This window comes from Panthera pardus, unplaced genomic scaffold (assembly GCF_024362965.1).
Source record: "Panthera pardus isolate Hobbes unplaced genomic scaffold, ASM2436296v1 HiC_scaffold_12, whole genome shotgun sequence".
NCBI classification, from domain to species: Eukaryota; Metazoa; Chordata; class Mammalia; order Carnivora; family Felidae; genus Panthera; species Panthera pardus.
The window spans coordinates 58,174,385-58,235,332 of NW_026526677.1; the positions used below are offsets into that span (position 1 = coordinate 58,174,385).

At 51.3% G+C, this 60,948-nt stretch overlaps 1 protein-coding gene across 5 annotated transcripts; it reads right to left on the minus strand.

The window, feature by feature from the left end:
* Positions 1 to 21,582: 21,582 nt before the first annotated feature.
* On the minus strand, positions 21,583 to 54,247 carry CHRDL2 (chordin like 2). 5 transcript variants are annotated; one of them, XM_053900087.1, is made up of 12 exons: positions 53,705 to 54,244; positions 42,023 to 42,135; positions 38,110 to 38,203; positions 35,946 to 36,088; positions 33,587 to 33,680; positions 32,329 to 32,384; positions 30,373 to 30,541; positions 29,237 to 29,431; positions 26,836 to 27,009; positions 25,966 to 26,020; positions 22,462 to 22,554; positions 21,583 to 21,745 (listed from the first exon to the last, which is right to left on the minus strand). In XM_053900087.1, exons 1-11 carry the CDS (start codon positions 53,784 to 53,786, stop codon positions 22,464 to 22,466), a joined length of 1,266 nt encoding a protein of 421 aa, XP_053756062.1. In that variant the 5' UTR covers positions 53,787 to 54,244; the 3' UTR covers positions 21,583 to 21,745; positions 22,462 to 22,463. The 5 variants fall into 5 exon arrangements, with proteins under 5 accessions (XP_053756062.1, XP_019305369.1, XP_019305370.1 ...); XM_019449824.2 differs by lacking the exon at positions 29,237 to 29,431 and having other exon boundaries at positions 53,705 to 54,247; XM_019449825.2 differs by lacking the exon at positions 25,966 to 26,020 and having other exon boundaries at positions 53,705 to 54,245.
* Positions 54,248 to 60,948: the final 6,701 nt, after the last annotated feature.

Below are 60,948 nucleotides of genomic sequence, written 5' to 3' on the forward strand. Positions count from 1 at the left end.
CGTGCCGTGCTGATTCACATCTCTGGGGGCTTGCTTCTCTGCTGATTTCTCTGTCTGGATTGTTCTTTCTTCCTTCTTCCCTGCCCTCCTTATCTGCTTTGCCTGGCTTCTCCTACTCAACCTTTAAGACCCAGCTCTGGTATCACCTTTTCCAGGAAGCCTTCCCTGACTGTCCTCCCACTCCCACCCCCAGCAGGTGGGCCTATATATTTCTCTGTGTACACTCATACGAAACTTTCTGTTCATCACATTGTATTTTAATCACCTGCTTACGTGTCTGTGTGCCCACCTCAAGAGCAGGGATAGGGTTGGGACTAGGTCTGGTTCATTTTGGTGCTCCAGCCCCCAGCACAGAGCTAAGCATAGAATGAGTCATTGAATGTGGGACAACCCACCGCCCCCCGCCAACCACCACCACAGGGATAGATGAGGCAGGGAATGTTATCCCCCATTTTATAGAGGCCCAAGAGGAGTTACCTGTCCTGTTCAAGGGTCCAGGGTGAGTTAATATCAGAGCAGGGACCAGATTCCAGCTCTCCTGGTGCTTAGATTAGTTCTCTTAAGTTCCAAGGATGGCATTTACAGAACAACCAGCCAAAGGGACCCACTGAGCCATACTAGGTGTATCAGTTTCCTGTTGCTGCTATAACAAATCACCACCAACTTAGTGGCTGAGAACACCACACATTTATTATCTTACAGTCCTGGATGTCAGAAGCTCAAAATGGGTCTCACTGGGCTAAAATCAAGGCTTCAGTAGGTCTGCATCCCTTTCTGGAGGCTATAGGGGAAAATCCATTTTCTTTTCTTTTTTTAAAAAAATTTTTAAATGTTTTTATTATTTGGTTTTGAGAGACAGAGAGACAGCATGCAAGTGGGGAAGAGGCAGAGAAAGAGAAGGAGCACAGAATCTGAAGCAGGCTTCAGGCTCTGAGCTGTCAGAGCAGAGCCCAATGCGGGGCTTAAACTCAAGAACCACGAGATCATGACCTTAGCTGAAGTCAGATGCTTAAGCAACTGAGCCACCCAGGCGCCCCAGGAAAATCCATTTTCTTACCTTTTTGAGCATCTAGAGGCTGCCCGCATTCCTTGCACCCATCTTCAAAGCTGGTGAGGTCTGGTCAAGCCTTTCTTACATTGTGTCACTCTGGCATTCCCTCTTTTACTTCCCTCTTCAATTTATTAGGATCCTATGATTATGCTGGGCTCACCCAAATAATCCAGAATGATCTCCCCATCTCAAGGTCAATTGAACTACAACCTTAATTCCTTTTGCCATGTCATCTAACATATCCTCAGGTTCTGGGGATTAGGAAGTGGCTGTCTGTGGGAGGAAGGGGAATTATTTTGCTTACCACCCTGGTGGGCAAGGAGATAATGGATCTGTTAAGGATGGAGTGACCAGACTTCCCAGTGTGCCTGGGATTGTTCTGCATTAAACCTGTCATCCTGAAATGATTATTGATAGTGCCCATTTCTCTCTCAAAAACATTCTGGTTTATATGGTTACCCCAGTCATAGACTATTGGAACAGGAAGTCTAAGGCTACCATTTTGCAGATGAGGAAACTAAGGCATTGGAAAGGGGAGGAACTCGCCCAATGTCACACAGTTACTGACAGAGTGGAGACTGGGATCCAGGTTGTTTTTTGGATCAGGAGAAGGCCAGCTCAGTGCCCAGTTCAAGCTGAAATATTTCTTTCATGAAGTCAAGACTTCCTAGAGGAAGCAGTAGGCAGTCAACAATGATGATGATAATGAAGATGATGATGCAAATTTATTAAATACTTCCTATGTTCCAGGCACTGTTAATTCATGCTGAATGCTTTATCTGTATCATCTCATTTGATCCTCACAAAAATCTTGGGTCATTTTGCAAATAGGGAAACTAAGACTTAGAGTGGTCAAGTGCCCAAACGAGTAGGTCACTAAGACTCAGGCCCTTTTCTTTCCACTATAAACCTAGTAATCTTGGGCTCAAGGAATGAAGAGAGCCGAAAGCCTTGCTTTGGAGAAGCATCAGTTGCAGGGTGGGGAGGAAGAGTGTGGAGGAGCTGCTGGCTTATTGAGCCTGTGAACTGATGAGAGGAAGGGCATGAGGATGAGGGGCTCAAACAGTTGTGTTTAGTTTCCACTGACGACTTAAAACTATGGTCATAGCAGCAAGAGTTTACTTTAAAGGGTTCAGTTATTTTTCCATATCTGCCCAATGTAGAACATTTGGAAACTACCAAAAGTGAAAAGAAGATAATAACAGTTGTGATAATTCCATTCTCCCAAAGAACCAGTGCGAAGACTTTGGCAAATTCCCTTACAGGGATTTTTTTTTAATTTTTTTTTCAACATTTCTTTTTTTTTTAATTTATTTTTGGGACAGAGAGAGACAGAGCATGAACGGGGGAGGGGCAGAGAGAGAGGGAGACACAGAATCAGAAACAGACTCCAGGCTCCGAGCCATCAGCCCAGAGCCTGACACGGGGTTCGAACTCACGGACCGCGAGATCGTGACCTGGCTGAAGTCGGACGCTTAACCGACTGCGCCACCCAGGCGCCCCTCCCTTACAGGGATTTTTAAAAAAAATAAGATATGTTGACGTATGAAAAAGTGTAATAATAATATTATCAGCACCTGTGTACCTGCTCTCCGGCTTAAGAATATGCAGTTACATATATCATTGATGTCTGGTATACCTGTTTCCCATCGTACTTCCTCCCTCCTTCCAGATGAGAGGTCCTTCCAGGCTTTTCTCTATGCATATCGCTCTTACTTAGTTGATGTCAGTGTGATTTTGCAATTTTGCACCAGAAGAGTTCAGGAGAGACATCAGAGGGTCCCTAGCCCTCCCACAGTCGGTGGTCCTCCATTTTTTTCTTATGAAAAATAGCAAACAGTGTTGCACTGGCTCCACCTTCATACCCCTGGCTCTTGGTGGCCTAGTGGTCACTCCACCCTTGGTGCTTCCTGCCCCAGGTGTGCAGCTGTGGACCTGATTCAGCCCCTCTCCTGCCCGCCTCCCCCCCTGTCTGACCGGGATGCTCTCCATCCTCCCTCTATGTCTCCACCTCTCCCTTTATTCTGCTCAGCCTTCTCCTGTCAGTCTTTCCTCGTCATTCTCATGTCCCCTGCCAGGCACTTCTCCTTATGTAGGTCCCTGTCCCTCCTCTTCATGTTCCTCAGCCAGTCCCAACAGCCACCCAGGTGGAAAGAGCAGCCAGTCCCCAAAAGCCTCCCCAAAACTTCCCCTGCCCATGCCTGGAATTCCTCTGTTGCAGCTAACTCCTTCATTGTCAGGACTGGAAGCATGGTCCCCACCCCATTTCATGGCTGAGGAAATAGGCAGAGAAAGAACTAATGTGCCCGACATCACTAGGCAGAGTGAATAACGGAGTAGAACCAGAAGCCAGGGGTCCTGCCTCTTATTCCAGGGTTCTTGAGACCCCCCTCACTGGGTAGCAGCACCCACTAGGCTGGACCCCTCCCTGCTTCCGGAGAACTGGTGTGTCCTGTAGGTGAGTGGGTTATTGGTCACTGCCACTGTCCCGTCTGGAGCAAGGGAGCATCTGCAGCAGGAGCATGAAGGGGGTGGGGGGGAGGCCCAGCAGCTGCCATTCAGGGGCAGAGTGTCAGAGCTGGCGAGGTCTTGAAGCACACTCCTTCCAAGGACAGGGTGGGGGTGGGGTAGGGGGATGGGCGGGGTAGCGGGAACTCAGAGGGACTGTGCTTTGCTTTGCCCAGGGTGACACGTACAGTCTGTGGCACTTAGCTGACTACACTGATTGCCCAAGTGGCATGCAGAAGGGGAAAAAGAAACCCACTGGTCCTGCTGGCCTCTCTTCCCGTGTCCATATGTCCTAACTTCCTTGTTTGCTGAGACCCCTTCCTCCCTTCCCTCCCCTTCTAACTCTCCTTCTCAGTCTCCACCCCCCATCCTTTAAGTGCTAGAGTTCCTTGGGAAGGGGAGGAGCAGGAGGACAGCTCTGGTGATGGAGGGTAGGAAGAGATGTTGGGAGGCAGGGGCAGGCCTATGTGGGTCTGGTGAGGAGGAGGCCCATCTGGTTGATGGTTTTGAGGTCATCCTGCTCAAAGTCTTAAATGCCAGACGGTGAATTGGATCGTTACCTAAAAGGCTGCTGTGGGATGTATGGAGGCAGGGGACAAGATCGAGGCCCGGCTCCATCATTTACTAGCTGTGCGGTCTTGGGCAAGTCACTAAGCTTCTCTGAGACCCCATATCCTCATCTGTAAAGTTGGAGAGCAACAACATCTCATGTGCAGATTAAATAAGACAATGCAGGGCAAGTAGCCCACCCAGAGTTAGACACACACATTTAACCATGGTAAATGGCAGCTGTGTGACTCCTGCAGACATCCTGGGCTCACGCTGGGCCCCTGTTGCTAAGACCGTGAGCTGCCCCCGATTTCTTAGACCCATGGGGCCTGACCCCAGGGAAGATCAAAGGTGAAGGGGATTCATTCTCCCTAACCTGTCAAACAGAGAGCTCCCAGTCTTTCTGAGGAGCTAGCCCCATGACACACAGGAGCTGCCGTTCTCAGCAGTGAGGGGACAGATGTGCCAGGGTGGGGTGGGTACGCTGCGAGGGAGCCCCGGGAGTTGTGGGGCCAGGCCAGAGCAGACTTCAGGGAGTGACAGTGGGCAGCGCCTCCTGGTGCACGCCGACCCCTCTCAGCAGCATCCACGGGCAGCCAGAGAAGCCGCAGAGACCACAGTGCTGATGCTTCACTGCCACGAATCAGATGGCATTGGACAAGCCTCCCCGGCACCTCTCTGAATCTCAGGTTCCTCTTTAGCGGACAGAATACTCGTACCCCTGTGACGGGGTGATCTGTTCAATGAAACATCGTCTACAGAGCACATGGCAAAGTGGGGGCATAGAGTGCCCAAGAAAATGGTGGTGATTCGGTTTTGTGCGTACCTCACCTTCCAGACAGACTGAGCCCTTGGAGGGCTATTATGCCAGGGGCTCTTTCTCTTGTGCCTCCCAAGACCCAAATGGCGCCAGGTGCCCACGCGGGGCTTTTTCTGTATCCGTTGACCGAATGACTGAATGATCTGCTAACCTGAGTGAAGGGAGAATGGTGAGGATTTGCCATTTGGTGTTTTCATGCGGATGAGGTCATAAACGATGAATCACGTGTAATTGGATGCTGAGCCTCGGTGTGGTTTCCAATTCGTGAGCTCATTTTATTCGCGCAGCCCCTGCCCTCTGCCAACATTTGGAGGATTTGGAGAAGCTGGGATTGGTCTCCCCAATTTCTAGATGGGAAAATTGAGTTTGGGAGAGGCCGAGGGACTTACCTGGGTCACCTGGCAGTGGACACCATGGTTGGGGCTGCTCCCTTCCAGCCAGAGGGTTTTTGCAGGAGTCCGGTGGGAGGTTTGGGTTGCTCAGGTTGCAAGGAATCGAGGCCCACTGAGGTACTGTGGGGACATGGGGGATGGCGAGAGCGGCACAGCCTTTTCAGTATCAGTGTCTAACGTGCAGCTTTGATGGCCTGGCAGCCCCTCCAGAGGCCTTTGCAGGAACATTCCCAGCGCCTAGATTAGGCTCTCCTCGTCCCATGACTCAGCCTCCTACTTGTCTCTGCTTCTTTTCTCTGCCCACCCTCTGGGCCTCCTGTTTAAACCTCGAAGACACAAAATCTATTACCTAGACAAGCATTTTGGTTGCAAGGAGCATGGGCTCTCTCAGGCCATCTCAGGATTCCTTCTCTGGGTGGGTGGGACGGGAAACACATGGCCTCGTACTGGGAAGGGCTCAGACATCAAGGCAAACACATGCCCTATCCTCCTCCATTTTTATGTGCCCATTGCCATGGTGGGCCTCAGTTCGGATCCCTGGAGGGAGCGTTCCGACAGACTGAGCTATTTACCCCTGGTGAGCTGATCACCTCACTGTACAGACTCTTCCCAGAGGCCACCTTGGGGCTCTAGGGAAACTGAGCTGCTGCTCTCCCTACCTCTGGTCTCATCAGTGGCCTCCCCTGTGCAAACACCTGCCCAGCTCTGCTTTTTTGAAAGGGGGTGGGGTAGCATAGCTGTTTCACCAGAAGAAAATATTGTGAATATCCTTAGTGCCTTCAGATTGGGTTTGTCTCTACTTACCCTGGAGTGTCCCTCGGGGGCAGTATTCCTGAGCCAGGCCACCTCTTACAGCACTTAGTCTCTCTTAGATCCAGCCTAGAGATGGTGACTTTGCCTTAGGTGTGGCAAGGGTGGAAGAGGTTTATAAACAAAGCTGGCAATATATGTCCCCAAAGTGGCCATTTTCTTTTCTTTTTTTAATGTTTATTTTTGAGAGAGAGAGAGAGAGTGAGCATGAGTGGGGGAGGAGCAGAGAGTGGGGGCGGGGGGACAGAGGATCTGAAGTGGGCTCTGCACTAACAACAGTGAGCCCGATGTGGTGTCATGACCTGAGCCGAAATCAGACGCTCAACCAAGCCACCCGGGCGCCCCAAAAGTGTCCACTTGCATCAGAAGGCACTGTGCAGGCAGCAGGCTCTCTGAGGCAGGGGATGCCTCTCTCTTGCAGATGGATCTCAGAGTCTGTGGGCAGAGTGGAACAGCCAGTTACTCCCTGGGCCCGCGGTCAGAGCCCTGTCAGCCCATAAGGTGTATGATAGATGGGGACTCAAGGCAAGCATTGCGTCATGGAAAGTTCTAGGCAGCAAGTGGAAAGATGTAGATGCAGTGAGGCGCCCCTGTGGGTGTTGGGGAATGGTTGGAGTGAATGTTCAGGCCCCGGATAAGCTCACCCGGAATGAGCCCATTAAGGAGTAGAATTAGTTGTGGCATCAAAACAGGAAGAAATGGCACCCAGGTCCATATCCAGGGTGAGCCTGGGGTCTAGAGACCACAGGCGGCCAATGCCCAGAGGCTGTTGTGAGGGACCCAGCACAGCCAGGACTCCCTTGAGGGAGGTCACGTGTCTTCACATCTGCCGACCACTGTGACCCCTCCCTGGTGTGAAGCCCGAATGGGGCCTGTATGAAAGCCAGGAAGATTATAGCTCTGGCTTTCCTTTCCCATTCCAGGAATAAGCATTTGTGTCTGGTTGGATGGATCCACGGGGAGGGCTAGGGAGAGCTGGGTAGAAACTACCCAGTAGGGAGCAGCCAGGCTTCCCATGCCCTCTGTGAGGATCGAGATCTGCCTATATCATGTGTCCAGGGAATGCCATGAATCCAATCGAAAGCAAAGCACTACAGGGTAATCTGGTGTTTCTGGTCATGGGGCCTTCCAGTACCCTCTTAGCTCTTATCCATGGAGTCATCCGGAATAGGAGGTTTCCAGAAGCAAGTGACTGGCCTCCTTCAAGCCATCCCTAGTGATTTAGAAGGAATCCGAGGCCTCCTGAGGCAACATAGGAGGCTCTAGTCCCAACTTTACCAGGTGACCTCAGACAAGTTATTCACTGCCTGAGCCTCAGTTTCCCCACCTGCAACCTGGAGAACACAAATACGTATTCTGTTTTGTGAGTTTGCCTGAAGGCACCTTGAACAACACCAGAGCTCTGTGCACACCTGAGCAGTTCTTGCTATTAGATTGGAACGGAATTTACCAGAAATCAGGGCCTACCTGTCCAGTTTACCTTTGTGTAGCCAGTGTTTGGCACATACTAGGTGCTCAGTGAATCTTTTCTGAATAAACCAACATGGAAAAGGACAATTTTGAGACTCATTATTACTGACAGTCATTCCATCAGAGCCAGCAGAGAGGCAGGACTCTGAAAAGGGCATCAGGTCGGTAGATCCAGTCTTGGAACTGACTTTTCAGCTCAGTCTTTCTTGCAACTGACCTGCTGAGGGAACTGGGGCAAGTCACATCACTAGTCCGGGCCTTAGCTTCCTCATTTTGTTCAAAGAAAGGGTTGGACAAGAAGAGTTCTCGGGTAGCTTCTTGGCTCTCTAGTCCTGAGGATTTGCTGGGGGTGACCATGTGCCCACCCCCATCTGGGTTCCTTGTGACCATGGAAACCATTCTCCCGGCCCTGCCCTTCTCCCCGTGTGTTTTCTTTCTTCTTGGTATTTTTTACTTGGATTGTGCTATCTTCATTTGCAGGAGTTTAAATGCTGCTTTGGCCTTTTGTATATATGTACCCTACCTCCCACCCCAATGGGGGAGCTCCCTTGGGCAGCGCTGCCTCCCCCCGCCCAGTCCTCCACCGCACCTTATGGGCAAGACCATCTTCCTCCTCAGCCTGCACATCCCACCCCCTTCAGATTGGGACAGGCCTCATCTTCTTGCTGGGTCTCTCCCCACGATTAGACCCAGAGCTGTGGCTGCTGCCCTCACGACGGGTGGGGGAGGGCAGAGTGACACGCTTGCTGACAGACTGAGGCGGTGCTCCTTTGGGAGGGGGCCAGCAGCCGCAAAGGTGCAGCCGTGCCAGGTGGGCCTTGCCAGCCAGAGCTATTTTTAGAAGCCATGTTTGCAAATTTTGTGTTAATAGTGTCTCTGTCCAAGCTCTGGCTCTCAGGACTTAGAGAGGAGGAGAGCCTTAGAGAAACCCTCCCGCCTTGTTCTCCTCCTCCCCGTCATTCGTGCTCTCCTCCTCGCAGGTGGCTGGGGTTAGTGGGGTACAGCTATTTGTGTGCAGCACATGGTGGGTAGGAATGGGGCGGGGGTGGGGGAGAGGTGGAGAAGCTTAGAGCTCAGGTTGCTTGAGTCCAGTCTCAGAGGGGTGGTGGGACCCCTAACCACAGGACACCTCTGTCAGTGCCCATGTCACTGGATGGGAACTCTCAGTTGCCTGGTCTGTCACCACCTTAAGCAGTGAACTTGAGCCCCCACCAGGGTTCTATATGTCTCTGATGACACCCACCCTCACCTGCAGGACTTAACTGAGCCTGTGCTGGTCTCAGTTGAGCTCTGGTCCCAGTGCACCTTCCTGGCACAATCCATCAAGGGAAGGGACTGGCAGGTGGCAGAGAGGTGAGCAAGGCCCACACGGTCCCACCCTTAGCAGCCCTGATCTGACAAGAAAGGCAAGGTCATTGAGCACATTATTACCACTGTGAGGGGGATTCCAAAGGACAAATGGTGGGTGCTGAGAGAGTAGAACTTGCTCTAAGCTGATAACTAAAGTGTGAGCAGAAGTCAGGTGAGAAGTCGGTGGAAGAGAGATCCGCACGGCTGGAGCAAATCCTGATCACAGGAGGCTAGAGTGTAAAGGCCCAGAGGGCGAGCCTAAGGTTCAGTGATTCTCTGACCATGAGGCAGGGGATCCCTCTAACCACAGAGGCTTCCAAGGAGGAGGCTCCCATTTTTTCCTGGTCCCCACCCACCTACAGACCTGCACCCCACTCCACCCCCAATACCTAGGGCAGCCCAGGATGGAAGAAGGTGCCTCCCCTGCAGGGCAGTGCCTTCGTGCATAGTCAGGGATCCTAAAGACCAGGGCTGGAAGGGACCTCATAGTGCCACCACTGGTTGTGTTAGGACTCTGCTTGAACACCCCAGTGCTGGGGAGCCCAGTCTAATGGACAGCTTGATAGGGAGTGAGCAAACTCTGACTAGGAACATTCCTCCTGCTGAAACCCACCTTCCTGTGCCGAACCCATCTGGCCCTAGCCTTGCACTCCTTCTGCTGGAAGACAGCCTCCTATAACTTCTGGAGACACAGGGTTGGATTCCAGGCCTGGCTCTCTCATTTAGAGCTGTGTGACCTTGGGCAAGGTCAACCTCTCCAGGCTTCATCTGTAAAATGGGGATATTAATGAAGTTGGGAGGACTAAAAACGAAGTGGAAGAAGGTCTCAGCCCAGGGCCTGGAATACAGTAAAGACCCAATAAACATTTTCAGTAATGCTACTAGGTTATCATCATTACCATGTAATACACGGGGAAACTGAGGCCGGGAGCGGTCGGCAGCGGGGGCGGGGGGGCTGGGGTCGAGGGCAGCGGAGCGGGAGCGGCGTGCAGCGGGCCGAGCGGGGGCGGGCGGCCGTGGCCTCAGGGGCCCTCTCCCGGCTCCGGCCCCCCTCGCCGCCCGGGCACCGCTCGGCTGCCGCGCTTTACGAGCAAAAACAAACACGTCCCACAAGCGGCCCCTGTGCGGCGCGGCCCCGCGCCCGCCAGCGCCGCCGCCTCCCGGTCAAAGCCGGCTTTGTGCCCGCCCCGCCGCCCCCGCGGCCCAGGCGATTTTAATTAGTGTCTGGGTCTGCGCCGGGAGATGGAAATCAAAGCCCCCGTTCTTCCAGCGCCCCCGCCCCGACCCCCGCCTCCTGCCTGCGGATCCCCAGGCTCCGCGTACCCCTGCTGGCAGCCGCGGGAAGTGGAGCCCTCCCGGAGCCGCCGCCTCGAGTTCGAATCGCGCTTTTTAAGGCGCACGGACCCAGGGCACGTCATGGGCGCCCCGGGCCTCTGTTTCCCCAGTAATACTAGCATTCAGCTCAGGCAGCCAGCTCTTAAAATGTTGCTGGGATGGCTGATGAAGTCTGACTCGGCGAGCAACCACTAGAGGATGGGGAGGAGGAGAAGGCCTTGAGGGGAAAGGCTGCGTTGTGGACAGCTCTCTATGACCCAAGTTTTGAACCTTATGCTCTTCAGGGTTTCTTAATTTTTTTTAAATGTTTATTTATATTAGAGAGAGAGAGAGAGCAAGTGGGGGAGGGACAGAGAGAGAGGGAGACAGAACCCATAGCAGGCTCCAGGCTCTGAGCTGTCAGCACAGAGCCCGACGCGGGGCTGGAACTCATGAGATTATGACCTGAGCCAAAGAAGTCCAACGCTTAACCACTGAGCCACCCCGGTGCCCCTGCTCTTCAGGGTTTCCTAAAGGGGCAGCCTGGACCTTTGAGTCTGCCTGGGGAGCTTGTTTAAAATGCCAAAACCTGGCCCCACTCCACACCTGCTGAATCAGAACCTTGGGGCTTGGAGCCTCAAAATCCACATTTTGAACAAATGCCATGTTGATTCTGGTGCCTGAATGTGGCATGTGCAAAGGATAAATGAGCCATATTGTTAGAAAAAATACAGTCTTTGCTTCCAATCCCCACAGTATCCTGACTGAAGTGGGACATTTGGCCCCACGACTTAGTTTTATTCCCCTTATAGAGTACTGTGTCCTCCAGGATATCGGTGTCCTTGCTCACAAAATGGGCACAACCTTGAGAATCAAAGGTGTCCTTGAGTGGGAAAGGCCATTAGAAGCAGGAAAACTCCTAACAGTCCCCTCTCTCACACTCTGCCATTAACACCTACCTCTAAAGGTATTTTGGTGAATGGCTGCTGCTGCTCAATACCGTGCTGTGGCTCCCAGTTGCCTTCAAAATAAGACTCTGACTCCTTATGATGGTGTTCCAGATTGGGTCCTGGCCACATCTCCTGCTGCTTTCTCACAGTCCCTCATCTTGGTATGAAGCCACCCTCCATTTCCACCTCATCCCAACATCTGTGCTTTCCTGCTTACTTGCCTTTGCCCAAGCTGTCCCTTCCGTGGAAAAATACTTCCTCCTTACCACCCCCCTACTCTATTTCAAATAGCCAGACTTTGTCATTTCCTCATGACCCTGTTGAAAGGCTACCTCTTCCATTCCTGTCCCATCCCGGTCCCAGTGGGGTGTTCTTTACCTCCCAGGAACTTTTTTTTTTTTTTAAGTTTATTTATTTATTTCAAGAGAGATTACGAGCAGGGGAGGCGCAGAGAGAGAAGGAGAGAGAGAATCCCAGGCAGGCTCAGTGCTGTCAATCCAGAGCCTGACCTCTGAAATCATGACCTGAGCCGAAATCAAGAGCCAGGATGCTTATCTGACTGAGCCACCCAGGTGCCCCTCCCATGAACTTTTTCAGCACTCTGTTCCTCTGTTAAGGCACTGACTGTCTTTTATTACTGGTTAAAATCTTGGGTTTGGGAGTTTGATAAACCTGGTTTGTTACTCTGACTCCACCACTCTGTGACCTTGGGTGAGTCTTTTAACCTCTCTGAGCCTCTGTTTCCTCTTTATGATTATTGAGGGGGTTAGGGGACATAAGGAAAGGGGCAGTACTTGGGGCAGAAGCTAGTCAGTGCAGGGTCACAGTTAAAAGTGCAGGCTCTGAACTAGAGTACTCGGGTTGGAAACCACATTCCACCCCTACTCATTGGCAGCATGACTTTGGATAAGATTACTAAACTCCTCTTTGCCTCGGTTTCCCCAACTGTGCGATCAGGATAACAATAGCGTGGCAGACAGCCCCCATGGTGTTCCCCAGGATGTTCACACCTTGCATAATCCCTCTCTTTGAGGGTGGGTGGGACCTGTGATTTGCTTCTGGCCAGTGGAATGTGGCAAAGGTGAAGGGATTTTGTAGAATTGAGGTCCCAAATCAGTTGATTTTAAGTCACTCAAAGGGGAGATTGAGTGGGTCTGATGTGATCAGGTAAGAGCCCTTAAGAGAGGAACTAGATCCTCCATGGAGTCAGAGACTCTGTTCCTAACTTTGAAGAAGTAAGCTGTTGTTGTAAGACCAGCTGGTAGTTGCTAGGAACTGAGAGTGGCTGGCCCCTGGCTGGCAGCCAGCAAGAAAAGAGGGACTTCAGTCCTATAACCGCAATGAGATGAATTTTACCAATAACCTGGGGGAACTTGGAAGTGGGTCTTTTCCCCAGTTGAGTCTTAGATGAGACCACACCCCTGTGGATACCTGGATCGTGGACTGGTGAGATCCTGAAGCAGAGAACCCGGCTAAGCCGTGCCCAGACTTCTGGCCTATATAAACTGTGAGATAATAAATGTGTTTTAAGCTGCTAGATTTGTGGTAGTTTGTGACCCAGTAATAGAAAACTAATACAAATCATATTCACTTCATAGGGTTCTGGTAAAGATTGAGTGGGGCCACTGAGGTAAAGCCAGCCTGGTGCTGGTTCATGGGAGATACTCAGTAGTGATTAGCTGCCATGAGCCAGCTAATTATGTTTGGAACACAGCGCTTTACAAAAATAAATTTTAATCACCAGCTTATTAATTAGTTCGTTTACAAAAACCATAGGATTTGCAAGCAGGAAAACTACATTTGAGCAAACTTGCTGTAAGACCTTCCCCTTGCTATGTTATGACTGTTAGGATGCTTTAGGCTGCAAGTATAGAAAACTTGACTAATAGTGGCTGTCTTAGGTTGGGATTCTTAGAAACAGAACTTAAGGCAAGGAGTCATGTGAAAATGATGTGTATTAGGAAGAAGGTTTCCAAGAGAAACCAGAGTGAGAAGTAGGACTGGAGGTGGGTGGGGGTGGGGGGTGGGGGGTGACATCAAGACAAGTCCCACAAAGAGAAACTTCGGCTCCATCTTATAGAGGAGCTCCGAGGACAGTGCATGTCACTCCTCAGAGCTGGCCAGGTCAGTGCAAGGCAGCTGGAGGACTGACACCTCCATACACATCTGTCACTGGTTAAGGGCCTCCCTTGAGGTGGGGCAGGGGTGTAAATTCCCAGGCTCTTCTGGCTTTTCATGCTCATAGGCAAAGTGGGTTCCAGCAGCCTGAAGGCCATCCTCTGACAAGGGGAAGCAGGTGCTGGCTTTTGGGAGTGAAAGCACAGTGGGAGCCGGTGTGTATGAAAATGTTAAAGGGATGAGAGGGTCATTGGCAGCATTGCTGCAGTGGCATAAGCTATAAGGACATCTGTTGTTTGCCTAACAAGAGACGTAGGTGGTCCCCAGATTGGCTCAGTGTGAGTCATTGATGTCACTGAGGACTCAGCTCTTTTCAGCCTTCCTTAGCATGGCTGGTTTTCATATCCTTAGCCTCATGGCCACAAGATGGCTGCCGCAGCTCCATATCTCACGTCCTTAGCCGATGGCATCTGAAGCAAGAAGCAAAACAGGGCGGTAGCAAAAAGACTTTCTCTTCACAGGACTCTCTCCTTTGAGGAGGAAAATCCCCCCTTCCACAACCCACCAGGTTGGATCACATACCCAGCCCTAGACCAGTCACCAGCAGAGGAGAGTGGGTTGCTAAGGTTTGCTTAGGTCATTCAGTAGTTCACCCCAGGTGCTGAGCACCTGTCCAGTGGGGTTCTGTTAGCACAGAGGAGGTAAGGGAATGACTACTGGGTGGGCACCCAAGAGTATCTGCCACAGCATCACTCTTCCTCATTTGCAAAAGAATACTGGTACCTGCCTCTGACATTCATGGGGAGGATTCACTGAGCAGATTTTAATTGCTCGGTATGTCCATGCCTTTTTTTTTCTGCTGTTTCTCTGTTGAGCTCATGGAAGGCAGGGACCATGTCAGGTTTACCCTTGCTTCTGTTGCTTCAGCCCTCTAAAGAGTAACTCCATCAATTTCTCTCCATGTGTTGCCACGCCCTAGTCCAGACTGCCATCACCTCTCACTGGTAGCTGTGATGGCTTACTCATAGATTTCTCAGCTCCCGTTCTTGGCTCCCTCTAAGTCTTTCTCCCACAGAAGCCTGACAGATCTTTGTAAAACACACATCTGATTGAATTATATCCCCGCTGAAAATCCTTCCAGGCTCAAGAAAAAGGGCGGGGATGGGGGTTGGGTGGAGGCTGGGGAGTGATATTCAGAGTAACTACTGGTTTGGGATGGGCCCTGGGCAATCAGAACAGGCACCAACATTGACAGCAATGCCAGCACATCCTTCCTGCACATCGGCCCTGTTCTGAGGGCCCTAGGAGAGCTGGCCTCTGCCTGCCTCTCTGGTTTCTCTCTGGAGACTGTCTGTGCCACCCGCCAATCCCCTGCTGCCTGTACCACCCTGCCTGCACTGGGCCAGTGCAACTCTCGCGTCGGCCTGATCTGCTCGCCCTTCCCCAGATGTATGACTCGTCTCCAGGCTTCTGAATGTGTTTCCCAGGGCTGGAACATGATTCCCCCACTTCTTCTGGCTACTTCTTTAAAACCTGCATTTTGGGTGCCCCCTCTTCCAGGACACTTTCTCTGATACTCCTCTCCTCCGTCATGGTCTCTCATGGCCCCTGTGCTTTCTTCTGTCAAAGCACGTGTCACTCAATCGCCATTGTTGATGTCTCTTTCTCCCTCACCAGACCGGGGTCTTTCTGAGGGCACGGTGGGACACACAGGACAGTTGCATTACCCGTGCTGGTAGTAGTGGGTGGTGATAGTGGTGGTGGGGGATGGTGGAGGCCAGCACCACTCTCAGACCCAGGCCCCTCTCTGACCTTCTTCCAGCTGCACCCCTCCCCATAGCACAAGGAGTCCATTGGTTCAAGAGGATATGTGCCCCCCCTCCTTCCCCACACTCTGGGAACCCAGGGTCCTAGAATTCTCTACCCAAACAGCCCAAGTCTGCTTCCAGGACTGCATAGTCCTCTTCTCCAAGTCTGTTCTTTAAGCCAGAGGGATAGTTTGTCCAGAAAGTGGGGAGAAGGGAGGTGGGCTTGGATGAAGCTTGGACATTTTTCAGTTACTATCCCTAGGTAACAAAGTACCCCCAAACTGAGCAGCTTAAGACGGTTGTTTTTTTAATGCTTATGAATTCTGTGGGTCAGCTGAGCAGGGCACAATGGGAATGGTTTTGTCTGCTCCATGATGTCTGGGCCTCCACGGAGAAGTCTCAGTGACTGGGGGCTGAAATCATCTGTTTATCCATATATCAGATCATGCTAGTAGTCGGCAGGGAGCTCAGCTGGGGCTGTTGACTGGAGTATCGCTGTGTGTTCTCCAGGTGCTTGGGCTTCCTCACAGCATGGTGACCTCAGAGTTAGTTAGACTTCTTGCCTAGTGGTTCCAGATGCGAAGGGCAAGTATCTCATTAAACAGCCAGTAGCTGCATCACCATTTGTGGCCCAGGCTTGGAAGTCACCCAGAATAATTTCTGCTTCATTCTATTGGCTAAAATGAGTCAGAGCCCACCCAGATATAAGGGGAGAGGACATGGGCCAGACTTCTCAATGGGAGGAGTATAAAAGCATTCTGGACGTGTTTTAAAAACATCAAAGACTTGCAGACTGGGGTGTCTACACCTGTGTGTACGAGGCCCTTCACACTACAGGACAGAGTTGAAATAAGAAGCAAGGTGGACTGAAAGGAGGAAGTCAGGGGCCAAAGGTCAGCTCTCCATGTGTTTCCATGTTCTGGCAAAGAAGAGGTCAGACAATTTTAGATTTGAAGTTGGGCTTTTAAGTCATTAAGAAGGTTTATTTGTCAAGGTAGAAAGATAGAATGTATTTATTTAATAGTTTATTAGTTTGATTTGTAACTTTTAAACATGTAGGGTGTGATGTGTAGGCCCCATTTGTTTTCCTTCCTGGACCCTACAATGTGAGGTGCGGCCCTGGTGGTGGTGGCAGTGGTAATGGTGGTGAGAATGGTAGTGGTGATCACTCAAGGGCTCAACAACCACTTACTGAGCACCTGCTATATGTCAGGAGTCAGCCACATCTCACTGTTGTCTTCACCATTAATGCCATTCTTCCTTCCCTCATTTCCTTCTTCAATAAGCATACACTGAATGCCTCCTGTGGACCAGGGGCTGGGGATGGAAAGATAACCACCACGTGGTCTCTGGCTCAAGCAGCTTACTGTCCAGTGGGAGAAGGGCTCAGGAACACATCATTGCAATACAAAAGCATGAGTTTGGTTACCGAAGGGCATATGATGTTGGGGCAGCAGGGAGGCCCAGTGAGGGCTTTTTCTGAGGAGGACTTGGAGCATAAGCTGGAATACTGCAGGAAGGGACTAAGGAAAGGCACTCCAGAAAGAGGGAATAGCATGTTTAAGGTGTGGAAGCAAGGACACTGGTTTAAGAAGTGATCCAAAATTGTAGTGGTGGTGACTGGGAACAGGGATCCCTGTAGTGACTGTGTGTGGGTGCCACCTCCTCATTTGAGGGAACTGCTCCCCACCCCCCCAACTCCAGTCATGATTCTGATACCTCAGCCCAGACCACCATCTATGTACCCAAGATGAACCAACCAGAGTTGTTCCCCCAGAATCTTTCTATAGGAATTGGAAGGGCAGATCCTTTGTACCCTGTCTGATTGAGAGCTAATAGGCACCTGAGCAGTGCAGTGTGCTGTCTGCTTCTTGAAAGAGTTGGTTGGGAAGAACAGATTGGTATGCAGGGGTCAACAGAATGTCGTGATGGTGTCAGAGTCTGTGCCTCAGGTCTTCTTGGAGCCCAGATCCATCCCACCTGGGTCAGGTAGGGCAGCAAACTGGACCCTGGAGTGCTGCTGGGACAGATGATGGGGGAATTGGGGGCAAAAAGGCAGCAAGAACTAGATCTTCAGGGGTCCAGGAGGGAAGGTATCGAAGAAGGGGCTTAATGAAGGAAACAGGGTAAGATTTGTGTTTCTGAAAGATCATTCTGGGTTGGTGGGTAAGACTTGCTGGGAAGGGGAAGGGGAAGGGGAGGGGGTTGCTGGCAGCAAGGGAGCTGATAGGAAGGCTGATTCCACCCCTAGCCCCAACATAATGGGGCACGGAGAGGGGAGTGAATGTGGGAGTCAGACCCTGCGGGCTCCATTAGAGCCCAACTGTAGGTTGCTGTTGGACTTTGGGCAAATCTTGTGGCTCTGTTTTGTGCCAGAGGTGATAAAGGTAGGATTGGGGAAAGACCTCTGATGTCATATGGTCATTCAAGCAGCCTTGAGCTGGGGCCAGAGATCCAGGTCCTAATTCCCACTCTAGAAGGTCTGAGATAACTTTCTGTACTCAGAAATCCATGCCACCCCACCCCCTTCCAACTTCAGTCAGCCTCCTGCAATACCTCCTGTTCATCTTCTATAAACTGGCCTTACAGGAGGAGAAGGCAGGCAGGGTGTCTTCCAGAGACCAGGGTGAGGGGAAGGGGGTGGCTGGGCCTGCCCTGCCGAGAGATGCCATTGTGCCTGGTGGGGCCCCAGGCCTTCCCTTACCCCCAAGCCAGCCCCAAACCACAGGCCACGTCCTGTTTCTCAGAAATACGGCCATTTCCCAGAGCCCAGGGTTCGTGGGGGGACAGGGGGAGGTGGCTTCATAGCTACTGGAAGAGGAGGAAACCCGGAGGCCAGGCTTGGCATCATAATTGGACTATCAGGTTTGGGGGCCAGGAAGCTACCTGGGAAGGTGGAGGCTCTGATCCCAGGTCAGCTGCACCTGCCCCAGCCCAGGACCTGGCACTTCCAGTGTTCTGGGATCCATCAGGGTACAGAATGACAGACTTAGCTAGAATCCAACCCCTCCATTTACCAGTATGTGATCTTGGTTAGGTCATTTCCTCTCCCTGTATGTGCCTCAGTTTCCTCATCTCTTAATATGGTTGACAGTCCCCATCTCACTGGGTTGTCCTAAGGATCAGATGAAACAACAGACCTGAATGTGCCTTGTTATCTCATGGCCGGGCATGGGGGAGGGGACGTCACTCTTGCATCCAGAGCCCAGCCTGTGCCTAGCCTGGCCACCAAGTAGGACTCCCTGCTGGGATCTCTGGGAGCCTCATGAGTGGAAAGCTGGGTAGTCCTGGAAGACCACCATTTCCTTCTCTGTCATCACACACACGGGGAGACCAGCAGGGTTACACAGTGAGTTAGTTAGTGGCTGAGGCAGAGTAGATTTTAACTTGTCCTTAAACCTCCCTTCTTCCACTCTCTTGTTCCTTCTCCTTTCCCCTGTCCTGTGAGGAGGTGATAAGGGATCATCACCAAGACTCACTTACATCTCTTCCATCTGAGAAACCTGCTTCTTCCATCCATGTCCACTGCCAGCCACTGCTCTGCTTCTCCCCTCTCCTTTACCACCAAGGTTCTTCAAAGACTTGTCTGTTTCGCCGCCTCCCTGACACCACCTCAGCCTCCCAAAACCTGTTCCTGCCTCCCAGCTCTCCTGACATTGCCCATTTCCACAGGCACCAGAAGCCCCCTCACCCCTGAGGGCAGAGGGAGACCCTTCCAGGCCTTGTGTGATTGAACTCTCCGCCACCATACCCTCTTGGCTTCCCTCTTGCCTCCACGGTGGTTCCTTTGCTGATGCTCATCTGTCTCTTCTCTTCACTCTACAGTCTCTCCCAGGCTGGTGCCACCCACCTCCTGGCTTCAGTTACCACCTGCAGGCCAATGGCTCCCAAACCCCTGTCTCTGGCCGAGCCTTCTCCCAGATCCATAATATACCCCACGAGCTAGGGGTATCTCCTGAGACTCAACGTGTGCTCAGCTGAATCTTCTGAGTTCTTCCCCAGGCCCCATGTGAAACACAGCTGTGCCCTACCCTCCTTCTTCTCCCTCATCCAGTCCTCCATTAGCGTCATTAGTGTGGCCTTCCCTTCTAGCCCCACCGCCTCTCTCCTGCCCAGGCCGTCGTCATCCCTCACAAGGACTCTCACAACAGCCTCGTACCTGGTGTCTGCCTCGCTTGGCCATGCTGGTCTTCACCCAGCAACCAGAGCCAGCTTGCTAACCCACAGACCTGACCCAGGCACTGAAACCCTTCCATGGCTCGTGGCTGCCCTCGGATGAAGCCAGAGCTTCTCAGCTGGGTCTTCAGCCTCACCTCCCTTAGCTCTGCCTCAAGCTGTCCAGTGAGCTGTTGGTGATTCTCCCTATGACATGCTTTTTTACATCTTCCATGCATGTCTCTCCCTGCACCGTCTCCCTCCCTCCACCTTTTCTTCACATCCTCCTCATCCTTCAGAGCCTGCTGAAGCGTCCTCAGTCTGGGCAAGCTTGTGCTCCCCATGGCCCTGTTGTCACAGCAGGTGACAAGGTGTTGTGATGCCCCATCTCCTCCTCAAGACTTTGGCTCCCTAAGGACAGGCAGAGCCGGGTTGGTTCCTTACACTGTGTGGGTCGTCTAGCATAATGTCCTATCGCAGAGCAGCTTAGCAAGTGTTTCACGAACGAACACACGAAAGGGGAAGACAACAAGTCAGAGGGGTGTAAAACCACCAGAAAGCTGCTGAGCGGTTCCCAAGGCAAGCCTTGTGTGTGCACACTCAGAAACGTCTGGACCCAAAGGAGGAGATGCTGATATGCTGAACGTGTCTCCCATGGCGGAAAAGGTTTGGGGTGAACCACACAGGCTTCGGATAAGCCCCTCAAAGAAACCAGGAAGGCAGTTGGCCTGCAATACCAGGGAAAGTATACAGGGAAGTCCATTCCTGTGCTGAGGCCCAGAGCCACTTCTGATTACAGAGTCCTGCCTCCAACCCCATTCTCCAGCAGAGGGGAGGGGCCATTGTGCAGGGGCGGGGGTGGGGGTATCCAGGAAAACTTTCCTGAGAAGAGACACCTGAGCCAAGTTGATGGCTGACAGAGTTCACCACGTAAATGGCTGAGCGTTCAGATTCCTGCGCTTTAAATGTGAGATGCTCAGAGTTCATCGTCCCGGAGTTCCGAGCTAACCCTACATGGTGAGCGAGCAAGGCCAGAATGCTGTTGCCTCTTGGATGGACAGGTGGAAGCTGTGAAGAGCTAACGTCTTCCTACTCAGGGGAGGAGGGGGAGATTCCAGCCATGTTCCTCAAACCCCAGACTCTCAAACCAGGCCCGTGGGAGCTCGCAGGGGGAGTTTGGGCAGTACGACATTGGTCCCTGCTCAGTGAGGGCAGCAGTGATAGGCTGCTTAGCAGACTTCCCAGGCCTCCCTCAGACACCCGGGTACAAAGAGCAAGGCTCTGGAAACAATAGTCAGAGCCCTCCAAGTGACTACAGGTGGCAGAACTCCAGCCCATAGGCCACTTTACATCACCTCTCCACAGCTTCCCACAGGCTTGGGGTGAAGGGCAGCTCTGTCCTGGAGCAAGACCATGGGTCTGGGAGTCCGTAGGCTGAGGTCTAGTCCTGGCCTCACCTGTTGTCACTGTGAAGTTTTGAGGGAAGTCACTGGCCGATCCTGATCCTCTGTTTCCTTCTCTCTAAGGTGCGGGTGATTCCTACACTGTTCGTTCACCTTAAGTGGAATCATGAGCATTAAAACATCTTTGAAATTGCAAGTAATTGTACATGTAGGCAGGATAAATTATTAATGTTGTCTTTCATCGTAACTGTTAGGCTTTCTTCCCAGGTGGTGGTGCCGGGGTTGGCAATTTGACTGCCAAGTCTTGGAAATCCTCGGAGGTGAGAATATTTGGGTTTATGACATTGGTCACGGCGGACCCGGGGGGGAGGGCTAGCCTGGAGCAAGAGACCCGGCACCAGTTTTACCTCTGCCACTGCCCTGCTCTGTGGCTTCAGGCAAATTACTGCTGCTCCCTAAATTCAGTGTCCTCATTGTAGAATGGGGCTGACAATCGTAAGGATCCCTGGAAGATTTGCTGGCAAAGTGCTTTGAGGCTCCATTTCCCCCTCCACTGGCTATCTAGAGGCAGTCCCTTTCCTAGGCTCAGTGCCAATGAGCTCCAGGAGGGGGGCCGCCCATAAAAGCAGGAGGAGCCATAGCTGGGGGGCCAGGGACAGAAGCAGTACAGAGCAGGGGGGAGGCCACGGGCAGCAGACAAAAGCCTGGGCAGTGAGGCTGGGGGAGCTAGCCCTGGCTCCGGTAACAATTCACCATGAGGACAGGGCCGGTCTCTGCCTCGGCTGCATCTCAGTCTCTAGCCCTGCAAAATGGGGATGGGCAGGCCCGCCTTGTAGTCCCTGTGGGAACATGCGGGGACTGGACATAAAACTCAGCAGGCAGGATTGAGGGGTAATGCAGCTTGTTATTTATTAATATATAACAACAAAAATGATAAAGCTCATATCTGCAACTGTTTAGGTCTTTATTATAAGGTCTTGGTTGCTTTGTCTGGACTGGCTGTGACCTTCAGCTCCGGGGTCTGGGCTAGGAAAATGTTCCAGTGACCTGCATGGAGAAAAGCAGAGGGGTGTGTGTGGGGCGGGGGGGCCTGGGGGGGGTGTGTATGTGTGTGTGCAGGGGTGCATGCATGTGCACAAAAGAGGCAGAGTGACTGGGGTGGGAAAAACTTGGGACAAGAAGAACGGTGAGGGCCTGAGTTTGGAGCGCATAGGAGGAAGGGGATGGATATTTCCATCATAACCCCACATCCCAATCAGTTCTGGCACGTGACCCCAACTTCAACCAACCAGCATCTGGGGGCTGGGCTGGCTTCCTAACACCTGTTAGTGACACTCCCGTCTGTGACTTCCTCTCCCCCACTTAAAGCCCCACCTGGATCCGTCTTCCCTGGGATACCGTAGAGCAAGTTAAGGGCATCAGAAGGAAAGTGGTTAGGAGGGTTTCAGCGGGAAATGTTCCAATACAGCGTGGGTAGGCAGCATTGGGGCTTGAGGGCTCAGGCCTCCCTCCTCCACAGTCCTGTCTCCCTCACTCCCAGGACCAAATCCAGATGGTTCTGCTTCACCTTCCCGCTCCCAAGCTCCCTGAGTTGAGAAATCTCTGGCCCAGACGCCCACTGGATTCCTGTGCCGGGAACTGACGTCTGTGGCTGACAACCACCCTGCCCCCCTCCCAGCACCAGCAGCCTGGAACTCCTCATGAGGCCCTGGCCTCTGGCCGGGCTCTTTTCCCAGGCCCCAGTCCTCAGCCCGACGTCTCACCTTCATGGGTGCTGGGGAGTAGCCGGAAGTTCTGTGCCTCTTTCTGGAAGTCTTGCTTCCTGACTTTCTTGATCTGAATCAAGTGGAAGATTCCTGAGGGCAGAGGCAAGGGCATGAGCAGGAAAGGTAGGGCCATGCGGTCAGTGAAACAGGGTGACTTGGACCTAGACTGGACCTAGTCTCCGCCCTCCCCTCCCCTATTCTGACCAGACATCAAACCCTGTAGACTAAATTTCCTAAAGGTTTTGAATCTATCCTCCCATCTCCACTGCCACTCTCCCCATCCGGGCCCCATCACATCTTGCCTGGGTCACTACACTAGACTTCTGGCCCCTTTTACTCCCCCTCCAGTCTGTGATCCTAACTGCAGTCATTCGAAAACATACGTTACCTGTCATTCCCTTTCCCTGACCTCCCATCACCTCCCTGCTGACCCTGCACCTGTCACCCTCAGCATCCTGCTCTCACACTACTCACCTGTCCACAATGTGTGTGTGTATGGGGGTGGGGAGGGGGCCTGTGTGGACAGGTCAGGCTGTTTTTTGGGCACAGAATGTGTGATAGAAATCAGTAGGTGTGTTTATCAGACTCCAAAGAGCATCAAGTGTCAGAGTGGTAGGGCTCTGTTTGCCCAACCCCTGAGAGGCCTTCCTGTGCACCAGCTCTAACCAACTACTTAAAGTCTTTGAGGGGCCCAAGCCTGTACATAGGCTGCCCCCTTTGCTACAAATCCTTTTCCTATTGACTTCCGTTTGTCCTGCTGCTATCAGGTAAACTCCTGCTCATTCTCTGAGCTTTAGCTGGGAAGTCTTCCTTGATTTCCCTTCCTTGGGGCACCCACAGCTCTTAGCTTGTGTTTGTGATTGGGCCTATTTCTAATGTCCTCTCCTTGTGTCTATTCTTGCCTCCCCTACTAGACTGGTTACTCATGGAAGGCTTTCCTCTCTGGCTCCCCTGAGCCTGGCCCACATTAGGCATGTAGGAGAAATGAATGAACGAATAAGTGAATGAATACATGAATGAATGAATCCCTAGATGAATGGATGGATAAGTAAATATATGTGTACCCAATCTAGGCCAGGCCCTAGAGAGGAACAAGGTATCATCTGGATCTCCTGATGTTTGCATCCCATGGGGAGCTAGCCACAGGCACCACGCATGGCACTGAGGCCCTGAGTACATGGGCTGGGAGGTTGCACCAGCTGTTAGCACCAGGGTCTGTGGCCAGAAAGAACAGATGTGACAGCAAGGTCTCTGCTAGGCCAGCACAGCCCTCAAGAAAACGAAGAATTGGCCTTGCTTGTGGAAATCTGAGTAGGATCCCACAGAGGAGAATGGGCAGCACTAAGGTCCAGGAGGCTGGGAATGTCCAGCATTGTTCTCAGGACCCTCCAGCCCAGATGCCAAGGACCAGGATATGGGAGAGACTCACTCCAAAGGCCCAGGCTACATCACAAACCTCAGATGGTTCTTCCGCCCAGGCCTGATACGGCACATACCCCAGAACACAGATTGGAGAGATGACAGGATGAGGGAGGGTCTTTGTACTATAGCCTATAAAGCACGATCCTAATGACTGAGCTCTTGGACTTGGAATCAAGAGCTAGCCTGAGGGGCATGGTCATGCCTTTTGAGGGCATGCCAGGTCTGAGGGCAGCTGGGCTCTGTGGACCCCCAGGGCAGAGACGGCACTGGCAGGTGAGTCCCAGGAGATAGGGCAGGCTCAGCTCAATGTGAAAACAAACCCTTTCTCAGTGGAGCCATCCACAGTGGAGATGGAGTGGGGTATGTGCCGTCAGGGGCTAGAGACCATCAGGGAGGCTGTAGGGGGGCTTCCTTCCTAGACAGGGGCTGGAATTGAGACCCCTGAGGTCCCTTCTACTCTGAAACTCCAGAATCTAAAAGGCTCTTAACACTAAGCCAAGCCTCTGGGGCCTGAGGCTGGCTCCACGGTGATGTGGCCTCACTTAGCCCAGGTTTTGGTGTCCACCTGGTGCCTTTGTCTCCAGGCCAATTCTCCCCTTCCTCTCCCTGCCCCCAAGGCCTGCTGTTTCTGCTCCTCTGGGTGAGGAAACAGGGTTTCCCACTGATAGTCAGCCCTTGGAGTGTTTGTTTTGACGCCCGCAGTCTGGGACAGGGAGGTAACAGAGAGGCTAATGAGGCAATTTGGCCGCCCAGGGGGTCAGGAGATGGAGAGAAGGTGTTTGCTAGTGACAGGATGGTACAGCCTGGCATTGTGAAGTTGAAGAGTCCCCACCACCTGTTCTTTTTCTGCTGGGCCTGGTCATAACGAGACCGGCCTTGAGCTACAACTCTCCGGTCTGCGCCATCCTGGGCACACCTTGACCTTCCTCAGGTCCCTCTCTGAAAGCATTACGTCACCTCCGTGGAGATGGCACTGGGGACAGTCAGACCTGGGTTTGAATCTTTGCTTTACTGCTTAAATAAACTGTGTGACTTTGAGCAAGTCATTTTACCTCTCAGACTCCGTTTTATCTGCAAAATGGTGCATTAATACATATGCCTCAGGTTTCTTATATGGATGAAATGAAACACATTATGCATAGGGCGAGCTCCACACCAATCACAGAGCACGGGGTATGTCAGCACCGGCTCTTGGGCCAGTCTGAGGCTGTCGCTGCCACCTCTGCCTGCAATGTGTTCCTCTTGCCTTCCTAACTCCTAACCAGCTGCAGGCCCCTCCTCCACGAAGCCTTCCAGCCTGAACAACTCAGCTCCTGGTGAGCTCCTACTGCACCCCAGTCACTAAGTCCTGGGCTCCCAAAGACAGAGGCTGGGGCTTACTACTCCCTGGGGTCCCAGTCCTTGCTGGGGGTGAGGGGAGGTCTGGAGTAAACCAGCACTTGTCCAGGGGCTGATGGAGTTTCAAGGCATAAAATAATTATAAGGGTTACTGAAGCTAACTCCTCAGCTGTGGCAAAACGCCCACCCAGCCACTGCTTGCACACTCCTGTGAATGGAGATTGCTCCCTCCCTTCTTTGACAGAAACTGTCAAGGTATGACAAAGTGCTTCCTCTCATTGGTGGAAATGTGCTTCTCTACAATTCTAAGAGGATGTGGGATGAGGATACTAACGTCGTTAGCACCTACTATAAGTCGGGGCTGTACCTATGTGATTTCATCTAATCCTCCAAACACCCTCCTCTCCAATTAACAGAAGAAAAAATTGAGGCCCAGAGAGGTCAAGTGATTGCCCAAGGCCACACAGTTAAGAAATAGCAGAGCCAGAATTCGAACTCAGTTCTGTCTGATTCCAAAGCCCCTGTTTGTTGTTCACTCAGAACACAACAGCTCCCCCTTCCTGGGGCAGTCCTTCAGAGCCATGAAGCCAGCAGTCCTGTCCCCCTGAGTCTTCTCTTCTCCAGGCTGAACAGCTCCGCTTTCTTCGTCCATTCCTCCTAGGACAGGAGGCAGAGTAGAGCAGGGAAAGAGCCGCATCTGACGTCACAAGACATGGGCTCTAGCTCCCATCCTCCACTTACTGGCTGTGTGGCCTTGGGCCAGGCACTTCACCTCTCTGAGCCTCAGTTTCCTCATCTGTAAAATGGGGATAATAATACCTAACTCTCAGGATCATTGAGGATCAAATGAGATAATGAATGTGAAAGCACTTTGTAAACTCTCAAGTGCTTCACACATTGGTTGTCATTATCATTATCATTGTTATTATCATTCCCTCTTCCACCCCCACCCATTTCAGCAAGACCCATCAGTAGAGAAAAGTGACCTTACAGCTAATCCCCACTTAAAGGGTTTAGTTTGTTTTGCTCTACCCAGGGGATCTATATTTGGCAAGAAGTGCCCAGAAAACCAAATTCTCAGCAATTTCCTCATCAATGAAAACTCCTCTTCACCTTCAGCCGGTGATAGGAGCATCTTGTTGGATTGGGCGAGTTTCTCACAGAATGAGACATATATTCTCACATAGAGGGATAGACTCCACCCAATAGAAAAGGCTAAATGAGCCTGAAGGCCCTCCTGCTTTGAGGAGGCTGTGGATGTCCTTCTGCCTGAAAGGATCTGCGTCTCACAGAGTGCTGAAGTTCTACTGATAGGCCTTTGCTTCGGTTGTAGGCATTACCCAGTCCTGGCTCCTTGCAAGTGCAACAACCCCTTCCCCCCAGGAGAGGGAGCACTGGGAGGCCCTGGATGAGCTTATCAGAACTGCCAGAGAATCACAGACAGAACCTCCGTCTCCCTCTACCTTGGAATCAGAGACTCAAATCTGGAAGGGTAGCCAGAGGCAGGTCTTCCTGGGCTAGAGGCACCTGATCAACAAAATAGGCCCCGGAGGCCCCTGATAAGGGGGACAGGCCAGAGGTAAGCCCGACTGGGAGTGGGCCCATGCTCACCTTTTACCAGCTTCCAGAGGTAGATCTCCACCTGCTCAGAGGCCTCATGCTCGAGGGCAAAGCGATGTAGGTTGTCTGGGCTTGGAGACACTGATGTGTGGACGAGGACCCGGCCTGGCACCTTTGGACACCTGGTAGCACTGATCTCACCGTGGCCAGGGTCTGCCTTGTCCTCTGGGAAAGACAAGGAGCTGTGAACATTCTGTACCCCTCCTCCCGACCCCTGTCTGGTATGCTCAGGAAGCTGGGCCCTGGTCTGACAGCCCCCCTCCGGTCTTTAAGGTCTTTGGGAAAGTTCTGGTACCCCTGGGAAAGAGATGGGGCATTTCTCCCATACACTTCCCATTGATTAGCATATTAAAACCTTCTCATCCTTCTGGGCTCAGCTCACCGTCCACCTTCTCCAGGCAGCCGACCTGGAACAGCTTAGCCTACCCTGTTTTTTCTCCACTCGCGGCCTTTAAAGCCCTTCTTGCTTATGCCTCCCACTCATGCCCTTAGTCTCACTGACACGCATTGCCTTGTAACTGTCTCACTTGGGTATGTTCTTCTCTAAAAGAGACCCACGGGGTGAAGGCCAGGAGCCATGTCCTCCAAGTCTTTTGAGTCACCCACATCACCAAACACAGATTCTCATGACCATACATGGAGTGAAAGGTTTGGGAGGGGTTGAGGTGATGATGGCAATAGTGATGATCATGGTTGTGACGGAGGGTGGTGGAGGTGATGGTGTGACTGTAGTGGTGGAGGGGACCGTAAGGGTGTAGCGGGGAGCGGTGATGGCGACAGTGGTTGGATCCAGTCCTAAAGCCTGGACATGTTGGAATTCCAAGGACATTTCCTGGAACTTTCCATGTACCAACATTCCCTATTTTTCAGGGACTAAAGGACTAAGTCCCTAAACATACACACTTCCTTCTAAATTCTTCCTAGTTATAAAACTCTTAGAGATGTCCCGCTAAGAGTTGTAAGGCTACAGTCTCCATATTTTTAAGAGGAAATGGACTGGGTTCCAGTGGCAGAGCCCAAGATCAAGCGTGTTTGTGAGGGAGCCCAGCAGTGAACCACAGCCAGTCTCCAAGAGAATCCAAATTGAAGCCCCACCCCTCGTTTTCTTCCAGGTGCCATTCTGTCATGCTCTGTCCCTAACCCTGTCCCAATAGCATATTACTCTGAAAAATAATAGTGACCCCTTATATTTGGATTTTGTTTGGATGTTGATTTACAATTTATAAAGCATTTTTCATCAACTCTGTCTGAGGCTCCGAAAGGAAAGTAACTTGTCTAAGCTCACAACAGTAAGTTAGGGAAGTCCGTCGGTAAGCAAGCTAACGTAGACTCACATTTCCTGACGTCAAAGCCTGGGGTAGGTGCAGACTTAAGATGATTGCAGCCACTCTGTGATCTCATTTGTAAAACAGCTGAGAGATGAGGATTAATTGAACTAGGTGAAATCACAGGACAATACCTGGTGCCGGTAGATTCTCGACACACATTTCCTTCCCCTTTTTTCCTCCCCATTCCTCTCCTTTTTGTTTTGCCAACCCAGCCCTCTAACCAGAAGTGGTAAAGGCACAACACAGCCCGCACCTTCTACCCCACCTGCTCTCCTTCCAGGATTGAGGGAATGGGCCTGTTCCTCACAACAGCTACTGTTGACAATCACAGGCTGTTCCTCCCAATGAGATACTCTGATGTTTTCTTCTGCACACTTATTAATCCTAGGGTCACATGACAGCGTTAGAGGAACTCAGCTGGCAAGTCTGGAAGCCTGAGTTCTAATTCCAGCTCCACGACTACTTTGCTCTGTGACTTTAGAAAGTCCCTTCTTTTCTCTGGGTCTCAGTTTACCCATATGTAGATGAAGGTTAAAGGAAGACAACAGTGGTCAAGAGCATTGTCTTTGGAGTAAGACAGACTTGGGTTGGGATTCCAACTGTCATTTGAGCTGTGTGACCTTGCACAGGGCACTTATTTTCTTGGTCTGTAAAATGGAGACAAAGATACCTGCCCTGTCCATTTGTGGTGAGGAGTACATGAACTCCCACATGTAAAATGCCTGCTTGGCACATGGTAAGTGCACAGTAAACATTGACTATTCCTCCTAAAAGGCCTAACATCCTATGATTTTATGATTTCAAAGAACCCAGAACATTATTTGATTCTGTGTCTTTGACTGAGAGCCTCTGAATCTGTCACTATAACATTAGATATTCCATAAGTCTAATATTTTGTGAGTCTGGCATTTTCCACTCGAGTGCATCTAAAAACCCTGCATCCTATGGCTCTGAGTCCATTGCCCCATCTGTGTCAGAGATGTTCCAAGTATCTGTGCCCTGGGGACAGGGACCCAGGGCCCACTCAGGGCAGTGCCCTCCCTGCCTCCAGCATCTCTTTGTACCTGGGCAAATCTTGCAGCACTTCCCGGCCACTTTCTCAGGGTGATGGCAGGGATACTCAGTGGGGCAGGTCACCCGCTGGCAGTCCTGGCGGCCGTCCTGACAGGTGCACAAGATGCAGGGCAGGGGTCCAAAGGAGCGGAAAGCTGGGTGCCACACCTCCCCATGGGAGTATGTCTTCCCACTGTGCACGCAGGCTAGGCCAAGGAGGGCAGGAAGGGAGGAGGGTCAGTGCCTCAGACCTGGGCCAGAGTCCAGTGATGGGTGGGGGCGGGGCCTTGGGGAGCCCCCTGCTCCACCAGTCTGGCCCAGCCACACTGCTTGTAAAGCTGAGGCCAGCTGCAGACCTGGCCCCCTGTCCCTGACTTCTCCCCTGTTTCAGCACTCAGAGCTGACACATGCCCAGAAAGTTCTTGCTGAAGAGGGAGAGTACTCCCCCTGCCCATCACAGCATGTCTGGTGGGAGGAGAGCTGAAATCAAGTTCGGACACTTACCTGGCTGTGTGAGCTCTGGCAGGTCCCTTCCCCTTTCTTAGCCTCAGTGTCCCATCTGTACAAAAGGGGCTGGGACAGCAGCTCCTCCTGCTCCACCGGTCGGGGGCAGGGGGCGGTCCCCCGCAGTAAGCCTGCTTTCCTCCCCCTCTGCTGCCACAATTGCCCACTTGGCCTCCTTCCCTGCTGCATCCTGACCATCTTGCTGCAGCCTAGCTCTGCTCCCTCCTTTCTTTGTCAAAAACTTTCCCTCACCACTTCCTTATATTAGAGTATTTATTTGCATGTCTGGAGCCCCTCGAGGACAGGGACCATTTTTCATCTCTCTGTTCTGTGCCCCTCAATTCCCAGCAAAGACATGGCAGAGGCTCGAAAAATGTTGTGCTGACACATAGTTCTGGTTCTAGGACTGGTTCTGGCTCTCACTCAGTACTCTGAACTTCAGGGTCCTCATCTGTGAGATGGGGGCTTAGACCTGATGCCCTTAAGGACACCTTCAGTTTTGATATTTTGTGAATCCACAAGCTCATGGCCAAGTTGAGATCAGGGGACCACTGAGTGGGGGGTGGGGGTGCGGGGGTGGGAGGTGGGAGCAGTCGGGGCCCCCTTTTCCCACCTCAGGGATCAGAGGAGGTTCCGTCCCCACCTTTCTTATGTTTCTCCTTCAGGACAATCTTGACTGTTGTGCTGCCTGCCCCCTTTGGTCGGAAGTGGCGAGGGATGAAGCCCAGAGGAGCACTGAGGCCAGTGGGAGCTGGGGTGCCCAGGACCGTCTTTCTTCCATTGTCCCCTGAACACGGATCCTGGGAATGTCTCTGCAAATGGCAGGAAGGATGAAGATCACTGATGGGCCATTGTCAGCAGAAGAGCAGCAAGACAGAGCTGCAGTGAGGCCTGCAGGTAGACACCAGCATGACTTCCTAGTAAAGAGAGGCACAGGCTAGGGATAGAAAGATCTGGATGGGGTCTAAGATGTTTTCAGACAATGGATATTTGAAAACTCTCAGAGGATAGTGGTTTGGAAACCCAGTCTCCACCAACCCCTTCTCAGGACTATCAGAGCCGGGGCCTTGGGGCTGGGGTGAACAGAGGGGTACTGAGGTCTTGACCTGGGAGACACAGCAATTAGGAACCTGGGAAAATTAGAAACTACAGGTCTGTAGTGAGGATGACAGTCAGGAAATTCCTTGAGAAGATTTAGGTGATGGGATAAGGGGATGGGCCTCTGAAGGTCCCACCAGGTCCCAGAATCCTACAGGGCAGGAAGACTAAGAACAGGTCCCATCTGGAGACCAAGTCTCCAGAGCCCCCTTTCTTGAGCCCCTGGAATCCAAGATCCTGAAACCCTGCCCCTCCAGACCAGGTCTTGGCAGGGCTAGCAGTGATAGCAAAGGGTACGGGGTGAGGGCAGTGTAATGGGTCAGGCGCATCACAGCTCCTAGTTAAGAGGATTCGGCGCTCGAGGTCAAGGGGTAGGAGCAGGTGGGCTTATTACCCGCCTCACCAATACCAAGTCACTCATAGTCCTTCTTCTACAGCCCCTTCCTGCCCCATACAGTGTCTGAGTCAGCCTTTTGATGGCCCGACTGAGCCCATAGGAGCTCCCAGGAAACCGTCTCAGGCCCCAGCACAGGCCCAGGCACATAGGAGGCTTCCAGGAAATGCTTGTCAAGTGGAACAGTAGCAAGAAGGAATTGAAAAGCCCAACCCTCTGATGGGACTTGCTCACGTCATCCAGTAAGGAGCTGCTCAGGGCCTGGAACTAAGCCTGGGTGGGCTTTGCTTAGCATGCTGCCTCCTAGGGAGAGGGTGGGATGGCGAGGAGATGGCCTGGCTCAGGCTCTGCGGCACAAAGCCCCACTCCACCTGAAAAGGCCCAGCCTGAGAAGGGAGGATGAGCCAGCAGAGGAGAAGGGAGAGCTCATAGGCCAGACCCCTGGGGAGTCCCTGAGCAGGGGAGGTCAGCCTCCCGTCCCCCGGGATCCAGGTGACCCAGGCTAAAGGAGAAGGTGAAGTTGTTTACATTGTAGACAGAGCACAGAGGGTGGATGGTGACTCGAGTCAGTGTGTAAGCCCATCCTCACACCTCTTTCCTCTCTGGCCAGAGAAAGCTGGAAAGTTTAGCCCATCCTAACTCTAGACTAAGACGGAGAGGGGCCAAGACAGAGGGGAGGACAGAGAGGTAACCCCCAGACAAAGCACCAGTACCACAGGAGCTGGGTGGGGAAGGCTGGGCCAGGACAGAGGCCACATTCTCTGGGGAATGTGCTGCCCACAGGCAGGCTGAACTAAGGACAGATACAGGCTCCAGATAGAACAGTGTCAGTGTCAGAATGTTTCTCAGGAGGGAACTTGGGAAGTTTAGAGCCTGCTCTTGCCCTGCATGGCACTTGTTCTCAGCCCCTGCTGACCCACCAGCCATGATGGGAGGCTAGGGAGAGGGGCTGGGACGTGGTGGAGGGCATGGAGCTGACCTAGGGGACAAAACCAGAAATGAGGACAACAACTGGTATTGTCTGCTCCAGAGTCATGGCATTGAGGCCCTGGATACCAGCCCCCCTCACCACCTCTCCCTAGCCTGTCAGTAAAGCTGTGCACTCACCGCCCCATGGTGTGACTGTGTGGTGTCCTCTTCAGCTGATTTCTTACTTGACTCATCTGGAAACCCAAAGGGAAGTTGGGTCAACCTCCACCCGCTAAGCCTTGCTGATAGGGGCCCTGCAGGCCTTCAACCTCCCAGGCCTAGTGACACTTCTGCAGTCCCTATGCACTGGCAGGGCCATCTGCCCCAGTGGGGACTTATTCCCACTTCTAGTTACAGCCGCTCTTCACTGTTGGGTTGACAAATTCCCTACACTGGGTTGTTGCCTCCGTTTCCCTACACTCCCTCTTGGCTGGGCCAGACATTCTTGTTCAGTGCGTATCATGGGTGACCCAAGGGCCCGGAATCCCATCCCTACAGCCTGCTTAGCTGCAGTCCCCTGGGGAGCCACCCTATCCAGCCACATATGAAGTCACCAGGCCTTGGTCTATACTATACCCTCCCAGGTACCCGCCTCCAGTCCCCTCTGTCCTAGTTGGAACACCCTAGAGTTCTGTCTCCCACTCACCCCGGGGTGCCAGCACACAAGGCCCCGAGTGGGATTCTCTCTCTCTAGCCCCTGCCTCACACACTGTCCGGCTCCTTCCAAGCATTCTTGGTTCAAAGACCAAGAACCCTGGAATTAGACAGTCCCTTAGAAATCACTGAGGCCAGGGGCGCCTGGGTGGCTCAGTTGGTTAAGCGTCTGACTTCGACTCAGGTCATGATCTTGCGGTTTGTGGGTTCGAGCCCCGCGTCAGGGTCTGTGCTGGCAGCTCAGAGCCTGGAGCCTGCTTTGGATTCTGTGTATCCTCTCTCTGCCCCTCCCATGCTCATGTTCTGTCTCTCAATAATAAATAAAATTAAAAAAAAAATTTTTTTTTAAATAATAAATAAATAAATAAATCACTGAGGCCAACCTCTCAGTGCACACATGACATAGCTGAGGCTCAAAGAGGAACAGGGATCTGTAGGAATTTGCTGGAAGAACCAGGACTAAACTGGAGTCACCTGGCTCCTGGTCCAGTGCCCTTCCACAATGCCAACATCTGGGGAAGCATTCTACTGTGAAGTACTCCTGTACTCCAGTCCTGTCTCCTCCAGGAAGCTTTCCTGGACTAACCCAACCCACAGGGAGCAGTCTGACCATCTGTGCACTTCACTCTGCTCAAGCCATTTGTCCTTCCCTAGCTGAGGTTCCTCCACCTCTAATAGCCCATGGCGAGGTCCCTGGGGTGGGGGGGGTGGTGGGCACTTCCAGACCTAGGGACAGACTCACCTTTGCACATCTGGCAGCAGGATGCAGGCAGTGGGAGGGGTGCGGGGCAGCCTGGTTCTGGGCAGGTCATGAGACCACAGTAGATCTGGCCCTCCTGACAGAGCAAATAGGACATGAGTGATGAGGAGCAGCCTTGGGGTGAGGAGAGCCCCCCCTGCCCTGAGGGCAAATTGCCTTGAGGTGTCCCCTGAGGTGAGGGTGGGAGGGAGCAGCCAAGCATCCTGGGCAAGGCCCAGCCAACTCAGAGGAAGGATCCCCTATACCCAACCAATCCCTCCCCCTCCCCTGGCCCCGGATTAGTTAGCATTCATCCTTCAGCTTGTAAAGTGCTTTCAGACCCTGTCTCTGCCTAGGCTCTCACAGCAAGCTGGGGAGGTGGGATTCTTCCATCCTATAGAAGTGAAGAGCCTGGAGAGCTGCCTGAACTGCCTAAAGTCAAAGACGCAACCCAGCAGAATGGATTAGAGCCCAGCCTGCGGGCTTTTCCTACTGAAGTCAACACCCTTCCCCCTGACCTGGAACAGGGGGCCCAGCAGAGAAGAGGGGGATCAATGGGATACATCCTGGGATCATCTTGCTCTGACTGAAAACCCTAGGTCCCCAGCTTTAGGACCCAGCCTAGAGAGGCAACACTGTAGGGGAAAGGGCCTTCTGGGAATCAGAAGCCAGATGACCTGTGGTGAGTCACTTTTCTTCTCTGGGCCTCAATTTCCTCCTCTGTGAAATGGGGACACTCCCATCTGGGTTGTGAAGATCAAGTGAGGGAATGGTTGTGAAAACCCTTCTTAAAATGGAAGGCATGATGTACCTGGGAGGAAGTGATATTACCTTGAGTCCTTTCCCTATTCCTTTTCCAGTGAGCCTCAGGAGGCCAGGAGTCAAGCCAGTCCCATTTAAACAGGGAGGAGAAGAAAGAAGGGGAGATCCAAGTATCCAAGGAGAAGGGACAAGGAATCATAAGAATGTTCTCACCACCCTAAGGCCATGCCATCACTTCTGTCTCTTTCCACAGACTCCTCCTCATCCAGGCCCTTGTCCCTTTACAGGAAGCAGCACAGCATGGGGAAAGGAACATGAATTTTGGAGTCATGTGGCCCTACATCTGAATTCTGGCTCTGCCACTTAACTAGCTGCGTGATTTCAGGCAAGTTGCTTAACTGATCTGAGCCTCAGTTTCCTCATCTGAAAATAAGTACAGTAATATCCTTTTCCTAGGGTCTTTGGGGTACTGTTCATAAACACAAGGCATTCCCATGAACCAGCAGGTATAAAGTATCAGACCTCTGGAAGAGGCTCAAGCCCTACAAAAATAATTGCTCTCTAGGTTGATTTATAAGTGGTCACTCTTTGTCATTTGTAAGTTGTTTGCTCTGCAGCACAGATACTTTAAGATTCTGAATCTCAGACTGATAGGATCCTGTCCCTGAAAAGATGGATGGGGACACAGGCCCCAGGGAAGTGACTAGATCAAGGTCACACAGGGAACTGTGGCAGAGCTGGAGCTCAAACATGGGTGTCTGACGTCTAATCTAGGCCTCTTACCCTTGTGTCACTGCTAACTCAGATTATTATTTTAACAGGACGTTGGTGATCACCTGGTCAGACTCCCTCCCACACTGGGAGGAAGTGAGGCCCAGAGAAGTTTGATGAGCAGACAGTATGGAAATCAGGAGAGCAGGAGTTTCTCTGACCAATGCACAGATGAGTTAAACTCCAGGGTAAGAAGGCCATGGCGAAAGCCACCTGTAAACCTATAGCAGGGCCACACTTAAGCCCACTGAGGGGAAGGGTGAAGACTTTCCAGATTCGGCCCCGCTTGGCTCTAGTCTCTGTCCCCTGATAACACTGCAGGGTCAGTTCTGCCTATCCCCAGGCCCAACCCTGACCCCAGCAGATGGAGTATAAGCAACTTCAGATTAAATCCATTTGCAACAAGCAATCTGACCCTGTCTCCGTACCCCAAGGCTGATCATTCACTCATTCACTTATTCATTCAACAATCATTATACACATCTGTGTACCAGGCCCTGGGCTGGTAGCAGCAGAGGACACAACGAATTGGGTATGCTCCCTCTGTTTGAGGAGTGTAGAGTTACTGGGGGAAACAGAAATGGGCAAATGTCAGTACGAGGTGACTGTGGTGACCGTGCTGCAATAGGCAGCTCAGAAGGATGCGGAAGCCCAGAGAAGGGCAGGACATTCCAAACCTCAGAGATTCCCTCCCCGCTGAGCCCGTTCACTCTCACTTTGCTTTGACCAGAGAGGAACAATCCCCCCGTCTCCCCCACCATACCACACCATTACGCTTTGCCGGCCTATCTGTGCCGGCCTGTGCTCACAAGAAGGTGGAAGGTCTTACGGTACAGCTGCAGAGGACACACTGGTTGGGCAGGCGGGAAGGGAGCAGCTCGTGGGCACTGAAGATCTCTCCGTGTTGGTACATGGTCCCATTGTGCTGACAGTACTTTGGGGGGGCCCGGAGCCCAGAGGGGGTGTGAGGTTCTTCAAGTGGAGGCGGGGCAGGAAGAAGAAAAAGTTGAGGTTTCACATTACTCCAAAAGCTTGGTCAAAATTCACTGGGCCACTTTTCCGAAGATTTCGCAGCTTATCCTATCTTGGCATTTAAACCAAGCTCTGGCTTCAGCCCTCCCAGCCAGTCCCCATATTAACTAATTGAGAGGTCTCACTGATAACTACATCTGACCATGTTGCTCCCTCTGATGGGTCCCCACCAAGGCCTTTCAGCCCCTCAGTATCTGAGCTGGCCCTGACAAGTGCCAGAAGCCTCAGCTCCACAAAGCCCCACTCAGTGGGGACCTGTATTAGTTCACTTAACATTCAATGAGCATATCCATGAATCCCCTCTAGTGCCAGGCACTGTCCTAGGTGGTGGGGATACAGCAGTGAACAAAACGAGGCCCCACACAGAGTTATATCCTAGTAGAGTCAGCTGGAATGATCTAGACTATCCCTGTGTTTGGTGTAAGCTCCTGTCATTCACTGGCCACCATAGCCCCACTTGTCAGCACCTGCCAACTAGCCAGTCCTCATCCTGCCAGGTAGCAGGATAAGTCTCCATTCCTGAGAGTACCCACTCATTCCCTCAAGACACCTTTACCAAGCACCTTCTCTGTAGCAGGCACCAGGCTAGGCATTAGGAATGGAGTGCTGGGTAAGACCCAGCCCCTCCCAGCAGGACTCTCACATTCTGAGGGGTTAGAGAAATACCCTACGAGCAGTGCTGCTGTAGAAGTAAGGGCTAGGGCAGATGGAAGCACGGAAGTCATGGCAGCACAGAGAAGGAGCCCCTAACTCAGCCGGGGGTGGGGTGGGGTGGGGGGTTGGGCAGGGAGAGTTTTCCAAAGGAGCTGATGGCTGAGCTGAGTTATGAGGAACATGTACAGCCAGGCGGGCAAAGGGGCAGGGCACGGAGAGGGAGAGAGGAGCATGTAAGAAGGAAGGAGCCAATGCACAAAATCAGCAAGGAGAGGTAAGGACTCCTGGAGTGAGCCTCTGCCATGGAGGAGGCACGATGACCCCCCTCATGGGGCAGGATGAAGCTCAGAGCCCCTACTCCCCAAGGGGACTGAGAGCCAGGAACATCTGTGACCCGAGCCAGGGCCTCGGTCAGATCTCTACTGGGGTTCTGCATGGAAAATGAGCCCCTTTGCACACATACTCCATACAGGTCCCCAGCTCACCAGGAGAGCCCTGGTTCCAGAGCCTAGAGACCATAGTCTGGAGCCCTCTTTTATCACCTTCCTGTTGCTTCTAAGCATTAATTCTCCGCTCAATATCTCCCTACCATTATGTTGGTCTCCCCACTGGCTGCCCCTCATTGGCCACGTGGTTACATATACACTTGGTAATGCCTGTTCCTTCTCAGACCACCTCTCCTCTTCTCTCTTTTACCTTCACTTCCTAGAATCCCAGTCTCAGAGGCTCTTAGAATCTTAAAGTCATAGAATCATAAGCATTTAGCATCAAGACACATAGGGTCCCTGAACCTCGGCACTGGGAGAAATCTCCAAATACATGTACTCCAACTCCTGTAGTCATTCCCAGCCCCAGGGTGGGACTCCTGGCATCTCCCTCCAGGGCTTCTGGGCCCCTGCTTACTCACCCCCACTTACACAGGGCATGTCCACCCCCTCCAGCTCTGGCCAGCCAGAGAGAGATTGGAGCCCAAGTGTGCCATCCACAGGCCAAGCACGCCCCTGTTACCTTCAGCCACTTTCCACATTTTCTCCCTCCTTCTGCCAAGCCCAGCTACTTAAGAATGAGAAATTTGCTGCTACCCCAGCCCTCCGTGAGGATTGGGATGTTTCTTCCCCCGAATACCTTTGTCATCTCAACACCTCTGATAGTAGAGACTGCCCCCTCTCATGCCAGAGGCGCCTCTTAGCCAGAAGCCTGCATTGGGATGGGGTCAGCAGGCAAGGGGGAGAATGGATGGGGCAGAGAAGCAGAGAGAGAGGGTGATGAGCAAACACAGAGGAGCCGAAGAGAGAGAGGCCACTTACCCACACAGCGGGGACAGCACTGCTGCGGCTCGGTCACAGGCTGGGGGCAGTGGACAGGCGGGCAGTGGAGGCGGTAACAACTCACATGGGCACTCTGAAGGGGACATGGAAGGGAGGTCCTGATTCCAAAGAACCACTGCCTCCCACCTGAACCTGACCTTTCCCAAAACCCCATCCCAGCTGTGGGACACTACACTTGTTTTCAGCCTGTGACGGAACAAAAACAATCAACTCGATTTGTCCAGTCTCTCCCCTTCCCCTGCTCATGTGCCCCACAGTGTGCACGGACCTGCACAGACCTTGTGTCCCCTTCCCGGTGTTTGAGAAATACAGGTAAAAGGCTGGACTTATTCTGACATTGATCTTGACTGTTGTTGTTTTACATCTGGGGCTTCATTCTTTTACCTCTGAGCCTGAGCTTTGGGGTTACAAGAGAAATGTGACACAGGAGGGCAGGTGACAGGGATGAGGACAAGATTAGAAACCTGATGTGGAGAAGACTCGGGGCTTTGCGATCCACTCCCTGAATCTCTAGGAGGTTTGGGTAACCTTGCACAAAGCCTTGGAGCTGGCACCAGAGAAGGAGGGGCCCAAAGTTCTTTACGCTTTTTCAAGGGCAGCAAATGGAAGAGAAGGGATGGGGCAGAGAAATGGGGGAGGGGGAGTGATGAGCAGAAACAGAGGAGCTAAAGAGAGGGAGGCCACCGCCCCTTCTGGAGGTTTCCCAGCTCACCAGACAGAGTCTGTCAGCCCGACCTAGGTGGCCCATACCTTACTCTCCCCTCTGTTATAAGGGTCATGGCATTCGGGGGCAGGAGAAACGAATTAGCTCCAGTGGATCACGAATCTTGGACTTTGTCAACTGGACCACATGTTGTCACAGACCATTTACATCTGTCTAGTCCATTCATCCACGAATTCTTTTCCAAAAACAAGGGTCATGCCTCGTCTGTTCATCTCTGAATTGTCAGCTCAGGGCCTTGCTCCAGGCTACTGCCTGTTACAGTCTGAACAAAGGAGTGAGTGAATAAATAAGAGCCAGAAAAGAAGGGATAGAGGGCCTCTTTCTTAGATGAAGGGAGGGAGCCAGTTTTGTTCCACTGTGAAGTCAGCGGGTTTGCTTCTAGCCCCCTTGCCCACCGAGTTCCCGGACAGCACCTCTTGCCCCATGGAAAACTCTGGACCAGACCCCAGTCCCTCTGGGGCCACTGCTTCTCAAGATGGCCAGATTGCAAGGACTAATCAGTGTGCTAAGGGGCATCCCAGAGTCCGCAGAATTGGTCTGAGCTCCAAAAGGGGCCTTCTAGAGGCCTGGCACACATGGGTGCTTAATAAGGTGAACTAAGGGGCGAACTAAGTCCCTCAGATGAGAAACTAGGGCAGAGTGCAAGGAACTGTGTGACCTGAAGAGTTAGGATCTCTTTCTTGATTCCAGCCTTGGAGGAGCCAAGGGATGGAGATGATCAGCCACATGCAGCCAGGAATAAAGTAGAGACAGGCAAGGGGTTGAACGGCAGGTGACCAGGTGGAAGGCCATGCAGCCAGACTGCCTCTCAGGAAAGTCATCACTGCCATTTACTGAGGGGCTACTAGGTAGGGACTTTATCTTGTATATATAAATATATGATCTCACTGTATTTGCTCAGCAATCCTAGGGGTAGATACTGCTATCCACACTTTCACAATGAGAAAAGAGCCTCTGTCTGAGAGGTTAAAGTGCCTAAGACCACACAATAGATGAGCACTGTCTCCAGGGTCCCTGCACTTCCGTGATGCTGAGCTGCCCCTGGTGGACGGGATGGGGACTCATTCATTCTCTCAGGATTTACTACACAACTACGGGGGTGCCAGGCCCTCTTTTAGGCTCTAGGGACATAGCAGTGAACCCGACATGGTTTTTGCTCTCGCAGAATTTGCATCCTATGAGTAGGAGAGAGACTATAAAAAATAAACAAGTAGGAACAAGGTCATTTCAGATGTTAAACTTATAATGATAATAAAATAGGGTGATGTGCTTGGGCTAACCAAGTTAGAGTGTTTTAGAAACAGCTACCAAAGAAAGCCTCATAAGGAGGTCACTTTTATGTGACAAACTGTGAGATGAAAGGGACCATTTGTGAGAAGATTCAACTGGCGGGACATATTTCAGGCGGAGGAACCACCGGGTAGGAATGAGGTTGAAGCATTGGCACAGGTAGGAGATGAGGTCTGAGAAAGAGGCAGAAGGCAGCTCATGTAGAACCCAAAGCAGGAAATTTGAATTTTACTTTAGGTGCAGTGAGAAGGTTTAAAGAGTGGAATAACGTGATCAGTTTCAGGTTCAGAAAAGATCATTCTAGCTGCTGTGTGGAGGACAGATTTAGAGGGGGAACAGGGAGACCAGTTGGGAGGCTGGTGTAACAGCCCAGGGAGAGATGAAGGTGGCTTTCATTAAGGGGAGCAGTGGAGAGAAGTAGAGGAATTCAGGATATTTTCTGGAGATACCGGCACGATCACTTGGGTTGGGGAAACTCGGAGGAGGGAGAAACAAATTAGCTCCAGTGGATCACAAAACTTGGACTTTGTCAACTGGACCGCATGATATGTCTGGAATTTTCTGTTATGGTTTTCTTTCTGTTCTCTGGCTATATTTCATAAAGTTCTTTTTGTAAAGCCTGATTGGCCTCAGATGTGCTCAGGAGAACCGGGCGGGGGGCGGGGGGGGGCGGTTGTGGGGGGTTGTGTCTCCGTTGGCAGCAGTGTTCTGCCTCAGACCAACATGGTAGAAGCAGTGGGGAATCAGAGGGAAAGATCCCAGGAGGAGTGAGACCCCAGTGATCAGAGTCAGGAGAGGGGCTAGTCCACCCCCCTCCACCTCCCAATGTCTTCCCAGAAGCTCTTCTGTGCTCCCACTTTGAGGATTGTCTTAACAAGGGAGGGCCTTATAGGCTTTCTGCATTCCTCTCTTGGCTTTTGTTCAGGGAAAGATGCCAAGGGGCTGGCTCCAGGTAGGAGCTAGGTACGCTGTCCCCCTCAAGCACCAGCACCCAGACAAAGACTGTTGAGGATATCGCACCAACCAGGCTGGGCCCAGGCAGCTGAAGGGGTGTTTCAAGCCTCCCAAATCACTCCCCCTCCATCCTCACCCCTCCACCCTCATACCTGGCCTGAGAATTCTGGGCCATCTGGGGATCTTATTTATTCCACCCAGTTGATAGTGCAAGGCTCTGTGGAGGGTGCTGGGGTGGGGTGGGGGAAAGGACACAGAAGTGAACAAAAAGATCTGGTCTCTGCCCCAGTTTGTTCAGCCTCTGGCAGGACACCAAATTGGGCATGAGTAGCAGCCAGGAAGACCTGCTCTCAGGGGCCCCATGTAGAAGGGGCAGTAACTGACAGACACAGATAATTATTATGCTTGGCCAACAGTGATCAGGAGAAAGGGACAGAGAATCTTATGTGGCATCCAAGAAGGAGACACACTTGCAGGCGAGGCATCCAATAATAAGGCTAATGGTGAGGGGGGCATTTGGGTGAAGCCTTAAAGAGTCAGCATTTGAGCCAATGGAGTTGGGAGAGCACATCCTAAGGCAGGGCAGCAAGAGAGGTGGCCGGAAGGAAATAGCACAAGGAAAGGAAGGAATGGGAGGTCAGAACAGGGAGGCTCTTGTCCTCTGCTGCATGGGACACAAGGAGGCTGGCAGCAGCCAACATGGAAGGAAGGCTGGGCTGAAAGATGGAAGGGCCGGGTCCCCAGCCCAGCCCAGCCACTGACCCGTGGTGTGACTGATCTCTGGGAGGCGCACACAGCTGTCTGTTCCCACGTATTGCGTACTCGCTAGGGAAGTAGCATGGCCCCACCCTCTCTCTGGGGTGACTTCTCTAGGGTCTCCCGGACATACCTGTCACAGGTGGTCACGCGGCCAAAGGAACGTACCTCAGAGCAAGTACAGCGCAGGCAGTACATCAGGCCCTGTGGCTCCAAGTAGGGGTGCCAGCTCTCACCGGGGGAATATCTCTTCCCATGGAAAAGGCAGAACATGTCTGGGCCTGGCAAACCAACCGGTACTTTGTCAGTCCTAGGAGGCTCCAGCCCAAAGACCCTGCTTCATCTCTTCTTCTTTCTGGCTCTAGGAAGGACGTCATCTGGACCACTTAGGTGAAAGGGAATCCACCAGAAGTACTCTCCAGTCAGGGGCCCAGAATATCCGAGTTTGTTAGCTTGTCCACACACTTGCCGTGTGACCTTGGATGTGTCACTTCCCCCTTCTGAACCTTAACACTTCTCTCACAGGGCAGTTAGGGGGATCAGACAGTGAAAGTGTTTACAGATTTAAATTGTAGTATAAATGTTATTAGATGAACACTCTGAGGCCCTGAGAGGATAAATTAAGGTCAGTCACCAAGGAGGTCAGTCACCTTTAGGGTCAGTCACCAAGGAGGGATGCTAGCCCAAGCTTCCTGACTCTCAGTCCAGAGCTCCTTCTATCCTCATAATAACACTGGCTTCCTTTCCCTTGGTCCCATTTTGCTTATTTATTTACTGCATCTCTGCACCCCACCCCTTCCCACTGCTGAGCCTCTCCCTACACACACACACACACACACACACACACACACACACACCATCTCTGGGTCCTATGACCCACCTTTTCAATAAAGCCACTCAGAGCAATTTTTCTGTGTTCATACTGTACTGTGTCCTTACAGCTCAGCAAGCTGTGATGGAAAGTGTTTGAACTGGGAAAACAAGGGCTACGTAGTGAAAAGTTCTTAGAAAGCTGACCCCTAAATTTCCTTAACAATGGTCATTGCGACTACTATGGTTGCACTATGGTTGATTACTTTTGTGATCTGCATGTCAGTTGTCTATATGCAGATGAATGCTTCTAGGAATGACTGAGAAATGGTTGTTTCACCAGGTGGGTTAGATACATCTCCTGCAATCCTGCTTTCCTCACTCACTTCACACAGCCAATCAGTCTCCCCGCCTGCCCCCACCTCTTACCAGATCACCACCTAGGCTTGGGTCGGGGCTCCAGGTCTGGCTCACAGCCCTGTGCCTCACCCTGCTGCCTTTTGCCCTGTCCCCGCCAGATCTTCTCCTCACAGGTACCTGGTGATTTTTACAACCCAGAAGGGATGCTGTCAGTCCTACAGGAAAACTCTTTTAGGGAGCAACTGGGATGCCTAGCACAAGCTAAGCTGTCCCCAAGGTTTGTGGAATTAGATGAGATTGAGCTATGGAAAAAGGAGCCAACATTTATTGACTATCTTCTCTTTACATAAATTACTTAATTCTCTCATTGGCATTATTGTTTTGAACGTTAAATTGGATGATGCTTGTCAAGGGCTTACTTAGCCCAGTTCCTAACACTTAGTCGAGTGCTAGGATTATGATAATTGTGGTAACAATGACCCTGCAAGATGGGTCATCTTGAATAGATGATAGTGTCCCTCTAACAGGGTCGTGGGGTTGTTACCGTAATGATGAGAAAACTAGATGGAAAAACTGAGGATGCACTTGTCTAGGCCATCCAGCTAGTGTTTTAAATCTAGGACTCTACTCCCAGGCAGAGCCCTCCGCAGTTCACCTCCCCACTCCATGGTTTTTTGCCCAATCCCAGGGCCTAGGGGCTCCTCTCTCTGCCTCAGCCGGCACCTTACCCTGTTCTCTATTTTCTTTCCCTGTTCCCTACTGGCCTAGAATCTAGAAGGTGCCTTTCATACCTCCTCCTGCCCACTTCCTAGAGTCTTCCTGTTAGATATTGGACCACACAGAATCACAGAGAGCTGAAAGCAGCACACCAGCAGGGGCAGCTCGTGCAATGCAGAAATCGCCTCTCCAAGTCGGGGGTGCTGGGGCAGGTCCCTGGCACACACCTCCAGAGGAGAGAGGCTCAGGGGCCATTCCTAACCTGCAGAAAGTTTCCCCTGTAAGAAGCTGGAACCGGCCTCCCTCTGGTTCCTTGCATGACTCCTGCTCTGCCTTTCAGGCCTCCAGGAACAAAAATTTGAAGTCCCGGTCATGATGCCCTCAGAGTCTGTGCTTCAGTGGCCGCTGGGGACTGTAGCAGCACAAGGCTTGGTTCTCTCCCCACCCCCTCCCCAGCTCCCTAAAGTAGAGGGGGGATCAGACAGCAGATCCCGTTCCCAGCAAGGCCCAGGCTGGCCCGTATCAAATGAGCTGTGTTTATCTCTCAGCCCCCGCTGGCGGAGAAGGCGGGACCCAGCCCCAGCTGGGGTGCTTGTCAGAGCCAGCCCAACTCTCCAAGGATTGAATAATGTCTTTCTTCCTCAGTCCCCTCCCCCCACCCGGGAGGGGGCCGATTGCAACACAACCTCGAAGAAGCCTTCGGTCTGAGCCTCGTTGCTGAAGAAACCCTGCACTCCCACCTTCCTTGGGGCGGCCCTGTAGCCTGGCCCCTGTGCCAGTTGGCACCCCTCCCCCTTGCCGCCTGCTCAGAGCACGGAGACAGAGGGAACGGCTCAGCCCATGCCCAGGCCAGGAAGCCGGTTGCCCCACCAACAGACCTGGCAGTGGCTGAGAACGTGTGGGGCCTGGCAGGCCGGTCCCTCAACCCCAGGAGGCCCTGCGGCCACAACCCCACCCAACCACACCTTCCAAGGTGAGAGGCACAAGGAAGGGTGGCATTGCCTGGGGCTCCCTTTTATACCAGGGAGGTGAGTGCCCCAAGGCCATGCCAAAGCCAAGCAGAAAGAGGACCAGCCAGGCCGCAGCCTCTTCCATCCCTGCAGTCCTGGCTTTAGCCCCCATCCTTGCTTATGGCTGGGAGGAGCTCTAACTCCTTTTGCCACCAAATCACCTTGTGACAATGAGGAAGCCTTGCTCTTCCTTCTCTCAGCCTCAGTTTCTCTTCTGCAAAATAAGGGGGGTGGTGAACTTTGATCTCCAAAGGTTTCTGCACAGATACTGCTTATGAGTCTGTGATTTCTCAATTCTAAGACTGCGAGTTTCTAAGATTGAAGATTTGAGAATTCTGTGCTTCTAAGAGCCTACATTTCATGAGAACATGAAGCTTCTGTGATTTTGTGGTTCTAAGATCTGATCATTTCAAGCTTCCACGATTTAGGATATATTGGTGGTGCCACACACCCAAGCTCTCGGGGCTTCCAAGGTGGGCTAGGATAAGGTTCAGGGAGCCAGTGAGTAACATGAAGAAGGAGGCCAAGTTCATCTCTCATCCCCTCCTTTCCCATCTGCTCCCTTGATCTTCTGTGGCCTTCTCCCACCTGCCCTGCCCTTGGGCCTGCCCTGCTGCCCCTCTCCACCCACCACCGTACCTCATCCCATCCACCTGTACCCACATTCCTCTCCCCAACTCAGGGGGCAACTGGGCCTGCTCTTGAGGATCTTTTGGAGTTAATGGCCCCTAGCAGTGATGTCTAACTCAGGGAAAAGACAGCAGTGGAGGAAAAGGACAGTTGGCCCTGTTCCAGGCTTTAGACAGAGAAGAATTAAAGTTGGACAGGCTTCCTACCCCTCAAAATGCATGTAGGTGTGTGTATATAGTCCAAAGACCCTGGCTTTGGAGTCAGATAGGTCAGGATTCAAACTGGATTTGGCTTTTATCTGTAGCCTGAGTTTAGACAAATTACTTAATCGCTCCAGGTCTCAGTTTCCATATCTGTTAAACAGGATTAGTTTTGGCTACCTCTCAGGGTTATTGTAGAATTAAATCAGATAATATATGCAACGTGCCTAGTGCCTGACATGTATTAGATGCTCTGTTAAATGGTAGATTAGGGGCACCTGGGTGGCTCAGTCAGTTAAGCGTCTGACTTTGGCTCAGGTCATGATCTCACAGTTTGTGAGTTTGAGCCCCGTGTTGGGCTCTGTGCTGACAGCTCAGAGCCTGGAGCCTGCCTCGCATTCTGTGTCTCCCTCTCTCTCTGCCCCTCCCCCACTTGTGCTCTGTCTCTCTCTGTCTATCAAAAATAAATAAATGTAAATGGTAGGTTAAAAACAAAAAGCAGATCCGGGTGCTGACTCCAAACTTCCCTACCAGTCTGTTTGTCATGGTATTCCATTTGTTCCCACAATTTTATGGGCAGCCCCCAGACACCCATTAGGGCATGAATATCAGGGTAACTGCCACTGAGGCCACATCTCCCAGGTGTCATTTACAACCTCACCAACCCTGTTTCCTGTGGCTCCCCACACTCTCCTAGCCGCACTCACAAGCCAGATTCCCTCAACACCCCCTCTGCCTACACAGACCTCAGGGATGGGATACAGAGATGAAAGGGGTCAGGAGGCTGGAGAGGGAGGGAGAGGCTCACAAGGGGCCTTGAGAATCCAGAGGGCAAAAGAAAGGCACGGAAAAGTTTTAAACCGGGGCATGCCCATGGTCAGGTTTGCATTTTAGCATTATCAGTGTGGCCACAGGAGTGGAGAATGGGTTGGAGGAGTTGGAGGGCAAAACTGGAGGCAGAGAGACCAGGGAGGCTGTTGCAGTCACTGGTTGTGAGAGAATGCTGGCCTGGGCCAAGACGGAAGCCGCGCCCATGGGCAAAAGTGCAGATTTGAGGAACACTTAGGAGGTATGGTGGGCGGGCTTTGGGGCAGGCTGGATGTGGGCGGGGAGGATAAAGGAACAGTCTACAGTAGGAGGACTGAGGTTTCAGGCCTGAACAACCAGGTGAATGGGGAGCACTTGATACAAAAACAGAAAGTGTTATTATCATTAGGTGTAGTAATGTTACTTCCTGCTATTCATTCATTTATTGAGCTTTTGTGTATCAAGTCTTCTACAAGTCTGTGGGCCTGGGCCATGACTAAGTAAGACACAGTCCCCATTCTCAAGAAGCTCACAGCCTAATGAAGAAGATGGATAGATATAATACAGCTGACCCTGAACAACACAGGTTTGACCTGCACAGGTCCACTTATATGTGGATTTTTTACACCACGGTACTGTAAATGTATTTTCTCTTCCTTATGATTTTCTTAATAACATTTTCTTTTCCCTAGCTGACATTATTGTAAGATTACCATGTGTAATACATATAACACACAAAATATGTATTGATTGACTGCTTATGTTATCGGTAAGGCTTCAAGTCAATAGTAGGCTACCAGTTATTAAGTTTTGGGGTGAGTCAAAAGCTAAAGGCAGGTTTTTGACTCTGAGGGGCTTGGTTCCCTTAACCCCCACATTGTTCAAGCATCAACTGTACATACAGTGTGACAAGTTCTATGACAGTGAAAGCACAGAGTCTTTGGGGAAGGCTTCCCCCCAGAAAAGATGCCTGGCCTGGATGTTGGAGGGGTTAACAAGATGCAGACGGAGGGGAAGGACCGTCAGGCAGGTCAGGAGCTACGTGCAAAGGCACAGAGGTGGGGGTGACTGTGGTTCACGCAAGGCCGCTGCAGGTGGCTGGGACGTGCCGGGTGCTAGCTCCCCTTCCTGCCCGAAGCATCCGCTTGAATAGGCCATAGCCAAAGCTCTTCCCTAGCTTGACACTGACTTAAAGTCGCTGGACTTAGTTGGTCCCATCTGATCTCAGGGCAACAGCGTTTACCATATAGACTCTAAATCTTATCATGTCACCTCAGACTGCCATGAGCTGGCTCTTGCCTGCTTTTCCAGCAACACTGTCAGTGGTGGCCTCGTTTTCAGCCTCCCCTCCTCTTGTTGAATCTCTCACTCTTTCACCACCCCACCAGGCTCTTTCGCACTTCTGCGCCTTCCCATGCGGTTTCCTTCACTTGGAATGTGATTCTCCAACTCCATGTTTGGCCAACTCATTCTCATTCTTCAAAAGCCTGTCTAGATGCTGCCCTTTCGGTGAAGCCGCCCCACCCTTCCAGGCCAGCTGCCAGTCCTTCCTCAGGGCTCCCACAGAACTGAGTTCAGCCCTCTGTGACAACTCCTGTCACTGGGTTTGAAGTACTTATTAAGTGCATTCTTCTTCCTTACTCAACTGTGAGCTTCTTCAGAGCAGGGACCACATCTCATTACTTTTTGGGTCTCTAGTGCTCTGCACAGGTCCTACACAGAGTTGGTGCTCGATAAATGAACGTGCCATGAAAGAATTGAGTCAGCGGAGAGGGGAAGTTCTGGAAGAGGAGGTGATTGATGGTCCTTAATCCCGGAAACCTCTTTAACAAAGAAAATACTTCATCATGTGGTAAGATGGCACTTTTAGCACTTTGACCCTTAGCACTTTGACCTTGCCACCTAACCGGAACTAGCCTTTGACCTCCCCTTTCCAGCCCTCGCCATCTAAACTCCCAAGCCAAATACCATGTAAAAAAGGGCAGAAGCCCGGGTAGGTAAGGGGATGAGCAATTCCATGATCTTCACATGTAAGTCAGAGTTTCCAATCTGTTCCATCCGAGGTCATCCCACAGTCTGCTTTGAAACTCTCATGCTATAAAGGCCTCATAGGGGATAGTTAGGAGTGGGTAGTGTGATTGGGAATTCTTCCAAGAAGAAACAGAAAAGACAACCAAAAAGAAGCTTCTTGGATGCAGGGGAGGCTGGAAGGGACCAGGGGATCTGGGGTGTGAGGAGAGAGGCCTGGGACTGTGGCTGGCCTGTCCCCAGCCTGCAAGAACTCAAGAAACCTGAGCGAGCCAGCTGTGCAGGAATGTGAGAAAGTTTACATCTTTTCCCTTGTGCCCACACAGCCATTATTTATTTATAGTTCCCTTTCATGCAAACAAACTTGCTTCCCTCTAAGACATAAGCTCTGCTCTGGGCACTGGCACCCAATGGGGGAGGCCTCCTAAGGGAATCAGAAGTGAAAACCTTAGGTCCTCAGTAGCTAAGCTGTATGACCTAGGGAAATGGCCCTCACTCTGAACCTGACTCCTCTTCTCTGGCACATGATGGATGTTCAGGAGTACAGAAGGACCTGAAATGAGAGACCTGTCAAACCAGGAAAGGCAGCTCTGTTACCAGCAAGTGTCGGGGGCGGGGGGGGGGGGGGGTGCGGGCAGAGATGAGACCATTTACATGCTGTTCTGCCTTGGACATAGATACTTAGATTCACAGAATCTTAGAAAGTTAGGGACTGAGAGATGACATCCAATCCTTTATTTTACAGATGTGGAAACTGAGTCCGAGAAGAGAGGTCGGGACTTGCCTAAGATCATTGATTTATGCTAGCACAAACTCCAGTGGCAGTCTTCAGATCTGAGGGGGGGTGCTTATAGGAACACCCCTTCCCTAAGGGGGCAGGACCAGAAGAAATGGCTTTGAATTGCGAACAAAAGGATCCAGGTGAGATATAAGGAAGAATCCCAGCTGTAAGAATGGGTAACATAAGAAGACTGGAACCGCCTTCTCTGGGATGGGATGAGATCCCCTCCAGGGGGTTGCCTGAAATGATCTCAGCACTGCATCTCCCAGGGGCACCGCTCTCACACCAGTCCTTTTCTTTGGGAGTCCAAGGGATTCAGGATCCCTCTCCCAGAGACTGGCGCCATGGCTGGTGGCTGGGGGAACTTGAGAGGCCAGTCCTGGAACAGGTGCAACAGCTGGAACAACTGCGCAGCTGTTACCCAGCTCCTGCTCAGCAGCCAGCTAGCCAGTGAGTGAGACAGAGACCTCTACTGGTGGGAGTGAGGAAGTGCAGAACCACCTAGACAGACCCAGAGAGGGGCCTGCCGGAGCCAGATGTCAAGCCTTCACTCAGGTGTCCCCCTCCCCCGTGTAAATCTGGACAGGTAGATGGGGATGCAACTAAGCTGAAAAGCAGGGCAGGGTCCCTGCCGGTGGGTCCCCCTACACACCCACTGTTCTAGACCTCCTAAGTACTGGAGGGGCCACTCCTGGTGTCTGAGGATCTATTGACTCCTCCCTAGCAGGACAGGAGTACAAGGCTGCAGACGTAAACACCCTGACTTCCTTTCCCGAAGCTCAGAACAGGCTCAGAATCAAGGCAACAGCATCTTTGGATCTTAGAGTCTTAGAATCATGGGATATTAAAGCCAGAAGTGTCCTCAATGATTGTCTCTTGGGGTCAACCATCTCTCTTTACTGCTGGGAAAACTGAGGGGGAGAGAAAGGCAACTTGTCTGGTGTCTGTGTGGCTGGAATTAGTAGCAGAGCCAGGCTGAGGCCCTGACCTTCTGATTCCAAGTTTGTCCTCTGTACTACTTCATACGATGGGAGCTCCCTTCCTGCCCTATCTCTGCTTCTGCAGTCTGGGATTCTGTCACTTGGGAACAGAAGCCTCAATTCCCACAGTTCACATCACCTTTGGAGAGAGGCTAGAGCAATTGATGGTTTTACCTGATAACTGACTGTCTCTTGAAAGCAGGACTGGGCAGCGGGAGGGAAGAGAAAGCAGAAGCGAGCCGGATACCTTGCGGGTGGGAGGGGGTGGGAATAGTAAGGGAGGAGCACAAGGAAGAGGCGCTGACATAGGGGGAAGAGCACCAGAGAGGGAGTCAAGATACTAGGCCGGTTCTCGTTCCACAGAGAAATGGATACCCAAACTGACTAACATCATACATGTATGTGTCTTCACCTGGGGCTGGGGTCAATACCAGTCAGTGACCAGGTCACAGACCTGGAATCGGGGTTAAGTCCGTGGTCAGGGCTTTGAGGATCAGGGCTCAGCCTGTGGCCAGAGCTGAGACTCAGTCCGGGTTGAATTCAATCTGTGGCTGGAAACAGAGCCAAGGACAGAATAACCTTTGTTTGAATAGCCTTTTTGCACTGTAACTGAGGAGCAAACTGCCATGTGTGTTCACAGGCCTTTGGCATTCCGCAGGGCTGAGCCACCTCAGGAGTCTGACATGACACAGACTTGAGAATTCCCATCCGTTGGTGTCACTTCTGAAAGCACCTAAGGTGACACCAGGAGATTTCTTATGTACAACGGGCCTTAGATCTTACTTGAACTAAGACAAGAACCATCATAAGAGACCTCCAAATAGGACTCTGGCAAATGACTATAGAATAGGATTGTTCCGGGGCGCCTGGGTGGCTCAGTCGGTTGAGCCTCCGACTTCAGCTCAGGTCACGATCTCACGGTCCGTGAGTTCGAGCCCCGCGTCGGGCTCTGGGCTGATGGCTCAGAGCCTGGAGTCTGCTTCCGATTCTGTGTCTCCCTCTCTCTCTCTGCCCCTCCCCCATTCATGTTCTGTCTCTCTCTGTCTCAAAAATAAATAAACGTTAAAAAAAAAAAAAGAATAGGATTGTTCCTAGATTCATAGATTGTCAGCACTAGACAAAGTGAGGCTCCGAGCAGGGAAGTGATCTGTTCAAATTCACACAACCCATAAGCAACAAATCTATTCTTTAGTAAATTTGCTGTATGAACTTGGGCAAGTCACTCCCACTTTCTGGGCTTCAGTTTAACTATAGGAAAATTGGGGGGGTAGAAGCAGACGATTTTCTAAATTTTTTTAATGTTTATTTATTTTGAGAGAGAGACAGAGCATGAGCAGGAGAGGGGCAGAGAGAGAGGGAGACACAGAATCCGAAGCAGGCTCCAGGCTCCGAGCTGTCAGCACAGAGTCCAATGTGAGGCTCAGACTCACAAAACGTGAGACCGTGACCTGAGCTGAAGTCGGGTGCTCAACCGACTGAGCCGCCCAGGTGCCCCAGAAGCAGATGATATTCAAAGGCTCTTTCAGCTCTGACATCCCAGAATCTGAACACACCCCTCTGAATACCAGCCCACCTCACTTTAACTCAAGTCTGCTCTGAGTTGTTTTCTTGTGCGTCTGTCGCTAAGACACTGCCTGAAGGCCAGTGGAGGCACAGAGGAAGGAGTGGATCAGGTGGCCAGGGAAAGTTTGCTGGAAGAAGTTTGACCTGGCAAGGTGGTGAAGGCCTGACAAGATATGGGAGGCCAAGAGCAGGGGTGTGGGTAGGACAAGAGCAATCCTGCACAACGATCTGATTCTAGGACATCTTTCCAAGATGCATCAGGGGCAATGGTACCCGGAGAAACACCTTGGGAGCTAAGAACGATGTGCCAAGAGGAAGGGAGGCAGGCATAGAGGGCATTCAGTACTAAGTCCCTTTTAAGAAACAACAGGTAAGTGTTAGGAGGAAACCTCCAGGGCCCAAGGAAGGGGAGGAGGAATTTACTGAGTACTAGGCATTGTGCTGGCTGACTGAACACAGTCACTTCCCTTAATCCTCCCAAGAACTCTTTGGGTTCCAGGTAAGTATGTGTCTTAGGTGATGAAATCGAGGCTCAGAGAAGTTGTGACTTATGAGAAGTCACACAGCCGCTAAGGGGCAGAGGCAGGACTTGAACCCAACAGAGTTCCTTCCATTACTTGTTACTAAGGACTTCTATGAGTCTCATGCTAAGGGCAGCCCAGAGACGACCAGACTTGCAGCCTGCCCTCACAAGCAGAGACAAGAATGAAACAAAATCCAGCACTGCCAGCTCAGGAAAGTCATGTGCCAAAGAAAGGCAGCAACGGGGGAGTGGAGCTGTGGGGAGGGCAGAGCGCTAGGCGGGGAGTTGGGAACCTGGGGTCTTCATCCCAGGCTCTGCGCTGTGTAACCTGAAGCAAACCACTGCCCCTCCTTGTCCTCAGTTCCTTTATCAGGTATTTCAGGGTTTGAACTAAACTCCTTCCTTCTCATCAAGAGAATCTTGGTTTTGTTTTCCATCTTCACAGTATTCTAAGAGACTGGGGATGGAGAGGAGGTCCAGGAGCCTCTGGCAGAGGCAGTGAGGGAACTGAGCTGCAGAGAGATTATATAAACTGTTTGAGGTTACACTGTCTAAGTGGAGAAGCATGAATTTGGGAACTGATTTTTTTTTTTTTTAAGACGCTACCATGTACCAGCTAGTTGCTTTATTATATTTTCTCCAATTTAATTCTCACAACAGTCCTGGGATTTTTGACTCCCATTTTATAGATTGGGAAACTGAGGCTTAGAGAGGTGCCCTCCATCAGCTGGTATTCAGAAGATCTGGGATAGTGAAGACTGGTCTATCTCCCTGTGCCCTGCTGCCTCCCAGGGTCTTACAGCTCCAAATCAGGGTTCCTTCCAGATGCTTTGCTGTGCAGCAGGGGGAAAAGCATAGGACTTGGAATTGGAGAGCTCTGGCGTTGGATGGCTTACTAGCTCTGTAAACTTCAGCAAGTTTCTTCTGTTACCCTAAGTTTTCTCATCTGTAAAATGCAAATGATAGTACCCACCTCTTGGGAGTCACGTGAGGATCACAACAGATAACAGAATGAGGTTACCTAGCGAGCTCTTCTTTCTTTGCACCGGCTCCCTTTGAATACAATAGTCTTTACATCTCCATCACCTTCTTCACACCCTTGCAGCCAAACATACCCTGCTCTCTGCTGAGAATATAAAGCACCACCACCAGCCTACACACATGCGCACAGTGTCCTGCCTTCTCTCCCACTGCCCTCAGTCCCCCTCTCCTCAGTTCCCTGGCAGCAGCCCCCCTGGCCCTGAGTTTTGCCAAGTTCCCCCCAGTATCCCAGACTCATCAGCCCATACTGGTCGGCAGAGGAGTCTCCACTCTCCCCGCACAGGTGCTGCCTGGAAGGCTGCCAGAACAGTGTGGGGTCCCAAGTCCTGGCACTTTCCCTGCACATCCCAGGGGCTCGCATCCCTCCTCTGCTTATCCAGCCCTCCCCTCCCCTACTTACGGGCTCGTGCGTGAGAATCCAAGGGGAACCAGAGCAGCGCGAGTCCCAGCAAGGAGGAGAGGACCCTTACCTCGGGAACCATCCTTCCTTCCCCCGGGGCCAGGCCGCCAGGCGCTGAGCCAGGAGGGGCGTCGGGAGAAACTGAGATGAGGACACTGAGGCACAGGGGCACAAAAGCAACCAGGGGGGGCTGCTGCTACAGTGGAGAGTCAGAGAAGGGTCGAGTAGGCGGTGAGAACAGAAAGAGAGGTCCAAGGTGGGAATAAGAGGAAGGTGGAAAGAGGACAAGGGAAAAGGAAAGACAGATGGAGAGATGCAGGAAGGTACGGCAAGAAGGGAAAGCAATAAAAGCAAAGGAGAAGGTGAGAGGGAGGGGAGGAGGAGAAAGACGGGGAGGACAGGGGTCTGCAGAGCGCGCAGCGTTGGGCTAGGCGCGCGGGAGCAGCGGGCGGTTCCCGGCGCGCGGGCTAGAATCGGCCGGCGCCCCCTGCTCGGTGGGCTCGGGGTCGGGCTGCGGGGTCCTGGGGCCCGGCGGGCCGGCGGTACCGGCGGCGGCGAAGGCGCGGCGGCCACGGGGGCTGGCTGAGCGCGGGCCGGCTGTGCACGCCAAGGGCGCCAGGCGCCGCGCTCGGGCGCATTTGTACTTTGCCGCGGGAAGCAGGCAGCCCCGGCCTGGCGCTGGCCTAGCGCTGGCGCCTCCTCTGGGGCACCGCGGGCTCGGTGGATTGGCCACCCGAGAAACAGGCCCACTTTACCCCTCCTCTCTGGTGCGGGTCTCTGGGACGCACGCTCCAGGCGCGGCGCCGAGAGGAGGCGAGAGGGCTGGGGAGGGGGAAGGGGCCACCCGGGCCACGGGCTTTAACCCCTGACTCTCCGCGGCGCCCTGAGCGCAGGAGGACGCAACCCAGTTAGGCTTCAGGTGAAACTTGGGGGCGGGGAAGGATGAGATGTCCGGGAGGGAGAGGCGAAGCGAGCTGCGGGACCCGCGAGGCGCTCAGGGTAGGGCTCTGGGCGGTGCGTGCACATCACTCTCGATGGAGTCAGGCAGGACACTTGCCATTCTTAATTCTGTTTGTGGTCTTGGACACGCCATCTCAGGATCTAAAATGCGGATCTTAATATCTCCCCACTTCTTTTTGCGAAGATGAAATGAGGTAATGAACGTCAAAGTATTCACATCTCAAAAAGAAGGGGTCGTAATCCCATGCACCTAGAATACCCTTACCAGTTCCCCTTCCTACCCACACGCTCGGTGCCTAGGTTGAAATCCAGTCCAGCTGGATTCTTGGCCCTTCCTCTGGAAGTCTTTCTCTACTTTTCCCCCTCCCACTCCCAAAGGAGGACATGGTCTCTCCTTTGTCTCTGCAGGTAAGGCTCCCACCTCTCTGAGCGTGATGACCGCGTTCATTCCTCTTCAGTGAGAGCTGATTGTCAGTCACCTTTCCCACCAACGTGAGCTCCCTGTGGGTGCCGCCCTGAAACCCATGATTAATGCTCCATACCTTGTGTGGAATGAGTGCATGAATTAGTAGGACGCTTGAGCTTTCCAGATAAGAAACACCCAGGCTCTGAAATCAAAAGCCTGGGTCTCTCCCGGCTCTCTCCCTAGCTTGCTGGGCCATTTTGGTGAAGTTCATCCATCCTGCTTTGGATCTCAGCTTCCTGCCCAGCTTCTCTTGCAGAGCTACTGGAAAGCCCAGTGAGCACCCAGAAGAGTGAGAGGTGAGATGGGAGGCCAAGCCACATCCCACTCTGGTAGAGAATCATTTCTAGCTCTGCACACTTCTGAAAAGATAGCTTCCCGCGATAAGGCTGGGCTCCCCATTCCCAAGTGCTGCCAGGCCATCCCCTCCAGAACAGAGAGCAGGGGGGAGGAACCGGTGATCTCAGAGACAGAACTTCCCCGGGGCTCTCCGAATCAGGGACAAGCATGATCTGCCCCAAAGGTGCCCTTCAGGCTTAATTTCTCCCACTCCAATCCGGCCAGTCTCTTTTTCTCCCTTGAGTATACCTTATCTTAACAGATAATGAGAGCTATGCATGTCATCGTGCTTCCCTTTTTGCCTTGCCTTTCAGGAAGTGCAGTCTCATCCCAAGGTTCTGAGTCAGGGATCTTTTCCTTTCTCCATCTTTATTTATTTATTTTTAGATGTTTATTTATTTTGAGAGTGTGCATGGGGAAGGGGCAGAGAGAGAGAGGGAGGGAGAGAGAATCCCAAGCAGGCTCTGTGCTGTCAGCCCAGAGCCTGATGCAGGGCTTGATCTCACAAGCTATGAGATCATAACCTGAGCTGAAATCAAGAGTCAGACACTTAAGCGACTGAGCCACCCAGGTGCCCCTCTCCATCTTTATTAAAGTCTGCTATACCTATATATCCGTGTCTTAGTTGTAAGAGACGAATTAAGATTGGCCTGTCCTATATCCTGCCCATTTTACTTCAGAAAAGGTCTCTACCATGAAACCCCAAAATGTCTCAATCCTTCTCTCCATCCTCACTGCTCCCAGAGTTGGGGCCATTGTCATCCCTTACCTGGATTTTGCCAACAGCTTCTAAGCAAGGCTGCCACCCCTAACCTGGGCCCCTTCAATTTATGTTCCTCCCATGTACCCTAAGAGTTATTCTGATTATTTCTACCGACAAATCTGATCACATCACTTTCCCCTTAAAATCCATGATTGGAAATAGATAAATATATAACATTAAATGCAATGTGGTACCCTGGATTGGATTCTGGGACAGTAAAAGGACATTAGTGGAAAAACTGGTGAATAAAGTCTATACTTTAGTTGATAGTAATGTAGCAATCTTGGTTTCTTCGTTTGGACAAAGGTTCCCTGGCTATGTAAGATGTTAGCATTGGGGGAGGTAGGGTAGAGGATATAGGGGTCTTAGATAAGAACTCTACTATCTTTGTAACTCTTCTATGAATCTAAAATCTTTCCAAAATTAAAAAAAAAAAGTCTTTCCAAAATGAAAAGTTTATTAAATAAATAACAGAAAAAAATTATTGGTTTCCTATCATATACAGAATAAAATCCGAAACTGGTAACGTTGGATTCAGGACTGTGGGCATTTTGGCTCCTACTTACCACTCCCATCGACCCTACACTTCACTACTCACTTCCCCAAATTGGCTGTGATTTCCCACACCTTCACATGTTTGCATATGCTTTCCTCCTGCCTGCATCATCTTTTTCCTTCTCTATCTAGTGAATTCCTTTTCACTTTCAAAAGTCAGCTCTGAGTCACTTTCTTCTCCAAGGCCTTCCCTGAGTCCCCCAAGCAAAGCAAATTTTTGGTCTTTGTGTTTCCCAGAGCACTTTGTATTGTAGCTACCGGCGTGTAAATATTTATTTGCATTTTGGAGTAAATATTTGCATTTCCACTCAGTACTGTGGGGAGCAGGGGCCTTTTTTCATTTATATCTGTACTTCCAGCACTTAGCAAGGCCCCTGACACACAAAGAAATGGAATAAATGATTGCTTCGTGGATGAGTGAAGACCTCAGTGATTTGAAAAGATATTATTCTTTCACGGGGGAGGCTTCAGCACCCCTATTGTCCTCGGTTTTAATCAATGATTGACATAAGAAGCAAGCATTTGAGGAAAATCTCTGAGTCTTCTGTAGAATTGTTGAAGATAGTTCTCCAGGAAGATGGTTGTCCTTAAAGAAAGGAGACTTGATAAATTCTTCCAAAATCTATTCAGAAAAAAAAAAAAAAAAAAAGTATCTACCCATAGCAATTGGTTACAAGTTTGGTACCTGTTTGCTTCCTTCTTAGGGAACTTGCTCATTGCCTTCCAAGGCAGACCATTCAATACACTGTTGGACAGTTCTTCAACTGGGGTGCCTTGGTGGCTCAGTCGGTTAAGTGTCCAGCTCTCAAGATTTTGGCTCAGGTCATGATCTCACAGTTCTTAAGTTCAAGCCCTGCATCCAGCTCTGCGCTAACAGCACAGAGCCTACTTGGGATTCTCTCTCCCCCTCTTGCTGTCTGCCACCCCCCACTCCCACCCCCTGCTAGCAAAGCTCTCTTTTTCTCTCTCTTTCTCAAAATAAATAAACATTAAAAAAAAAAAAGTTCTTTAACTGATATCTGATTCTCCGTGACTCCCCTCACTGCCCCTAGCTCTGCCCCCAAGGATGCAGAGAGTAAGCCAACTCCTTTTGTCTTTTGAGAACTCTCTAGAGATTTGAGACAGAGGACTCCTCTTCCATACTTGCATCCTTACTAGTTCTGGCTTTTGGACCCGTCATGCCACATTATATTTTCTCTTTTCAAACTCACTGAGTGCTTTTGCTTCCCATGTCTCTGCATGTGCTATGTTTTTCTAATGCCCTCCCTCTACCCATTCTTATCTGGCAGCCTTACTTTTTCCAGGATTAAAACTGCTCCCTCCTTCATTCATCCAACCCTGTGCCAGGCACTGTGCTAGGTGCTAAGGACACAGTGGAGAACAAGAGAGACACTGGTGCTGGTAGGCCAGGTTCTCATTGAAGTCTGTTTCATGGTGTCTGAGTTAGCTTCTCTTTGCTCCATGCTTCTGTGTCTCCATTGTAGCACATGCCACTTGTCACCTTGTATCATCAAAGGTTTCATGTCACCTCCTCTAAAGTGAGTTCCTGGAGAACACAGACTACTATCTTCCCTAGCCTTCACACACAGCTTTGTACACAGTAGGTGCTAAATAAAGTTTTGTCGAAGAATAGCCTTGTTCCTTCAAATAGTCTTCTTGTGACATTATTTGTGGCTAAGACCTCCTCCTGGGCTGCAGGCTCCTTGATTATGAAAACTTAGCATAGTGATAAGGATCAGAGAGATTAGCATAAAGCAAAGACTTCTTAACCCAGTCCACTTAATTCTGTAAGTAAGATTCTAAAAGCAGATTCACCTAAGAGTGAATATAAGAGGACTACATAATAGACTCTACATCGGTGTGCTCGTAAATGTGTAACAACCAGCTCTCTAGGGGTAAAAAAAGCCCTGGTTTATAGCAGTTGCCAATTTCCATGGTGTAGATACTCCCACCGTGGCCAATTTCAGGCTAGCAATGTGACATCACTGAATGTGGAGTTGACGATAGGACACCATTATGTAGTATTTCCATTAGCGGGTCCAATACATGTAAATAATTTCAAGAACATTGATGGTGCAGTGCAGGAATATAATTAGGGGTTGAAGAGTTTGAATGTTTTGAATATAACTTACTTGTGAGTTTATATGATTTAATGTTCAGAATGATAGTGTTAAACAACCAGCTTGCAAAATTCCTGAGAATTTAACACTTAGCTAGCTCTCCTGAGTCCTTAGAATCAGCTCTAGTACACTGCCTTTACTTGATGATGTCCTGATGATGTGAACAAATTGAGTCTTTAAAGCTGGGTCCAGTTTAGGTACAGCGGGAGGAAAGTCTTATTTAAAGGAACGGTCAGAGTTAATTTATTTGTAAATTGAACAATCCCCACTCCACTCCCACCCTTCAGCCAGGTTAGAGTTACTTATCTGTGTAACAAACATTTACTTAAAACCTATTATTGCTTCAGGACATATTCCTTTGAATCTCCAGATATTGTGCATATAGTTGGCTTAAATAAATGTTTGTAGGACGAACTTGAAGCTCACCAGTATTTATTTGTTTGGGTTTTTAGTGTGGCTTCGTGAACATGTCTAAGTCTTTTTTTGTTTGTTTGTTTGCTTAACCGTAGTGGGCCCTCCTCTCTTCCAAGAACAGCTTGCAAACAGAAATTCTGATGGAGAGAGGTATAAGGAACCAGGATGAGGGAAGGCATAGCCCTTAATTTCACAGGGCCCTCACGAGGGAAACAAGTGTCTTCGGAAGATAGAGTGGGATCATCCTTCATCCAGACCCTAAGCTCTGCTACCGGCCAGAGGCCTCCCTACTGCAAGTGCCATCACCAGCCAAGCCAAAGGAACTTATGCTACTGCCTCCTCCATGTTCAGGGGACCTTTGGAGAGCAGCTTGTCCTCAGAGATTTCTGTCTATAGGTCTGTGAAGATGTAGCTAGAGTGCCAGAAAACGGTGCCATATAACTTGGGTCCCACAGCCAGACGGTGGCAGGCACTGTACCCACCCAAAGATGGGAACGAAGAACTACCAGTTATCTCTGTGTTTTCTCCAGCAATATACAGAGTTTAAAATTTTTTTTCAGGGTTACTTTTTTTAAAAATGTTTATTTATTTATTTTGAGAGAGAGAGTGCACGCAGGAGCAGAGGAGGTGCAGAGAGAGAGGGGGAGAAAGAATCCCAAGCAGGGTCCACACTGAGTATGGAGCCCTACACCGGGAACAATCTCACCACTGCGAGATCATGACCTGAGCTGAAACCTGAGAGTCAGACGGTTGACCAACTGAGCCACCCAGGTGCCCCCTTAATTCTTGATCACTGCTATACTCCTGGCTCCTAAGACAGTGCCTGCCCATAGTAGAGTCTTACTGAATTTTTAAATTTAATTAATTAATTAATTAATTTTAAGTAAGCTCTATACCCAACGGGGGGATTTAACTCACGACCCCGTGGCATGTTCCACCGATGGAGCCAACCCCGACTGTTTTTTTAAATAAATGAAAATAAATGGAAGATAGAATACTTACCTGGATGATCTGATTCATGTGAGAAGTGAACCCTAGACTTAAGACTCCAATCCTTGGAATTTAACCACATTAGTATTTTCATCACTGTTATTATTACCTCATATATTATTATCATCCCCCCATCATCATTATCAACAACAGTGCTGCGTTGCACATGGGGGTTCTTACTGTTTATTGACTGACTGACTGAATGAATGAATGGACAGACATCGACTTTACAGCTAGCCTCAAACTATCTTTCTAGTCTTATTTACTATTCCCCTTCCCCCATTCTAACTTCTTACATATACTATGCTCCAGCTACTCAGAAGCAATCATTTTCACTTACCACACTATGTCTCCACATTTCTGTGTGTTGACTTATTCTGCTATTCCTTGTATTTGGAATTCCCATTCTTTGTTTGGTGAGTTCTCATCCTTTCTTTAGGACCCCATTTTGCATCCCATCTAGATAGTCACTCTCACTTCTGGCCTTCCAGTTCACTATGCCTGCACCACTGAAAAACCCATCTCCTGTCCTGAATTATAGCTGTTTGTTGACATAGCTGACTATTCCCTCAGATAAAGAGCTCCTTGAGGGCAGGGACAGTAAATTTTCCTCTCTGTATTCTCAGGAATCATTGCTGGG

Bases quoted from the DNA above. Each gene is read 5' to 3' on its own strand.
- CHRDL2 (XM_053900089.1), bottom strand. From the start codon at position 44,115: ATGACCGGGACTTCAAATTTTTGTTCCTGGAGGCCTGAAAGGCAGAGC. The intron at 27,010-29,236 runs GTACAAAGAGAT...TGTCTTTCCCAG, and splicing joins GTGCTGCAAGATTTGCCCAG to AGGACAAGGCAGACCCTGGC. The intron at 22,555-26,835 runs GTGAGCATGGGC...CTCTGCCCTCAG, and splicing joins CCTCTGGAAGCTGGTAAAAG to GAATCTTCCACTTGATTCAG.